We start from the raw sequence: 67,581 nt of genomic DNA, 5'->3' as shown, positions 1-67,581 counted from the left end.
AATCAGGTCCTCTGTAAGAGCAACCTTGCTCTTCACTAAGCCATCCCTCCAGCACCCCTTTTTTGTTTGTTTTTGAGACAAGGGTCTCAGCCCTGCCCTCACTGGCCTGGAATTTGCTATGTAGACCAGGCTGGCTTTTAATTTGCTTTGATCCACCGGCCTTTGCTGGGATTAAAGGTGTGTACTACCAAGGCTGGCTGTGTCCTATTTTCTTTAATGTAATTATTGTTTTAAAACAAAATCTAAATAATTTGATTTTACTCAGGAGCCAGATGCTTGGGTGAAAATCTACTGGCTCAAAGGCAGAGAAAAGCACACAGCTGACCTTCCCATTCCACCAGCACCCAGAAGGAAAAAGCCCTTTCTCTTCCACGATGAAATACCCTTCACCTCAATGTCTTCCTGTGTTTTCTTAGGTTCACTCCTTGTCAACTAGTTGCTTGCTCTTGACCTATATGATTGACTTTAGCTCTTGTTTTCAGAAAGTCCTCAGGTTAAAGGTGTATGCTAGCACTGAGCCAAACCACACTACTTGTTTACAATAAACAAACTCTTGGAGGCTCATCTTGGAGGGTTTTTAAGGAGAGTAGTAATGGAAATCCAGTTCCCTACTAACTTGAGTGATTTCTAATTAGTATCACACACTTAAGTGAATACAAGTATATAGATCCAGGCTAATTCTAAGTTACTGGGGTCAAAGAATATGAACATTTATAGTTTTGGTGAGTATTGTTATTTTTCTCTGGTGGCAATATGTAGGCATTCCCAAGTTTCCATCTTGCCTGTCTGGTGGGCTTTTTTTCTTTTTTCCCCAATTTATTTAGTTTCTTGTGTTAAGATTTTCTTATTATAATGTCTACAATGTTCTGTCTGCATGCATACTTGCGCACCAGCAGAGGGCACCAGATCTCATAGATGTTTGTGAGCCACCGTGTGGTTGCTGGGAATTGAACGCGGGACCTCTAGAAGAGCAGCCAGCGCTTTTAACCTCTGAGCCATTTCTCCAGCCCTGTTTGTTTGTAATGTACTGAGTTCTCTGCATGTACACCTGCATGCTAGAAGAGGGCATCAGATCCGTTTATAGATGGTAAGTAGCTACCATGTAGGAATTGAACTCTGAACCTCAGGAAGAGGAGCCAGTGCTCTTAACCTCTGAGTCATTTCTCCAGCCCTTGGTGGGCTTTCAAATATATGATTTTTACAAATCTTGTGTTGAAAACTGGTATCACAATATAGTTTTTCTTTTGAATTACTACATTTTAGTTATAGAAAATAATAGGCTTAGAACATTTAACATACTTAGGTCAACTTTCTGTATATCTTTTTCTTTATACTCCTCCTTTTTTAATATATGGTAAATATAATAATCAAACCGCTTCTGGAAATTTTCCATGTGTTCCAAATGCTTTAATTTCCTTAGTTTCAATACACTTGAGCTTTACCAGTGGGACTCTGACTTACATAAGTGTTATCGGTTCATTGGTTTATGTATGAGTCGCCACAAGACATACTATGACAACAGGCACCACTCTGTTTTCTCATTACCTATATTTTATCTCATTGCTTATACACTGATTCACACTTAGGTCCGTGAGTGAAAATATTAATGGGTGAACAAACAAATTATTTGAATTCTAATTAATTTTTATAAGCTAAGCATAAAAAATTGGAACTTAATATTATATCAATTAGAAGCTTGTATTTTGTTTTACGTGCCTATGAGATTGACTTTGTCTCGTTAGGCTCTGTCTTATAGCTCTAGCATAGGATTCTTCTCATCTGGGGGCCTGGAGAGATAGCTAAGCAGTTGAGAGCCCTGGCTACTTTTCCAGAGAGCCGAGGTTCAACTCCCAACATTGGTATGGTGGCTTTCAACTGTATGTAACTCTAGTCCTAGAGGACCTCATGGTCTCTGTGGACACTGCATGCATACAGTACACATACCTACATGCAAACAAAACTCATACATGTAAAAGGAACTTTTATTTGCCTGCTTCAGTTGTTTGTCTGAGAGCTTACTGCCTCTGTCTGCTAACCTAGGCCTGGTCCTGGAAGCTGCTAGCCTCTGTACAATTAATCTAACCTAGGCCTAGAATGTTTTCAGCCTCTGAGACTTAGTGCTTAGTAAGCTTACCCTTTCTTTTTCTTTCTGAGCTCATAGCTGGCTGGTTCAACTCAGCTGTTTTGGCTCAAACTTCTCTACCAGTTGACTTTTTCAATCTGGCTTTTCTCTAGGCCTCTGAATTGCTCTGTTTGGCAAACTGATGCCAGCAATCTTTTCTAATTTTCTGGCTCGTTCTCATATTCAACCTCTCTCTGTAAAACTCCCTCCTCTCTCTGCATTGCCCCTTAAGTAGCTTCCTTTTACTTTCTCTTCTCATGAGAGTTGGGCATATCCTATTCCATCAGGTCTTTCTCTAATTCGGCACTGTTTCTGCCACTCAATTAGACATCACATCAAACATGAGTGCTTTCTTCCACAAACTAACTTTACCTTCAGTGTTTGGGATTAAAGGTGTGTATCACCACGCCTGACCTAAGCATTTCTTATATGCTCTCTACCAGGCTGGCCTTAAGCTCAGATCTACTTGCTTTCATCTCCTGGTTTAAAGGCATGTTTGTATTCCAGCCAGATCACACAGACCTAGAAGGTCTGTGGATGTGATCTCTTGCAAAAGCAACCATGTTCTGAATTAAAATTCCTCTACACCCACACACACTTCTGGTCTTGAAAGTACTGCTCAGAAAAGGTCTGGGAAATTGCTGTGCAAAAGGTATGTGCACAGCCTGGCTCAGTGGCACATGCCTTTAATCCCAGCACTCAGGAGGCAGAGGCAGGCGGATCAAAAAAAAAAAAAAAAAAAAAGGTATGTGCTTAAGGTCTACTGAGCTGGTGAGAGCCTGGCCCAAGAGCTTTCATTTAATGACCACTGCCTCCTATCTTGCTGGAGGCCCCTTGTGCTTCACAGTGACTAAGGTTTGAAAGGCTTGGGTTCTATTCAAGTTTCAAGGACTCTGATAATAACATATCTTTTAAGAAATCTAGCCTAGACGATAATAGGGTTTAAAGACATTTAGAGAGAAAAAAAAAAAAAAAAAAACCCTGCACATCCTACTATTTTGAGGCAGAGACAAGCAGGTCTTTGAGTTCAAGGCCACCTTGCTCTACATAGTGAATTCCACCAGCGAGGGCTACACAGTGAGACCCTGTCTCAATCAATCCATCTTCAGGGATAAAACTATGTACAGCTGGGCACAGTGGCACATGCCTGTAATCTCAGCACTCTGGTGGTGTGAGTTTGAAGCCAGCCTGGTCTACAAAGCAAGTCCAGAACAGCGAAGGCTACACAGAGAAACCTTGTCTCAAAACAAAAACAAGACAACAATAGAGAGATGGCTCAGAGGTTAAGTGCACTGGCTGTTCTTCCAAAGGTCTTGAGTTCAATTCTCAGAAACCACATGGTGGCTCAGAACTATCTAAAATGAGATCTGGTGCCCTCTTCTGTTTGTAGGCAGAATACTGTATAAATAATAAATAGATCTTTAAAAAAAAAAAAAAAAAACCGACTGTGCAGAGTTGAGGAAAGGTAAATGGGAAGCTGCCTCACCCCTGTGCGGAGGACTGTTAGCACGCTTCCTCTCCAACTAAGATTCGTCTAATGTTCACAGTTTTGTTTAGATCACTGTCATCCTGGTACAAACATAAAATCTTTCCAAATCCCTTGAAAACTCCAAAATGTTTTTGGGTTTTGTTTGCACGCTCTTAATGCATGACAGAATGACTTACGGCTGGAGACCCTTATAGAAGGTTCAAGATAGATGATGGCCACCAGAAGGGGAAATAATTAATTACAAGGTTGGGACTGTCCATTCTCCCACAGTCCAGGAAAGGAGGAGGAGCACAAGACTGTATTGCTCACCACTGGCCAATGAATTTATTCATGTAAATGAAAATGAGCCCCTCCTCCCCCAAAAAGGAGGCCAGCAAGATGGCTCCTTGGGTAGAGATGCTTGACAAAGGATTGACAACTCAGGTTTGCTCCCAGGATCCCATGGGTAACAGACTTGGAATATCTAAAACAATTTTTAGAATGGCTTTCAGGTAAGAAGATGCCTGTGTGGGGAAGACTATTAGGGGAGGCCTTTCCCTTGGACATCTTTATTTACAGCCAGCTATATAAGTTACCTTTAAGCCAATTTGGCCTGTTTCTGTTTCGTAGAAGGTTTAACCATTTGAAGTGGTTGAGCAATCAGAAGTCCCAATATTTGATGGTGTAAATTAAGTGAAATTCAAACTGCAGAATCCTCAAAGCATTATTGGAATATACCCATGATCTCATGTACCTATGATCTTATTTATCATGATCTCATGTATCGATGCTTTTTAAAAAATTATAGTTAATGAAAACATTTTCATGTCTGCCCATGACTTTGTGCGGAAGTGGCAGAGCTGGATCAAAGCCTAAAATGTTTACTCAACAAATGTTTGACTTCCCAAAGTATTTGCCAACCCCTAGTTTAGATACTTGTCTACAATTTTCCAGATTTTAAAACAAATACCTGTTGAAGATGCTGAATGCTAAGATTATTGGTGGAGTTGCCAACATCAGTGAACCAAGTACACTAGGGGTGTCAACTTGCCACAAGCTATGTTCAAAATAGGAGGGAGCCTCAGTTGAGAAAATGCCTCCTTCAGATCTGGCTGCAGGCAAGCCTGTAGGGCATTTTCTTAATGCGTGACTGAAGTGGGCGGGCCCAGCCCATTCTAGGTGTGGGTGATGACATCTTGGGCTGGTGGTCCTGGGTTCTGTAAGAAAGGAGGCTGAACAAGCCATGATGAGCAAGCTGGTAAGCAGCACCCCTCCATGGCCTCTGCACCAGCCTCTGCACCAGCCTCTGCACCAGCCTCTGCCTCCAGGTTCCTGCCCTGCTTGAGTTCCTGTCCTGACTTCTTTAATGATAAACAGTGATGATGAAGCAGAAGCCAAATAAACCCTTTTCCTCTCTGAGTTACATTTGCTCACTGCTTTTTTTTTTTTTTTTTTTTTTTTTTAAGATTTATTATGTATACAGTGTTCTGCTGCAAGAGATTCCATTATAGATGGTTGGGAGCCACCATGTGGTTGCTGGGGATTGAACTTAGGACCTCTGGGAGAACAGCCAGTGCTCTTAACCTCTGAGCCATCTCTCCATCCTTGGTCACTGCTTTTATCACAGAAATAGTAACCATGACTAAGGCACCAAGCTAATACTTCTGGTCCAGAAGACTATTCTCCGAGACTTATTAATGGGGGGGGGGGGGAGTTCTTGTGTATTAAACACATTTGTGTACTTGGTACATGTAATATTGGTGACCATAGTGAGACACTAAGAAAAGCTGCTAGGGCAATTGCTCTCCTCCCTATCTGCAATAGGATCATTTAGGGACCTTAAAAACATTCTACACAAATGGGTTAGTCAGCTTAGGAGTGCAAAAGCCTCCTGGTGGTCCTAATAACACAACTAGGTTGAAAACCCCCGTAAGGGTCTCTATTTCCTAGCATTGGCATTAGCCTGCTTGCACAGAGAGCACTCTGTGGCTAAGGGGCTGAGTTTAGGTGTCTGCCAGGTTTCTCTACCCAAATGGGCCTTTCTATGCAGCAGAAACTGTGTTTTAATCTACAGCTGTACCAGCAGAGGTCACTGTGCTAAAAAGAAATAAACTGGGGGAAAATGACAGTTATCTTCAGGAACTTCGAAGCAGTATTTCACAGGAGAGCTATGAAGTTAGGCCCAGTGCTAAGGCAGCTTATGCCTCTAGCTATGATTCTTGCTTCAAAGTATCCAAAGGCTTTGTTGTTGGGTACACACAGACATTTATAATTGTTATGCTGAGTATGTGTGTGTGTGCTTGCAAGCACACATGTGGGGGGTCAGAGGACAGCTTCATGAGTAGGCCTGTGACCTTGTTTGAGACAGAGTTTCTGTTCGCTACTGCATACTCCAGGCTAGCTCACCCACAAACTTTTGGGGGTTCTGTACTGGGGTTATAGGATCACTCTACCGCACCTGGCTTTCTGGGAGTTCTGCAGATTCGCACTCAGGGCCTCACACTTAATAAGCCAGCGCTTTACCCTGGCCTGATCCTCTTATTGTGAACCACCCATATCTCTAGTATTACTTGCTTTCTATCCCTTCCCCCCCGACCCCACTTTGCTTGTTTGTTTGTTTGTTTGTTTGATTTTTTCAAGACAGGGTTTCTCTCTGTCCTGGAACTCACTCTGTAGACCAGGATGACCTCGAACTCAGAGATCCGCCTTCCTCTGCCCCCTGAAGTGCTAGAATTACAGGCATGCACCATCCTCTCCTGCCCGGTTCCACTTGGCTTTTATTTAAGACATGCTAGCCTGGAATTCTCTGTGTGTCCCAGGCTGGCCTCAAAATGATCTTCCAGCCTATAAAACTTGAGTGATGGGATTACAGGTATGCTCTCCCATAACTGGCATGTTTATTTTCTTAAAATATTTGGTTTGCTATTTAGATAGCTGCTTGAACTCTCTTAGGATTATTGTCCTGGAACACTCTTTGTTGACTAGGTTGGCCTGGAACTCACAGAGATCTGCCTGCCTCTGTTTCCTGAGTGCTGGGATTAAAAGCATGAACCACCACCACCACCCAGCCCTGATTTTGTGTTATTTTTATTTTGTTAGTTTTTGTTTGCTTTGTTTTTGAGACAGGATTTCTCTTTGTAGCCTTGGCTGTCCTCAACTCGCTTTGTCGACCAGGCTGGCCTCAAAGCTCACAGACATCCGCCTGCCTCTGCCTCCTGAGTGCTGGGATTACAGGTGTGCACCACCATGCCTAGCTTACTATTGTTTTTTGTTGTTGCTGTTGTGTTTTGGTTTGGTTTTGGTTTTTTGAGACAGAGTTTTTCTGTACAGCCTGCCTGGACTCATTTAGTAGACCAGGCTGGCCTGGAACTCACAGAGATTTGCCTGCCTTCCTGAGTGCTGGGTTTAAAGGCATGCGTCACCCACACCCTGTATACTACTTCTGTATTTTTAGGAGTGGGACCTCAGCTTTCCCTCCCACCCGGAAGGGAATGTTAGTGGGCTCAATCTTGTGCCTCAGTGTTCTGTGTGGAGGACAGTATCCTTCCATGTTCTATCCCTTCCTTCCTTTCTGTCTCCTTTTTTGAGATGTGGAGGCACTGATAAAAGATGACCCAGTTATGAACATTCCATAGTCACTCCTCAGCACTGTGAGCAGTCACACCGCTGTCATGACTGCCACCATAACCTTTATCCCAGCAGAAAGAGCCTCACCTGACCAAGGCCAGCAGCATTATGAACATAAACATTTAGAGTCCATTTCACAAGCCCCAGCATATCTGTCAACAGAAACAGTAGCAGTGGCTTTCCCAGAAGAACCCATGACCTTCACAGCCATGGGTTTTGGATCAGACTTATAGCACCAGACATGGATTCCTGCCTGTGGGGCAGGCCTCAAATCCAATCGGAAAATAATTGTGCCCTAATAGTCATCCCCCTATTGTACTTGTACTAGCAGGCACGTCTCTGGCTGTCATGTTGACAGTATAACATGAAGGGCTAGAGTAGGACCACTGGGGACAGCTCTTTCCTAGAAGCCCAGCTATTACATTCTGGCACTATAGCAAAGGTCGGCGGCGGGGCGGTTGTGGTCTTCCTGCTCCATCCCACTGTGGCTTGTTTCCATATATGGCAAAGTACTGTGGAATCACACCATCTTGTTTCTTGCAGATAGCCAACAGCAGAGACAATTGCCGGATTGTTTTGGGTGTCCTGGCCAACAGCTGTTAGGGAGGTAAGCCCTCCCTTAGCACTGCATTTTTATTTACATACTTAGGGCTGCTGGGAACATCTTTAGCCTCACATAACACATTCTTTAACCCTGTTTAACATTCACAAGCACGGGCTGTTTATTGTAAGATTTTTTTTTTGTCCACCTTGTTGGATGTCACCAACCAGATTCCTGAGAATTCCACAGTTCTGCCTGCTCCCTGCCTCCAGGGTGAGCTGATTCCCATCCTCTTTTCTTTAGACATCCTTACACGCCTTTACATGCTTTCCTAAATCTGTAAAATAGTGGCAAGTTAACATATGAGATCTTATAAATGGTGGGCTAGGTTTCTGAAGACCTACTCTTGGTCAGTCCAAACAAGGACAAACTGGCCTCAGAGGTAAGCAGCTAAGACAATACTTTAAGAAGTATTTGTATTGGGCAGTGGAGGGGCACGCCTTTCATCTCAGCGCTCAGGAGGCAGAGGCAGGCAGATCTCTGTTCGAGGCCAGCCTGATCTATAGAGTGAGTTCCAGGACAGCCAAGACTACACAGAGAAACCCTGTCTTGAAAAACAAAATGAAAGTATTAGCAAGGCCCAATACCTCATGAAAAGAATTCACACACACATCATTTTTTCCCCAAAAAGGCACAGTGGCGCAGATGGGAGGCAGCACCTTGTTTAGGGCTGCACTGTCTGTCCGGATGAGCTGACCTGCCTCATCCTGGGAATTGCCAGGAGGATTTCATTTATCTTCTCACCTCCAGCAGGCTCAGGGAGGGCTGGCTCCAGCTGCCACCCCACTTGCTGCCTGGTGCCGCTCCACAGGACAGGCTCTTAGCCAGTGCTAGGTGCACCACCCTTCTGTCAGAAGTACCTGGCTGCTTGCCCTGACCTTAGTGAATAATTTCCATCTTTGGTACACTCTCTTGCAGGACAAAAACGTGCACAGGTTACCCTGGTTGGATAGCTGCCCATCTCTGGGATAAACTTGGCCTTTTTCATCTGTACTATCTCTCTCTTCCATAAACTGTTTTCAGGCTTTCACATCTTTTAGAGGCTCTCACTGCATTTGGCTTTTCTGTAAATTTTGTTCACTAGCCTAACACAAATTTTGCCATATTTTGCTTTCATTTGACCCAGACAGGTCCCATTGTTTGCTTTGTTGTTTTGTTTTGTTTTCATCTCTTTGTGATTGCTCTAGCATGATATGAATCTGATTTATATGCTCCTCTAAGTCATTCAGATTCACCAAGGCATCCTGCTTCTTGAAGACCATGTCCTGCTGTGGGTCTCAGCCAAGCTATTAAAGCTCTTGTCCAGTCCCAAGGTCCTGCTGAACTCTTTAACTCTTGAGTTAAAGAGTCAGTTAGATCCGGCCTGGTGAATTTGCGTCAAACACTGCCTCTCTCTGCCCAGCTGCCTGGGTGATGGCTTCAGTCTCTGATATCAGAGATATTCATGAGGATCTCAGCTGACCATAGCCAAGTGTCCCTATGCTTCATAGATGCCAGTGTGTTGGGGCCCCATGTTGTGCTGGGTATTGAACGCAGGGCTTCATGAATGCTGAGCAAGCACTATACCAATGGAGCTACATACCCAGCTTTGTATGTAACCTCTCTAGAAAGAAGTTTTAGTGGCAGAGACCTCACACCCACCCTTATTCTGGTGACCAAATTATATGTAAGTTGCAAGTGCAAGGCATCTGTCTTTGACAAAGCAGGCCATATCAGTCTAGTAAAACGTTCTCTACTTTCACCAGGCATGATGGTACACGCCTTTGATCTCAGCACTCACCAGGCAGAGGCAGATGGATCTCTCTGAGTCTGAGGCCAGCCTGGTCTACATAGAGATCTCCAGGACAACCAAATCTACATAGACATAGTGACAGACACACACACACACACACACACACACACTATATATATATAAAATGCCTCCTCTTCCATATTCTGCTTTCCAGACATCACTGTTATTTTGATTTATAATTAATTGTGTGCATTTGGGGAGGTGTGTGCATGTGAGTGAGCACAAGTGCCCACAGAGCCCAGAGGTGTCAGAGTCCCTGGAGCTGGAGTTACAGGCCAGTAGCTGTGAGTTGCCTAAGGTAGAACAGAGCTGGTAAATGAGGCAGACTAAAGCCTCATGCAACAGCCAAATTTATTCAGACAATTTATACTCTGAGGGTTTAGAATGGTGAATTCAAACCATATACAATCACAACAACAAGCCACATATGGCAAAAACATGTCTTTCCATAGAGGAATATAACCATACAATTGAATGACACCTGCAAGCAATAAGGAGTATTCTGAAGTAAACTCACTCCTATCTGCTACTCCTGGAGGAGCATGAAAACACATTCGGAGAACAGCCTGGGATTTGGAGAAACCGGAGTCCTGAGACTCTTGTCTCATTTTCTCATAAGCATCCATAATTCTCCTCACATGACTCCATTTTTGGACCATGTTCTGGAAACTAGGCTTTTAAAATTATTATTCTTTAAAAACTTGTAAATGATTTAATTTTATTATATGGGCATTAGTGTGAAGGTGACAATTCCCTTGGAATTGGCATTACAGACAGTTGTGAGCTGTCATGTGGGTGCTGGGAATTGAACCCATGTCCTTTGAAAGAGCAGACAGTGCTCTTAACCACTGAGCCATCTCTCCAGCCCCTTAAAATTATTATTACTGTTACTATTATTTTATTATTTTGAGACAAGGCCTCTCTACATAGCCCTGCCTATCCTAGAACTATGTAGACCAGGCTGGCCTCAAATGCCTCTGCTTCCAGAGCGCTGGGATTAAAGGGGTGAGACACTATACCCATCCATAGATCTTGAGTTTTGCCATAATGATAGAGCCTACCAAGTTTCCCGCTAATGAAGTAGTGTTAACTTACGTTTATACCAGTGGAAATTGGGCAGGGACCCCCTGCTTATCAGTACTATATATTACAAATTGTGGTGGCTTGGATAGGATGGCCCACACAGCCTCACTCGTTTTGAATGCTTGGTCCCCAGCGAGTGGGGCTGTTTGGGAAGGATTAGGATTCATGACCTTATTGGAAGAAGTGTGTTACTGGGGGTGGGCTTTGAGGTTGCAGAAGCCCATGCCATCCTCAGCCCTCTCTGCCTCTGCCCTTCTGTCTCCTACTTGTGGGTGAGGATGTAAACTCTCAGCTACTGCTCAGGCACCTCGCCTGCCTGCCTGCTGCTGTTCTCCTTACTTTGTAAGTTCTGTCACCCTCGAGAACCCTGATAACACTACTTCTATAACCTGGAGGAGGGACCTTGCAAATCTGCACGACTTTCAGGAACTTCCTGATTTTTATGACCTTCTGTCTTCCCTCTTGGAGAAAACAGCTCCCCACAAGGAGAACAGGAGAACGGTAATACTTTGTTTATACAGAGGGTCCTAGAAGAATGTGATCAAAGCACAGACTGTCAGGAGCTCTGAGCAGTGATGTGTCAGGCCTGGGTGTCTGCTTTAGTGAGGAAAGAGGAACAAGGCCACAGTTCCAGGCTCATGCTGCTGTTGCTTAGGGCTTTTGTCAGCTTTCGCATTTGCTGCTCACCCTTTCCTGGTGCTCCCACATCTTCGGAGAACTGTGGACCAGAAGAAGAACCTGACTCACAGCCGCTGCAGGCCTGCTCTGCAGACCTCTTCTCCCTTGTCTCAGGGATGACATAGCCTGGGAGCATAGCTCATCATGTGTAGGTGTGGCTGCATGAGCTCCCGGGCTCAGATCCCAGCACCACACACAAAGGTTGGGCATGGTCTCGCACACCTGTAACCCCACTTTCAGGGGGCGTGGTAGAGGACAGATGAGGCTTCCTGGAAGAGAGCCCCGCTGAATAAAGGTGAGCTCCAGGTTTAGTGAGAGGCACTGACTAAGGAAGAATGTGGAGAGGGAAAACAAGATGTCCAAAATCCTTCTCTAGTCTCCACACATGGCATACATGGAACATGCACGTGCACTCGAACACACAACACACAACACACACACACACACACACACACACACACACACACACACACACAGGAACGCATGCACGCATGCACACACGAGTGAACAAACAAGAGTCTCCTGAAGATGAAAATTTTGCTTTTATTTCAACTGATTGCAGCAGATAATAACCCCCCCCCCCCCAAATCAGCAGTCAGATCCTGTCACCAACAATGTAATCATTTCGGAGAAGAGACACTGCTCTTTTGCCTCAGCGTAGCATCTACTTCTATCGCAAAGTTTGGCGCTCCAAGCATTGTGTGAGAGACGTTCTCATTCAGCTCCTGCCCTCTATGCCCACTCGTCTTCCTACACTTTAGCCAGGCTTCTAGTCAAGATCAAAGGCAGGAAAATCTAAATTATTCTGAATATTTGGATCTGACAATTTAAGTCACACCCATCTCTAAAACTAAAGAGATAGTTCAGCTCACGCTAATGCTTCTAAAGTGATTTTTGTAATTTTTAAGATCTATTTTTAATTGTGTGTGTGTGGGTGTGTGCCACATGCATGTGTGCACTCATGGAGGCCAGAAGAGGGCACTCCATCCATCAGAGCTAGAGGTACAGGCAGCTGTGAACCTGACGCGGGTGCCGGGAGCTAAACTGCGGCCCTGGGAAGAGCAGCATGTGCTCCTCACTGCTGAGCCACCTCTGCCGCTCCTACAGTAAGTCTGAGAAGAAAGGCTCTGATGGAACAGGGTCCAAAACACTGCTTGTCCCTCAGCGACCCTAGGAATGTTTAGGCGGACTGAGGTTGAGGCCCAGAGGAGAATTTGAATTCTCACAGCTTGAACTCAAGTCCTGGTCAGAACAGTTACACTAACTTCTGGAGAGTAGTCTGTGGTAAAAGAGACAGGAAAACAAAGAGAGTTCCACCAAAGAAAGGAAGGCATAACAAACACAGACAAGATGGAGCCAGGATGGAGAGAAGGAGCCTACAGAGAGTCCCAAGGACAACCTCTCCACTAGAATCAGACCTCAGATGATGGCATTGGTAGAAGAGGCAATTTGTCACCTGACTGGACAGAGGACAGAGCTGGTCATTAGACATGGCCTGAAGCCAGCTTTTGGGAAAGGACATCGGTATTCAAGCTGGTTACTATGGCAGCTACCGGCTGTATGACTTGACACGCAAGATCACTTTTAAAACTTCTACGTCTTCTTCACCAGGATGGGAGGCCGGCCTGGCCCAGGACCAGGTGGCATCCTGAGTCTTCTTTAAGCAACAGAGAACTTGAACCAGGTGGTGTGGTTGTACTCCTCCCCAGGCCGCAGCAACACAGGAGGGAACTGGGGCTGTGGAATGAAATCAGTAGTTTGACCCTGCAACCATCACAGCTGGACACACAGCCATGTAGGGTGTGCCTCTGTGCTCGTCTCTGGAGCGGAGTCTGTGGACTGGCGCCAGTGTGAGGACAGCGTGTTACTCATCTGCGGTGAAATGAATGAAAATCTACCACGGCACAAGCCTACTTTGTCAAAGCGAGGCTTGCTGCAGAAAATCATGCTTGGACTCCAGGGTAAGCCACAGCTTCTTCCCATGGCTGACACTGTGAGGAGCGAGGCTCTAAGCAACAACTACACAGGAAACCAGAGATCAAACAGGAAGAAAGGATTTGGAGGGCCTCTTAAAACAGTGGTTGTGAGCCGGGTGCGGTGGTGCACTCCTGTGATCCTAGCACTTGGAGGCAGAGGCAGGTGGATCTCTGTGAGTTCGAGGCCAGCCTGGTCTACAAAGAGAGTCCAGGACAGCCAAGGCTACACAGAGAAACCCTGTCTTAAAAACAAACAAACAAACAAACAAACAAACAAACAAAAACAAGGTGGTAGAAGGTTCAAGGGGTAAAGGTTGTTAAGGCCAAAGCTGATAATCTGAGTTTTATCACTGGGATCCACATGAAGAAAGAGAACTAACTCCTGCAAACTGTCCTTGGACCTCCATGGAATGTAACTGCACAGTCTTCCTCCCCACCCCCGCACCACGCAAGAAAGTGCATAAAATGAATAAGGATGACAAGGAGTGCAGAGAGAGAAGAGGCAGTTTTACTGGAACAGTAATAGAGACAGGTTGCAGAGAAAGAACGCAGGTGAAGACAGAAGGAAAGAGAAGCCAGACTGAATCAGTCAGCTGGGACAGGAGTTTGAGCCAGAACAACTGAATTGAACCAGCCCTCTGAGATCGGTAAGAACAAGAAAGGGTGAACTTATTCAGTAGTAAGTGTCAGACACTGAAAACATTCTAGGCCTAGATTAGACTGTACAGAGGCTAGACACTTCTGGGACTAGGCCTAGGTTAGCAGACAGAGGCGGTAAGTCACGGAGACAACAATGGAAACAGGTGAATACAAGCTATTTTTACAAAGGAGAAACACTGAAGAGAGCTGTTGATGGTACAAAATTTGCACTTTTAACAACAGTTATTTAGCTGTGGGTTTTCTGTGGTTGTACACATTGAAAAGCAAAGCCTGAACGTTAATTATGCAGCCTGACTTTGGTGTTGTGACCCGCCCTACTCTGTGACAGTGAACCAATGGACGCCGCTCCGACGAGCCAGCTTGTGGCTTTACCTGATTAACTGCATCAGGCCAGTTTTGGGTCTCGAGGCAGAAACCAGAGTGCTTGGGATAGACCGCTCCACTCTTGCCCTTCAGAGTGCCATCCAGGAAGTTGCCTGTATAGAACTGGATGCCAGGTTGGGTGGTGTATACTTCCAGGGTCCTCCCACTTCTGGCATGATGCACCCTGTGGGTAAAGACAAGCCTAGCCTGAGCGGGGCCAGGAAACGGCTTTGGGATGGGACTCAGACCTGGCCAGGCAGAACAGGGCCAAGAAGGATGCAGGGGGTGAGAACAGGACAATAAGATTCTGGAAGCTTCACAGGGGAGCCATGTGTTAGCTTTGAGGACTCAGGAACTTCTCCCATGACCTTGGCTTCTCTGGGCAATGGTACACAGACTGACTGCAGCCAGTTATGGAGTTGTGGGAGCTGGGAGGAGCAGCCATGCTGGAGAGAGGCAATTCTAGGGTCCAGAGATTCTGCTGATGAGAGCTGGAGATGGGAGCCAGGGTCCTGTACTTGCTTATCAATAACTCTGCCCCTGCCACAAAGACATATTCTCCAAGGGTGTGGCCCAGGCTGCACTGGAACTCTCTCCCTCTGGAGTGCTGGGATTAAAGGCCTACATCCCCCATGTCTGGCCACATAGTTCTGAAAAGATTGACTGACTGATTTTGTTCTTTTTTTTCAAGACAGGGTTTCTCCATGTGGCCCTGGATGTCCTGGAACTCATTCTGTAGACCAGGACGGCCTCAAGCTCAGAGATCTGCCTGCCTTCAAGTACTGGCAGTAAAGGCATGCAAACGATCAACTATCGTCCAACTTACTCTTTATTTTTAAGTGTATGCACATGTGTGGTAATGTGCATATGAATACAGGTGCCCTTGAAGGCACGCAAAGGGCATCAGATCTGCTGAACCCTGAGCTACAAGTGGTTGTAAGCAGCTCAACTTTTCTTCGGCAAGAGTGTGGTATGTTCACAGCCAGGTGTGCTGGAGGTGCACACCTTTAACCCCAGCATTCCAGGAGGCAGAGACAGGTGAATGTCTGAGTTCAAAGCCCGGCTTTGTTTGTTTTTAAGCAGGGCCTCTGCAAAAGTTGTGCTCCTACCTGGTTCTGTACTTTTGTTTTAGTTTTTGAGACAGGGTTTCTCCGTGTAGACCTGGCTGTCCTGGAATTCAGAGATCTGCCTGTCTCTGCCTCCCGAGTGCTAGGATTAAAGGTGTGCACCACCACCTACTGGCCTGGGCCTGTACTTCTCATCAAAGGGATTTAAAGAAAGGCCTGGGTCACAGTCTTAGCAGAAGGCAAATCACACAAGAAATCGTTCTAACAAAATAATGTTGGGCTGGTGAGATGGCTCAGCCAGTAAAAGTGCCTCTCCCCTGCCTCCCCTCAACACACACTAATAATAATAAAAAATTCTTAAATGCAAAATATGTTGTCAACCAACAGGCTGGAGAAAAATGTTTGGGAGCCCATCTTGGCGGCTCTCGCCTGTAGTCCCAGTACTCCTAGGGGCAGAGGCAGGTGGATCTCTGTGAGTTCCAGGCCAGCCTGATCTACAAAGCGAGTCCAGGACAGGCAGGGATACACAGTGAAACCTTGTCTCAAAAAACAAACAAACAAAAACAAGAAAAAAGTTTGGGAGGAGAAGACCCAGGATTTGAATCAATGGGGAGAAGGTGGGAAGGGCTTCTTGGGGAGGGGTGGAGAGAAGAGAGACGTGAGCATACATAAGCAGTAGAATGTTATCTTGAGCAGGTAGAACCCCAGAGGCCCCTACTCCTAGAGCTCTAGTGAGGAGGTCTGGAAAGTCCTTTCTGTCTCTGTTAGGGTATGAGTCACTCATCCCCTAGACTCCTCTGATTCTACAATCATGAACTAACTAGCTGCTTGTGCCAAGCATGTTCTCAGGGATTAGAGATTAGGACTTCCAAATACAAAATGTCCCAAGGAACTGGATTTGCACAAGAAGAGAGCATGTGTTCAGTTGTCTATCAAATGGGACATGGGGGCCATGAGAGCTTCAAGAGCCGCATGGCCAGCCTTCAGATCGTTCCTACAGACAGGAATGTACCTAGGGCTCTGGTGTTCAGTGACAGCAGGAGTGACCAGAAGAGGAGAATCAGGGCCTCTGACAGAATGGGGTATTTTGGAATAGGCAGAGAGGGCTAGCCAGAGAGGATGCTGGGTAAGGGGGCAGGGAGGATGAGGTTGGGGAAGAAGAATTCTACAGAATTCACTTAATGCAAGTGGCTTTACAAAGAAAGATATGGGGTGTGGGGTGTGGCGTTTGAGGTGCTATTGAAACTGTCACAGGAAACGCTCCTCAAATAAGAACTGCTGTGTCTTCTCCCCAACAGAGGCAGTAAGGATGGAGTTCCCAACCTTGCACAAAAATTCTTTTCTTTCGACCCCTTCAGACAGAAATTGTGGTCAAAACCAGGAATGTGATAATCCTGCAGGTGTTTTCCAAGCTCCACTGGCTTTCTCAGGTCGAATGCAGTTCCTTCGACTGGAGCAATGACTCCTGGGAAGACATTGGAGAAAGTGAAGGTGGTTATTACCAAGACCAAAGCTTTATCTATAATGTCCTAAAGACCCACTGGTTCTATTCTCTCAGAGCCTACATTTCAATTTGTAGAGGAGATAGGACCCTGGCTCCCAAGAAGGACAATGGGTTGTTGGGTTCCCTGGATCAGAATATGCAACTGATGGCCAAATGCAGTATCTGAAACAATATAAAATGGAGCGAGGCATGCAATGCAGCTCTGCTGGCAGACTGCATCCATGGCATACAAGAAACCATGCAATTTAATCCCGAGAACCACGTAAAACTAGATGTGGTGGTACACTCTGTAATTCGGGCACACAGGCGGTGGAGGAGGCAGGAGGATCGTCAGTTTAAGCGTGCCAGTTGTGCTGTCACACATATATAACCCCAGCACTCAGGAGGCAGAGGCAGATCACGTTAAGTTCAAGGCCAGCCTGGTGTACATAATGAGTTCCAGGGCTATGCAGAGAAACCCTGTTTCAACAATAACAACAACAAATCTTGTCCCTAAAACAAACAAAATCAAATAAAAGTACTCAAACAAACAAAAACAAAAAACAAACCTCTGAGTTGTTGGAGATGGTTCTGAGAATAAAGCTTTTGCCTTGTAAGCATGAGGACTTGAGTTCAAATCTTCAAAAGCCATGTAAAGGCTGGACTCAGCACTCCATGTTGGCTAAATGTCATCATGCCTGGCTTTTTTTCTGTATGTTATAGGAATTGAACTCTAGTCCCTGTCCATGCAAGGGGCCCGGGGGCACTTTACAAAGACTGAGCTATTTCCCCTTCCTTTTGGGAGGGCTGCCCCTGCCTCTCCTTTTCTCGGTTTCCATCCCTTTGAACAGAAGGTAAAGGAAAGGCACCTGCTTCCCAGAAGGTGGCGCTAGAAACGCAAGAGCAAGAGCATGTCTGCGCCATCAGGCCTCTGCACCTCCTTAGTTATGGGAGAATTTGTAATTTTGAATCTCAAAGCCCAAATCCTGGATGGCGGGGATCCCCTCGGTACATTTTATTTAGGCATGTGGACTTTAATAAGTGTAATCAAGTCAGCTTATGGAGAAGCTGACAAGATACACGTGGCCATGTAAAGTTTCTATATTTCATTCTTTTTGCAAAATATTTATCAAGGTTGTTTACTATACAATTGTTCAACTGTAATTTTGGTTTCATAAGTTCTTTATTGTAAATATATATACACACACATAAATATATAATACATGTATATGTATGTTTTGTTTTTTGAGACATAGTCTATTATGTAGCTCTGACTGTCCTGTAGTTCACTATGAAGACCAGGCTGGCCTTGAACTCAGAGATCTTACATTCTCTCTTTTCCCGTACTGGGATGAAAGGTATTCACCACGATTGACTGTAAAGATAATTTTTTTTTTTTTTTTTTTTTTTGTCTGATTGTAGACAGCAGCCACAATGATCGTTCTTGACCTTCGGTTGGATAAATTTCATCTCTTCTTGAGATACTCTAGATTTCTGAGGGAATGCTTTTATTATTTCTGTGGTGTCTGGTGGCCCCTGATAGAGCAGGACCGGGGGGCCGGCAGGGGGTGCTGCTCTCACCGGGGTGCTCTTGTCAAGTAATGATTGTGTGGCCAAACCTTCCCAGACTGGTCACAAAGGTCTATAAAGTTGACTGCTAGTGTGCAGGTGTGGCTCTGTGTGCACGGATGCTCATGCCATGGAGGAAGGGAGAGAACAGCAGTCAGCTCTCTCCTCCCACCTTCACACACACCTCAGGGATTCAAACTCTGGGAGGAGAGTTTGTGACGGCCTTCACTTTCGACTTCTGTTTCTCAAGGAGCCTCGTTTCCACACTGACTTAGTTTCTTTCTCTCTCACCCTTTCTCCCTCCCTCCCTCCCTCCTTTCCTTCCTTTCTTTCTTCCTTTATCTGTTTGTTTGTTTGTTTGTTTGTTTGTTTTTTGAGACAGGGTTTCTAGACAGGTTGCCTTGGCTGTCCTGGACTCCTTTGTAGACCAGGCTGGCCTCAAACTCACAGCAATCCACCTGCTTTTGCCTCCCTGAGTGCTGGGATTAAAGGCAAGACACATTGCTTGGCCTCTTTTTCTGGTTTGTCAAGACAGGGTTTCTCTGTGTAGCCATGGATGTCCTGCAACTCACTCCATAGATGAGGCTGGCCTCGAACTCAGAGATCTGCCTGCCTTTGCCTCCTGAGTGCTGGGATTGATGGTGTGCCCCACCGCAGCCTGGCCTAATGTGTGTGTGTGTGTGTGTGTGTGTGTGTGTGTGTGTGTGATTAATATGTGCTCATGTGTTTCATAGGTAGGTATGAATTTGTCCCCAAGATTTACCATGTCTTTGGGATTTTTCTAATAATGGAATGTCCTTTTCTGTAACTCCCACTACTGATTACCTAAGAATATTTTCTAAAGGCTAAAGAGATGGCTCCGCAGCCAAGAGCAAACTGGCTGCTCTTCTAGAGGGCCCAGGTTCAATTCCTGCACGCATATGGTAGCCCACAAAATGTCTGTTATTGTCAGTCCCAGAGGATTTGATGCCCTCTTCTGGCCTTTGCAGGCACCAGGCTTGCCTACAGTATACAAACACACATGCAGGAAAAATAAATACCTGTACACATAAAATAAGAAAAAAGAATAATCTCTAAGTCACCTGTGGTGATACATACTTGTGATTTCAGCATTACAAGGATGAGGCAAAGCTGGGCAGTGGTGACACATGCCTTTAATCCCAACCTTAGGAGGCAGAGGCAGGCAGATCTCTGTGAGTCTGAGGCCAGCCTGGTCTACAAAAAGAGTTCCAACAGCCAGGGCCACACAGAGAAACCCTCTCTCAAAAAACCAACCAACCTACCAAACAAACAAACAAACTAAATACCAGGATGAGGCAGGGGCATCACCCTGAGTTTAAGGCTACCCTGGGGTACAAAGTAAGACCTATCTCAAAAGAATAACTACAACAAAAGAGTATGATATGGTGGGGCATGCTTACATACCAGCCCCTGGGGACCAGCAGGAATATCTCAAGTTTGAGATCAGCCTGAGTGACAATTGAGATCTGGTGTGAAAACAAAAAGCCGGTCGTAGTGGATCTCTGTGAGTTCCAGGCCAGCCTGGTGTGCTGGCCTACATTCAGAGTTCCAGGCCAGCCAAGCTACATAATGGAGAGAACCTGTCTCAGATATTCACATTTACAAAAAATAAACACAAAAGAAAATAACAACAGAAGTTGGAGAACTCTGTAATATGCCTAAAAGCATTCTTCTTGGAGGACTCTCACGTCCTCCGTCAGACTAGTCCCTTTTCTACTGTGTTGTCATCGGGCATGGAACAGACTTTATCAAACATTCACCATACTGTGGTGAAGTGCCAAAAGGGCAGGAGCAGGGAGTGTCCTGTCCTCTGTGGTGGCTGGCATGAACTAGAGCTTCAGCTTGATGGAAAAGCTACTTGAAACCGACGGTGGAGATCAGGAGCCACTAAGAAGGGAGCAGTGGTCAGTGACCAAGTCAACGCAAAGTCCAGAAGGCCCGTGTGGTTGACTCCTGCAGACACCTCACTTTGCAGAGACGCTGACCTGGTTGCAGAAGGGACGTGCCTGAGGCCTGAGGTGATACATCTCCAGACCTCAACACCTCCCAGTGTCCCTTTCTGACTCACAATGACATGTCTGTGGTGGCTGGTGACAGCACCTTCTACCCTCAGCCCCCAAGTCCTCTTCTCTTGGTTTTTCTAAGATTCTGGAGAATAAACACGTTCTTTTAATGTTTAATCTCCATATACGAGTTTTTGCTTTGTGCGAAGATGAGCAATGAGATGTCAAGCATGCTTTGAGCAAAGCTGAGTGCACAGAAAATGTAAATGAAATGAAAAGTGTGACCACAGAGAGGATGTCACATCATGGTTCTAGTGTGAAAGCCACCAGATTCACCCATTATTGTCCATCTGCCTGTGCGTCCATCTGTCCGTCCGTCCGTCCATCTTGTGTGCTTTCTGAAGAGGATTTGTATCCTCCTGATAAAGCTGGAAGTGTGGTAAGATGTAAGCAGCAAAACCTAAAGCCGGGCAGCTGGTAACCTCTGACAGCTCAAGATACAGCTTAAGGGCACAGGAGTGACTTGACTGATCCTGCTTCCTTGTTCCAGCAAAGCCTGAGGCCACTCAGCAGGAAGAATCCTCCGAATGTTCTCGAATGTTCTCGTGGCTACAGGGTGAGACCCAAGGCTTCAGGGAAGCAGCTGTGGCTCTAACAGCCTGGGGCTTGCTTGCAAACACAGGAGGAGGAGGAGAGGCAAGCCAGCTGAGAGCATGTGCAAAGGGGTGCTTTTCAGTGATGAGCTCCTAAGCTGGGATGGAGTGGGGGGACGTGAGGCCATGAGTGGGTGGGCGAGAGTGGAAGGAAACAGGGTCAAAGGCCCCCAGATTCTTGTGTTACTGAAGAATGCTGGGATCTCAAAGATGCCGTCCCAAAAAGTGGTCGCAGTAGGCTGCAGTGGGATGAACAGTCAAACCTAAGGCAGCCGCAGTGAGCAGGTGGGGTATATGGAGAACAAGGTCATCTGAAGACGCACGATTATGGGGCTAAGAGATCAAGACACCACCAGTATAGTGAAAAGGCCAAGAATTATGACAGCAGTGGTGGTGGAGTGACAGTGATCCGGGAGGGGGAGGAAATGGCGGGAAAAAGGGGGTATGCATGGAGAGTCAACAAGGAGTCCATGAGCATGCTGCTCTAACCCTACAGCTGTGCCAGTTTTTCAAGAAGTGGATCTGATCAGATCAGAACTTTCTGACAATGCTAGAACTCTATCAAGTCAGTCTTCCTCTTCCTATTTGCATCCATGACAGAGCAATAATTACTCTTGGAAAGTGAAAGCTCACAACTCTTTTGCAATCCACCTGCCTTAATTTCTTGTATCTCACTGAGGGTCTCACACTTAGGTTTTGTCAAGGAATTCAGCCTTTTCTTCACGCCTGTGGCAGACTGCACCCTGGTCTACATCCCATCCTTCAAGTGCCCTTTCTGACACGGTACTAACCCTCCCTGGCTGACAGCTGGTATCTTTCTTTCCCCCTTGAACTTACATGCATCTTAACAACTGCCTCTAACAACAGAGGCGCTGGGATGTGATTCCCGAGACGAGGTTATGAATATAGAGCGGCTAGGCTCCAGCCTGGGCCGCTCTCTCAAGACCTGCTCTTGAAGGCCAGCCACTAAGCCCAAGTCGCCAGGAAGTGTGTCCAGCCGGGTGACAGTCTCAGCTGAGCTCCCCACCAAAAGCCACCACCAGCAGGCAAGCAGGGAAGAGGAGCCCTCAGATGTCTGAGTGCCAGCGCTGACCTTTGTGGAGGCCCTAAACCAGTCAATGAATGGCTGTGCTGCAGCAGTGATCTGTCGTGTAGCGGCTGCGGCTGCTCCACGAAGTCACTCCAGGGTGTTTTCGCCTCTCAGCACTGGCCAACATGTCCCTGTGGAGGCTACTCTCTCTCTCTACCCTCCCCTTTGCACATTGCTTCTAGGTGCCTTCAGGAGAGGCTACATGGTGAGCACAGATCTTTGAAGTTACTTTCGGATGAGGGAAAAACCAAAAACAGGGACTGGGACAGTCACTAAACGAGCAGAGTGCTGGAGGATCTGAGTTAATCCTCAGAGCCTATGCAAAAAAAGAATCAAAAAAATTAAAAATCAATTTATAAATTTTAAATGCTGGGCATGGTGACAAGTAATCCCAGCTCCAGGAAGATGCAGACAGACAGCTGCTTGGGGCTCACTGGCCAGCAGGCCAAGCCAGTGAGAGACCGCAAAAGATAAGGTGGATGGTGCCAAGGGGATGGCAGCTGAGGTTATCCCCTGCCTTTCACAGGCACGTGCATATGCACAAATGGGAATTTTTTTATTTCAATTTCTTTTTTCTGTATCATCATGTCAGTGGTTAAACTGACCTCAGAAAGCCTAAAACCACATGGCAGAGACGGACTTACAATATAGACTCTTACAGGGTTGTGAAAGGCTGTGACTGTGGGATTCCAGTGGGCCAGCAAAGGTTTTTCACAGATGTGACAGGAACCTAATCTTTTTTTTTTTTTAAGATTTATTTATTATTTATACAACATTCTGCCTGCACACCAGATCTTACTATAGATGGTTATGAGCTACCATGTGGTTGCTGGAAATTGAACTCAGGACCTTTGGAATAACAGTGAGTGTTCTTAACTTCTGAGCCATCTCTCCAGCCCAGGAACCTAATCTTAAAAGATGAGTCATGATTGGCTAATGAGACGAGGGAAGAGAGATGACAGCACAGGAACAGACTTCTGCTGCCTATGAACTTATGCTTGGGACACAAGCTAAATACATTTATATAATGTTACATGTCCTAGACACATTTATATGGCATTACATGGATCCAAATGCTTGGAGATGTACTGGAATGAAAGGGTACTTTCCTAGCCTATGCAAAGCCCTAGGTTCAATCCCCAGTACATGCTCATACACAGAACATTTAAAACCTGGTGTCATCTGAAAAGGTTTTGGGTTGGGATGCAGTTGAGTTGGTAGACTGCTGGCCCCGGATACAGAAAACCCTGGGTTTTACAACCAGCACTGTATAAACTGGATGCTGCCTGCTCGTAATCCCAGCACTCAGGTGACTGGAAGGAGATCCAGAAATTCAAGGTTATTCTTTGACTACAGAGTTTCAGGCCAGTGTGGAAGACATGATCCTGTCTCAGATTGTGTGTTTTCTCTGTGTGTGTGTGTGTGTGTGTGTGTGTGTGTTGCTAGGGATTAAACCTGGGGCCTTAGGCAAACACTCTACCACACAGCCACATACCAAGCTTTCCTTTTGCTTTCTTTTTCAAGGTGGGGTTTCGAGACTTTGCCGGAGCAGACCTTGAATTTGTAGCCCTCCTTCCCCAGCCTCTCAAACAGCTGGGATTATAGGTTTCTGCCATCAGCTCCAAGTTAAAAACAACTGCTCTGTGTGGTTTCCGTTGTATTTTGCTTTGCAAAACTGTGTAAGCTATCTTAGGATTCAGATGGACTTACTATCTGACCTTGGATAAGTTCTGTGTCTTTGTCATTTATAAGATGGAGCTAATACTAGCATCTACTTGGCACACAGTTAGCTTGTTTTGATTGTTACATACATGAATGCACACGCATATGCAGTGAAAGGGAAGTGTTGGGGCATGGCCAGTTTCATTTACGAACAGGGTATTTCCACTCCGTTTTTCAGTTTCCACTGTTAATTATTTAAGGATTTAGAACAATGGGTTTTAAACTGTGAGTCATGAATCCTTAAGAATACTGGAAGAGCTATAGTCTCTCTCTCTCTCTCTCTCTCTCTCTCTCTCTCTCTGGCACTTACAGAAGGTCCTTAGCACTTCCTAAGGGCAGCCATACCCCCTGGTAAGGACCCCTGGCCTTCGTGCTGCAGAAGACAGGCTTCCTGTGCTGTGTATCACACAGCACGCTGCCCTCCCAGGACCAGATGCCAAAATTCACAGGCAGAATGCTGCAGTTACGTCACCGGGCATTTGCTCCGGGAGCTGGTCAGGAGCATACTGGCTCGTTTCTACTTACAGTCATGCAGCAAGGGCTCCAGATATCACACCAGGGTTGCCTTCTGTAACGTTCACAACCTTCCACTTTCTATCGGCACATACAACAAACACAAGGGCAGAGATGCTTAACTCAGTGTGAGCAAATCAACAGCTTTCAAAATAGCAGGGGAATGAAGCTCTGGGGAGAGCAGGACGCATTCCTAATGACATTTTTCTTTTTAAATTAAATTTTATTTTTATGTGGACAAGCATTTTTTTCTGTGTGTGTGTATGTCTCTGTACCACATATCTGCCTCTCCAGTTCTCAGCTCCCTCAGCTGAAGCACTGGGTGATACTTATTTCAAAGGGTTGTTCAGGGGATGAGAGGCATCTCATTTGGTAGCCTATTCATCTAGCCTGGACATAGAGACTGCTTCAAAACAAGTAAGCAAACCTAAGAACAGTCAACAGGATATGGTGCCAGCACTGGAGGGAGGAGGATTAGAAGTTCAAGGTTATCCTTTGCTATGTAGTGAGTTTGAGGACAGGCTAGGCTAGAGATTCTGTCTCAAAACACAGACAGAGAAAGCCAGGCACAGTGGCTTTGGTGCCAGCCATACACACCTTTAATCCCAGCCTGTTTTTGTTTTTTGTTTGTTTTGTTTAAAAGATAGGGTTTGGGGGACTGGAGAGATGGCTCGGCGATTAAGAGCACTGTCTGCTCTTCCAGATGTCCTGATGACTCCTTCTTCCAGTCATCTGGAAGAAGGAGATCCAGAAATTCAACGTTATTCTTTGACTACTACAGAGTTTCAGGCCAGTTCAATTCCTGGCAACCACATGATAGCTCATAACCATCTATACTGGGATCTAATGCCCTCTTCTGTCATGCAGGTGTACAGATACATATACATACATATATATATATGTATATATATATGTATATATATATATATATATATATATTAAATATGGCTTCACTATGTGGTTTTCACTGTCCTAGAACTTGCTCTGTAGACTAGGCTGGCCTCAAACTCAGAGATCCGCCTGCCTCTGCTTCCTGAGTACTGGGATTAAAGTTTGGCTCACCCAGCAGAGGCCAGCCTGATTTAAGTAGCAGGTTCAAGGCAAGCTGAGACTCTCTCAAAACAACAAATATAAATAAATATTTTTTAAAAATCCAGGCGGTGGTGGCATACACATTTAGATGGAAGCAGTGACACTGGTTGTTCATTTGGGGACTAATCTGATATTTGGTTACTTTTTCTTCTGTCTTTTAAAACTTTCAATTTTGAGACAGTCTCATCTAGGCCAGGCTGGCCTTAAATGTGTCACATAGCTGAGATGAGCTCTGGCTGAATGCATCTGCTGAAGAGTAACCTGAAGAACACAAGCCTGATGACAGAGCCCAGGAACAGAGTGCTGGAGGGAGGCGGGGGTACAGGGAAGTAAGGGCCTTCAGAGACCATAGAGGAGATGGGGAGGGCAACAAAAGGGAAGACATGGGGCCAGCATGAGAAAGTGACACAGGTTCCTAAAGGCTGGCTGGAGCTTCGTTGAGGCCCTGGGAGAGAGCTGCTTGGAGAAAAACCCAAGGACCAGCAACAAATGTACATGCCTCACCTAAGGGCTTGTGAGAAACCTGGACCCAGGTCTCAACTGGAGGACAATCTGTATTTTAATAAGCTCCCCAGTGACTGTGTGCACAGGCCTGAGCTCAAATGGGCTGCTGCACAGTCTCTGAAAAAAAGAGGGAGCAAGAAGGCTGGAGCAACAGGAAGGACTCAGTGCTGGAGTCTGGTCTCCATGGGGATGGCCCAGCTGTGCTTGCAGCCCAGCTGCTCCAATTATGTCTGTCTCTTCAGCTAGTCAGGTTGGGAACAGTCAGAGATTTGCATAAGAGGCCCGCAGTAATGGCGCTCGTGGGCACAGGTATTCGTCTGACACCTAATTAAGCCGTCTTGGTAAATCGTCTCCAGAATGGCAGTTATTATTTTAGGAAACAATATAAAGAGAATGATAATGAAAAATAACACCCTGGGTGGGAATTTTTACTTCATTCCAGCAGCTGGCAAATAAAGCGCCTTGGGATTTTTCTGTAAAGGCAGCGTTTTAATAAAAATTCACAGATCACGCAATGTCAAAGCTCTTCTGCCCTTTCCTCTGCTGTCTAGCTGGGTTTGTGGCGTCATTCAACTACTGCGTGGGTGGGTTCCGCCCCCAAGCCTTTTCCATTCCACCGAGCGCTTTCTGGTTTTTGGCTCTGACTTGCAGTGGAGGAGGGTGAGGGTTCCAGAGACGACCTAACAGCCACAGCAGGAAAAGCTAAGCTGAGTTCCAGGTCAGTTTCAGGTGAGAAGGCAATGTTTCATGGTTAACCCCACATCAGGCATTTTCATGACAGTGTTTTTCCATCTTAGATTCTCATCCGCACCGAATATGGGGATTTGCCATTAAGTAAAATTCACCCTGAGTTGCTCTCTGCTCAGCTGTGGCCTCCAGGCCTTCTGGCTCTGCCACAGGCCAGAGATTCCTGATAGGTCTGATCGTCTCAGAGATTGCTAGAGATGTCACCATATTTTCTCTTTCCATTCTTCTCAGTCTTTGATACTTATGAAAGACCCTTTGTCTATGGCCTGAGCTAACTACCAATTTAGTGATGTTCATTGGCCTGTCTTGCATTCTGACATCCTGCCCTTTCATCCGACAAAACTCTAAGTCTGAAATCACCTTCCTCGTCTTCACTTCTGATAGAACCAGATGAAAACGCAGAGAGGCCCTGACTGAGGCTATACAAATGTGGGGCCTCAGTCTTTATCAGTTGGATTCCCTGGTTCGTTCTCTCTCTTTTTTCTTATTTTTGGTTTTTCAAGCTAGGGTTTCTCTGTGTAGCCTTGGCTGTGCTGGACTCACTTTGTATACCAGGTTGGGCTCAAACTCAGAGATCCGTCTGCCTCTGCCTCCCCAGTGCTGCCACCACGGCCTGGCTCCCTGAGTTCTCTCATAACCATTTTAATTGTCTAAGTCAGTTTCTCTCTCCCTTAAAACCCCTCTAACTTGACTGGTACCCATGCCTCTTGGAGATGCCCTCTCTCCTCTTTCCTGCCTCTTCCATTTCTCACACAGGCTAGTGAGGCTAGACAGAGCCTTCCCCTCCCCACCCCGCCACCTCACCCCAGGCCTGTAGCAAAACACACAAACCAGAACAAACAAACCAGGATGAGGCCCCAGGAGTCTGCATTCAAGTTACCTTAGCTGAGAACCACTCATGGGCCCATACTCTCTGACTCTCTTCACTTTCTGTCATTCCTCCACATTCACAAACTGGCTTCTACCCTATCGTGCTGTTTAGTGGGATTAACAGTTATACTTTTGTCCCCGGCACCCTTTGCACGGGTCTTTCTCATACCTAAAATGTTAGGGGCACTTTCTGTGGGCTCCCTTGAGTTTGGTCTCACATTGCTGCTCTCACCTCAGCCTCTCTTTCCTTCTGGAAAGCCACAAGGTTTGCACGACAAAGTTCACATGCTGATCAGTATCTCTACCCTTCTCTTCTCTTTCCTAATACCACACCCACCTGCTTGTCACCTGCTCTACCCAGACACCCTATAGGCACATACTCCTCAGGCTAAACCATTGCTCTCTTAGCTCCTCTGAAAGCTTGTTTCCTGTACTTGTAACTCTCCTTTCCATCCCGCTTTTTGTTCCCCACTACCACTTAATCACTGTTTAATATCTTCGTTTCTATTGCTCAGGGGCCACTCTTTGAGACTGGGTCTCTCGATGGCCTGGAACTTGCTCTATAGACCAGGCTGGTTTCAAACTCACAGAGATCTGCCTGCCTGCCCCTGCCTCCCGAATGCTGGGATTAAAGGTGTGTGTCACCATTGCCTGGTTCACCTTATTTTTGAGACAGGGTCTCTCCCTGGCCTGAAACTTGCAGATTTGGCTCTGCTGGCTGGCCAGAGAGCTCCAGGGATCTCTGCTTAATCAGTGCTGGGATTACATCATGCTCTAAGCCTGGTTCTTTGTATATGGGTTCTGGGGATGGAACTCAAGTCTTCAAGTACTCAATTGAGCAATCTTCCCCAGCCACCTGATTTTACCTCCTAAACATTATACAGTTCCCTTTTTGCAGCTGGATCCCTATTTTGGATATTAAGTAGTTTATCAACTGGTCCCTGTCTCCAGTGAAGCCCTACCCCTGTGCTTGGTGCAGTGGTGTTTCTAAACTGACAACAGTGCAAGGTCAGTCTCCTGGATTAAAATACTCCAAAGACCTCCATGATTTAAAGATAAAGCCTCAGACTCAAGGCATGATTCAGAAGGCTAGTCTTGATGCTTCAGCTGCAGGGTTGGGCAAGCAAGAAGCCTAACATGCAAATCTTGGAGACATGCTCTCAGATGCTGACCCAGTGGGAGCATGAGGCAGCAAGTGAATACCTTAAAATTTCCACTTCGTGAGGCTGGAGAGATGGTTCAGGAGTTAAAAGCACTGACTGTTCTTTCAGAGGTCCCGGGTTCAATCCCACCCACAAGGCAGCTCACATGTGTCAGTAACTCCAGTTCCAGGGGGTCTGACACCCTCAACATGGGCATACATATAGGCAGAACACTAGTGCATATAAAATAAAAACAGACTGCTGTGGGAACTAGCTCAGCTTCTGATGCAGCTTTCAAAGCCCTGTTACCTTTCAGCCTCTGTGGAACAGAATGACCCTGAGAAGCCCTAGGTAGCCTTGTTGGGTGTGGGGGAGGTCAAGGCGTGAGTGTAGAATCAGTTCTCTAAGGGTACTGATCAAGCCTAGCAAATAACTTCCATCACGACGAATTCACTTGATGTTACCCTGTAGTTTTCACAGGAAGAATATGGAGCTCGGCTGCTGCTCACTTCTGAGCTATCTTCCTGCCAAATTTCCAGCGGGCTGGCTCATGTCTGCCAATCCTGTAGCAGCGGGCGACATGTTTTACACAGGTAGCTCAGGGAGTTAGTCTGGAGGCTCACAGAGCTGTTCTTAGATGGTTTTACGGGGAGGTCCTCAGAAATGTATCCCTCTGGGAAGCGTCACTGCCACTGGGAGAGGTCCCTGGGTCCTCAGTAACCTCCTTGCATGCTGTTCAGGCAGGACCTGTCCTAGCACAAGCAGCTCTAATGCCATGGGCCCAATTTTTTATAGCATCACCCCCTTCATTTATTTATTTATTTATTTATTTATTTATTTATTTATTTATTTATTTATTTACTTACTTACTTACTTCTCTATTTCGTGTGTGTGCGCCTTCATCCATCTTGCTAGCCTTTTATCTATGTATCTATCATCTATCTATGTATCTATTTATCTGTCTATCAATCTATCATCTATCTATATACACAGGCTTTTGCTATGCATCTGGAGCTTCCCTTGAATTTACAATGCATCAAACTTGCAGCAATCCTCCTGCCTCAGCTTCCAGAGTGCTGGGGCTACAGCTGTGTCCAGCCAAGCCTGGCTTTAGTGCCAGTCATACATGTACTTCTTTATTTTTATGTGTATGTGGGTTTTTTTTCCTACATGTATGTCTGTGCATCCTACTCATACAGTGCCTGCAGAAGCCAGAAAGGAGAAACAGACAGGTCCCCTGGAACTAGAGTTAACGGTGGTTGTTAGCTACCACTTGGGTGCTGGGAATCGAACCTGGGTCCTCTGGAAGAGCAGCCAGTGCTCTTAACCCACTGAGCCATCTCCCCAGCCTCACCAGTCCTTCTTTGACCGTAGCCTTCCTTCACCGAGGACAGAGCCTGTGCTGTGGACACTGCTGTATATTCCCAATGTCCGCAGAACTTACCCAGTTTGTTTAGTATTACTCCCCTAGCTCTGCCAGTACCTGGCACCCAGTAGGTACTTGTTACCACCTGGAGATGGAAACTGGGAGAGAAGTAGTGGGAGCTGGAGGGGCTTGTCTCCAGAGCTGCAGGGCTGTAGGTAAAGTCTGCTTACAGAGGGGACCAGTGTGCTTGCCAGCTCTGTCCTCTGCGTCTGAGTGCCCAGGCTTGAATCCTGACAGGAGGTGATAGACCAGTGAAGGCCACTGCATGCATCAGATCAAGCAGAAACGGTAGCTGCTCTTTGAGCCCTTCATGGCTACCGTTTCTCTGGTGGAACTTGGGGAACATTGATTTCTTAGTGCGCCGCCTCTCTCCTTTAGCTTCCCTTCAGGAAGTGCAACCGTGATGAACTCGTGACAAAATGAACCGCCCAACCCAGCCTGACTCATCAGGAAAACTCTACTGCTCTTCTCAGAAGCGATGGCCAACATTATGTGTACAATTACCCAGTAAGGCAGCTGTAGACTGCCATTACTGTGAGCGAGGGGGAAAGACAAAACCCCTGTGCAGACCCAGATGGTTTGGCCAGCTCACACAGGATCTGCCATAGGCTCTCAGGAGCTCCTGGAGCCCTGAAGTTCTTCCATCAGATTTCCAGACACACCAGTCAAGAAGATTTGACTAACATGCCATGTGGTTTGGGGGGAGGGGGAGTTTTAGAACTGGGACAGGATGTGAGAGTTCAGCTCTTCAGATTTCCCATATTCGATGTACAAGGACCAGAGTTCTCTTGGCTGACTCGAGGAGGTCATGGCTGGTGGGGAGCAGAACTGAGTTCCAGTTTTCACACGACACTGCATTAACATACCATTTAAAACAGCTGCAAGGAGCCAGCCACAGCAGCACACGCCTTTAATCCCAGAACTCAAGAGGCAGAAGCAAGAGGAACTCTGTGAGTTAGAGGCCAGCCTGGTCTACATAGTGAGTTCTAGGACAAAAGCCGGAGCTACAGAGTGAGACCCTGTCTAAAAACAAAAGAGGTTAGAGGGGAAAGGCTTGGGGAAAAAGTAGCTGTTCCTAACACATACAGGTTAGTTCTTAGTTGGTTTTATTTTTGTATTTGGCATAGATTAGTCTTTTTTAAAAAAAAACAAAACAAAACAATTTTTATGCTGGGATGTAGAGGCACACAGCTTTGATCCCAACCTTTGGGAGGCAGAAGCAAGAAGAGCTCTGTAAGTTGAAGCCAGCTGGATCTCTATAGTCAGGCTCCACAGTGAGCCCCTGTTTTAAGTGTATATGTTAATTGTATGATATTTCTTTAACATTTTATGTTGTGTGTGCCTTTGTGTGTATAGGAGCGTATGCACATGCACACATGTGTCACTGTGTGTGTGTGGAGCCTGCCTGCGGAGATCAGAGGACAGCTGGGGGGCTGATCTTCTTTCGCCATGTGGAATCCAGGTACCGACCTCAGGTTGCTGGGCTTGGTGGCAGGCGTCCTTTGCCTATGGAGCCGTTTCACCAGCCTTAGTTTTGTTTCTCTAGTTTTAAACCAAAGACATCAACTCTCCTGATAGATCTCTGAGGAACATCTCACCAGTGGAGGAACAGAGAGACGGGGCTGAACTAGGAAGAAACTCTTCACAGTGCCAGATCTCACCAAAACCATGCCGAGGGCACAAAACTATGTCAGAAAAGCCTGGGAAGGATGGCCAAGAAGAAAGAACAACCCTTGAAGGCTGAGTGGGGGTTTATGAGGCAAAGTGGACATTTACAGCCCCCACAGGACAGGGGTGGGGGCTGATCAGAGACCGGTATGGCAAGAGCAGCCTGGGGAAACAGCTTGTGTCTGGCTGGGTAGCAATGTGGAAAAGGTATGTGTGTGTCGTTTGTTTTGAGATGAAGTCTCATGTAGCCCAGGCTAACCTCAAACTTCCTATGTAGCCAAGGGTGACCCAGAATTTATGATTACCCTGCCTGCATCTCCTGAGGGTAGGATTAGAGGTGTGCACCAGTACAGCAGCAGCAGAGCTGGGGAAGAACTCAGAGCTTTCACACACGCTAGGCAAGTAATCCACCAACTGAGCCACATCCCAGACCCTACAAAGATATTTTCAAGGAGTAATTACCAAAGTAAGATTTGCACTTTAGATGCCTTTAGGAACCAGATGGAGAATAAATCTTTACGGTTTTATTTTTAGTTAGAGAGTAAGCATCATTTGTCTATTCATTTATTGATCAAAATTTATGTCCCCATAATATATGTTAGGAACTGATCAGACAAAAAAGAAAAAAAAAGTCGCCTACACCAGGAGAGTACCGACAGAGTGCTCAATGTGGCCAATGTGAAAGGCTGAATATTCAGGCTGGAGGACTATCAGATCAGGAGCTAAAAATCAGCAGGGCCAAGGATACGGGAGGCAAGAAGGAAAAAGAAAGAAGTCTGTGGATGGTTGAATAAACACTGGGCGCTCTCTCAGGATTGGAGGAAGTCTTGAATTTTCTGTGAGGGGTTCCAGAAAGACTAAACCCCAAGCGCCAGCACACGAATTTCAGCCTCAGAACTGGCAGCATCTTGGAAACAAGAGGCGACCTTGGAATCTGTTATTTCTTGGGGGGAAAGACAGACCCACCCCAGAGAAGTAATTAAGCCATTGACGGGATTGTGGGCTGAACAGAGTGAGGTTAAGTTAAAATACAAGCGTCTAGCTGGGCCCCCTGCACAGCCTTGTGGTAAGCCCTTCCTACCAGAACTCTAATTTGGGTAAACTGGGGCTGCTTTCATGTAATTTTAGAATGAGCTTTTCAAAGCTCATTGCAGCAAGAACAGCAGGTGAGCATGGGTTGGACACTGAGCAGACTGGGTAAAATTGTTTTAAAATAAGAGGTATATTTTCTCAAGGAAAGGAAATTTAAATTCAAACAACAGCAACAACAACAAAAACCCTAATATTACTGTAAGAAGAAGATGAGCTGGCCAAAGCATTCATTTCTGCTTTTATTATTTTGATTTTTCGAGACATGGTTTCACTATGTCATCTTAGCTGGAACTTGCTCTGTAGACCAGGCTGGCCCTGAACTCCAGAGCTCCCCACGCCTTTGCCCCCTGAGCACTGGGATTAAAGGCATGCGTCACCACCACCACCACTGGGCTGTTTCTATTTTCTTAATTCCTTGTATACTACTATAGATACAACACAGCAAAAATATAAACACAGTTGTCCGCAGCCATGTTGCCAAAGGCGGATGAGTTACCCACCTCTGGGAGCTAATCCATCTCTGGGTTGGGCTCTCATGGGCTCACAGTTAGCTGGCTTGCTACCTGCTAGGGTACCAGTTTTCTCTTGTTGCTGGTGAGCAGGGCAGATTCAGACACTGGAGTCAGGGAGATGGCTCAGTGGTTAAAGACCTCACTATACAAGTGTGAGGACCCACATTTACGCCCTCAGTCCTGTATAAATGCCAGGGAGCGGAGGTGGCTTCCTGGTAATTCCAGCCTTGGAAAGAAATGACACAAGCTACAAGATCCTCCGAGACCAACCTAATCTCTGAGGTCTAGGTTTGATTGAGAGGCCTTAAGGAATAAGGTAAAAGAGAGACTGAAGAAGATTCCAGGCACCAGTTTTAAGGCTTCCTCGTGCACATGTGTCAGCACGCTTACACACACACACACACACAAACATGAGAAAAGAAAAATGTCTGATATGGCAGCTTTCTCTATTCTGGACATTGGTTTGTTTGTTTGTTTTTTCAAGACAAGGGTTTCTTTATGTAGCCCTGGCCGTCCTAGAATTTACTCTGTAGACCAGGCTGGCCTCTGCCTCCCGGGTGCCAGGATTAAAGGCTTGTGCCACCATTGTTGGATTCTGGACACTGTTGATATTACCTGTCCTTTCTTGTAAATGGCCTCTAGGAGTTTCATTTCGGAGCTAGATCTGACTCTAACACACAAAGCAAACACACTCAAGAGGACCCAAGATGCCCTGATGAAAGCAGGCTCTTAAGGTCCCACCAAAGGGTAAATGTTTCATGAGCAGCAAGGGTTTGGGGCTTGTTTGTTTTAAGTGGCTGAAAACAACTGCTCTGGGGAAACAGCCGACCGCCAACACGCAGTCGACTGCAGCCTGAGCTGTGGGTTGAAATGAGCTCTCAGCCCTACAGATGCTTTCCTCAGGGCAGCCTGCTAAGGTGCAAGAAAGGGGTGGCAGCGACCAACTCAGAAGGACCAAAAATGTCATCCTGACTAGTTTTGGCAGCTAGGCAACGGATTTTGTTTGCTTTTCCAGACAGGGTTTCTCTGTGTAGCCTGGGCTATCCTGGACTCACTTTGTTAGAACAGGCTGGCCTTGATCTCACAGAGATCTGCCTGCTTCTGCCTCCTCAAGTACTGGGAGTATAGGCATGCACCACCATGCCAGGCCTAGGCAATGGATTTTATTCAGAATATTTGTCTTATTTAATGTATGTTCTTTTCCTTTTTTTTTTTTTTTCTTATTTTCTTTTGATCTGGGGGTCTATGTTACCTAGAATGATCTTGAACTCTTGGGTTCAGATGATCCTCCTGCCTCAGACCCCTAAATGCTGTGAGACTAAATGCTGTGAGACTACCACCCTGCTTGGTTTTGTTGTTGTTGGTGGTGTTTGTTTGTTTTGTTTTTCCAGTAGAAGAACAAAGATGCCAGAATCTTGTAGCTGAGTAATGAACACAGAAGGGATATTGCTGGTTTGTGCTATAAAACTCCAGGGCTGCTAAGAATCTCCTATGGAGAAAGCAAGAGTGCCTTTAAACCATTTTGTTGGGCCCAAGTAAGAGCTGTGCGTGTCCCTACTAATGCAGAGACTTGGGAGGGGACAGCCTCTTCATGTAGGAGACAGGACAAAGGAGAGAATGAGAAGCCCGGCACATAGACTGCTGTCTTCTATGCTCTACCAGCCAAAAAGAGCTGAAGAAATTTTTTATGTCCTCTACAATTGCCAAGGGTGCCTGGGGTAAAGATTTACATGGGAATTTGCGGTGTATCTGGGAGTCATTTCTTCCTGTCACACTTGTTTCGGTACCATGTATTATACCACAGTGTCCATTCTACACAACCAGTCAGTGAGCGAACAGGAAACCTGCCAACGGAGAACAGGACCCCCCCCCCTCCCCAGATACGCACAGGCAGAGAGAGCGGCCCAGCCTCAGTGTTCCTGCGACAGTGAAATAAAAAAGTGCTACCGTCTCACGATGTGAGCTCTCCAATCACCTGAAAAATTGCTTACTATGTCTAACCAGAGGGAAAAAAACACCCCGAAAGCTTAGATCTGCACCATCATCATCTGCCCGCAAGACAGCATAGATTACAGGCCAGAGATAAGGAGTAAAAAACAGAAATCTAAGTCTGAAGTCCTAGCCACAAAAGGGAAGGACTGTGGTGGGAACTGTCTCCGAAACGCTGCACATTAGAGAGGACCCGGGCGGAGCAACGGAAAGCTGGACCTCTAATTAGAGGCTGCAGTGACGGCTCCGAGGTTAGCAGCACTTGCTGCCCTTCCAGAGGACCCATGGTCGGTTCCCAGCTCCAACACCAGGCAGCTCACAACCATCTGTGACTCTGAGAGCACATACACATGTCACACACACACACACACACACACACACACACACACACACATTCTGGATGGTGGAATGATGCGTGTACCCTCTGGGCGGGTTTTAGAATTTAAGTCACCTGTAGAAGGAATCTCTTGTGTCTGTATGCACAATAAAAACCTAATGGCCTATTAGCTGAGACAGGAAATGAGGAGGTGGGAGTTCCGGCAGAGAGAGAGGGGAGCTCTGGGATGGAGAGAGGTGAAGGAGTCACCCTGGGACTCTGAGGAAGACAGAGGTGTGAAACTGAGGAGAGGTAACCAGCTACTTGGCACACACAGTGCAGAGTCAACAGGTACTGTAAGTTAGAAGTTAGTCAGGGAGGGAGCCAAAGCTTATGGCCTCAGCATGTATTTATTCATAAAGTCTCAGGGTTATTTTGGGAAGACCACAGGAAGTTACGTCAGCTGCTGTGGAGCTTTGGCTAATGTCATGGAGGGCAGAGAGATGGCTGGGTGGCTAAGAACAGGTACTCCTCCTCCAGAGGACCCAGGTTCAGCTCCCAGCATCCGCATGGTGGCTCACAATCCAATGCCCTCTCCTGACTTCTCAGCCACCAGGCATACCTATGTTATGCACGCACAGACACAGGCAAACTCTGGTACACACGAAATCGACAAATCCATAAAAGTCAGAGGAAGTCTTAGGCTCCTACAACCTTGTTCTTTGCAGAACCTGGGCCAGGCCTACAGATTCTTCCAGCACAGAGATACAAAGCAAGAGTAGTTGGTACCCACTTTTGGAGAGGCTTCCAAAAGGACCACACAGCTGTGTCTGAGTGTTGTGCAGGCAGTGGTAACCTGGACTGATGAACAGATGGGTATGTGGGAACCAGGACTCTGTCATGAGCTCGACTGGGGGTCCCAGTGGATTTGGAGAGTAATGGACCAGTGGCTGAATGCCTGTATCATCACAGAGCCTCAGAAAGGAAGGGCTGCGCGTGGCCTTCCGGAACAACTCTCACGTCCTGTTATGAGCTGACACTAACTGCCTCACTGGTACACAGAAATCCGACCTGCCCTGCGATGATCTGCTATCATAATTCTTCTAAAAATGGGCTAGCCAGTTAGCTCATCAGTAAAAACACTTCCTGCCAAGAGTGACAACCCAAGTCCAATCCCCAGGGCTGATACGGAGGAAAGACATGACCTGAAGTTATCCCGTGGCCTCCACACTTCTACCTTGGCACCCACTGCCATGAACACCCACATATACACACGGAATAAATAAATGAGACAATAGAAAAGTTTAAAGCTAAATGTTCTCTGTTTTGAAATTAAAGATTTCTTACTTCTGTGGTATTAATATTTTTCCCCCTTGGGGATGTAGCACAGCAGGATGCATGCACCACACAGGTACACACAGACAGACAGACACACACACATAAAGACATACACCTACACTCATGCATACACACAGACACACACACATACACACAGACATAGACACACACATATATGCACACAGACACAGACACACACATATATACACACAGACACAGACATACAAAGACATACACAATCTTTCTTATGTGAAAGGATGGCAATTATAAATAATAGCTAGATATTTTCTAGGTTTTGAAAATGGAGTGTATTTACCTCTGTTCATTATTATTCAGATTTGGTTTTCAAAGAAAGTTTTCACAATGATACAGTTGGTACTTACAACTATAAATACCAGAATTGGTATTTGTGGATTCAATCCCATGAAAAGCTAAACTGTTTAGGAAAAAAAAAATTAGATCTGTACTGGACATGTATAGATTTCTTTTTTTAGTTATTCCTAAACAGCACAGTGCCACAGCTATTCATACAGCTGCAACATGCTAGGTACATGCTATGTGATCTAGAGAAGATGTAAACAAGTGGAAAGGGAGGCCGAGCATGGACGCCAAGCATGGTGGTACACACCTGTGGTCCCAGCACCCAGGAAGCTGATGCAGGAGGATTGTGAATTTTGAGGCCACTGTGGGCTACACAGTAAGTTCCAGCCTAGCCTGGATGACATTGTGATGGTCTATCTCAAACCAAAAAGCAAACGATAACAAGATATAAGGGAGGATGTAGGTAGAGTATTTGCAAACTTGATACCATTTTATATAAGAGGCTTAGGCAGATGAGGATTTTGGCATCCACAGAGGGCCCTGGGATGGAGCCCCCTGGCAAGAACCACTGCCTAATACACACATTGCCAATTCGTTTTCTAAAAGAGATTTGTTCCCACCGTTCACTGTGAACTTGTGTGCTCACACAGGTGTTTGCATGCTTGCAAGGACCCGTAAGAAGACCAGAAGATGGAGTTAGATGCCCTGAGCTGTAGTTACAGGCAGCTGTGAGCTGTCTGTTGTGACAGTGGGAATCAGACCCAGACAAGAAGCCCGGTCTACACAGCAAGTTTCAGGACAGCTAGGGCTACACAGAAAAAAACCTGCCTTAAAAACTAAAAGACAAACAAAACAAAGCCAACCAAACCAACCAAACAAACCAAACAGAAAACAAAACAACAAAACTCAGACAAGATAGTGCACACTCTTGATTGCAAAACTGCTTTACAGGTCTTCTAACCTGAAAAAATAAAAAACTGAATACTTAACATAGGTGTTCTAATTTTCTAAAAAAAAAAAAAACAAAAAAAAACCCCAGTATTTTTCTAAATATATATATATATATACACACACACACACACACACACACACACACACACACATACACAGTTTTCTAAAAACAGTATTATTGTTAATTATGTGCATGTGTTGGGGATAAGTGCACATGAGTGTGGGTGCCAGTGGAGGCCAGAGGCCTTGATTCTCTGGAGCTGGTGCTTTAGCAGTTGTGAGCCGCCCAGTGTGGGTGCTGGGAACTGAACTCCAGTCCTCTGGAATAACAGCATGCACGTTTAACTGCTAAGCCATCTCTCCAGTCTCCCTCACTTTTTTTTAAATGACATTGTCCTGACATAGCCCAAGCTTAGCTTAAGGTGCCTACTTTCAGCCTATTTGCAAAAGAGGAACTAGGAATCTGTTCGGTTAAATGTTAAAGCATTACTCACACACAGGAGGCCCTTTGCCTGATGAAGAAGAAAGTCAGAGCTGGGCATGGTGGTGCACGCTTGAGATCCCTATTCCAGCACTCAGGAGGCCAAGGCAGCTTTCTACATAGTTGCAGGCCAGCCAAGGTTACATAAAGAAACAAACAGAACAGTCGAGACCAGAACAGGTCTCCCGATACCAGAGTCCGGAACTATCAGCTCCTACTCAACAGGTTTTCAGTATTAGTACAAGGTGCAGAATCTCACCATAGTGGCATTTGTGGTGCAGCACTGAGGCAAATGAGACTTTTCTGCATTCCATTACGCTCCAAGCTAGGCTCCACTGTGCTCTGCCCCTCACAATCATGACACATTTCAGCTGCCAGATGTGCCTTTTCGTGACCTTGTTAGATTAACACCCAGCAGAATGGCATAAGATGATTCATAAATGTGCACAGTTAAATACATCTATTTCATATGCAGCATTTATGAGCTACTGAGTTTACCTGCTCCCTTATCAGTCACAAACAGAAGCCGCTGCATAAACGCTACAATGCAATAATTCTGCATCTAGTACAATAATCCTGCCCATCTGTGAGTCACATGACTATCAGGGGACAACACGTTAGAGGGATAGACAGAAAAACCTTTAAATCCAGCTCAGCAACCAGGAAAATATTCAAAGCTGAGATGCCAAAACATTTTAGTCCATTTATTTCAATTTCTCATTATTATTCCATTTTTAATTTCATATTTATTTATTTTATATTGGTTTTGAGAGAGGGTTTCTCTGTGTAGCTTTGGATATCCTGGAAATGCTCTGTAGACCTGGCTGGCCTTAAACTCACAGAGGCCTCTGACTCAAAGGTGTGTAACCACCAGCCACCACTGCCCTGCTGGTTTTTGGGAAGGGGCCTGTTTTATTCAAGTTTGACAGAAAAACAGTAAGGCAGGCAAGCTGTAAATCTTGGCAGTTGCCAGGAAGAGTGGGATGAAGAGAATGACAGAAAGCTATGCCTTTCCCAAGACAGGTTTGCACAAAGCTGCATGGCAGAAGGAGTGTATGTGTGTGGGGAGGGGGGAGGACTCCAGGAAAAGAGTGAGTATTCACAGAGTGCCAGAGAAACCATGTATGTTTAGGCTTTGCCCAGTATCTAAAGACAGACAGACAGACAGACAGAGAGAAAGAGAAGGAGAGAGTGGTAGAAACATACACAGAGAAAGACAGAGACAGAGAGAAAAGAAAAATGAAAAGTTACATGTTTTCCAAGTTCAGGAACTAAACTGGATAGAATCCACAAGGCTACACTGTGGGAGTTCTACAAGCATCTTTCTCCAGTTGGGTTTTGGGTTTGTTTGTTTGTTAGTTTGTTGAGTGAGAAAGGGCGCTCTGGCTGGCCCGTGACACAGAGTTCTACCCGCCTCTACCTTCTGAGGGCTGAGAACAAATGTGTGTGCCCACATACAGTGACTCTTACAGCCACTATATTTATGAAAGTTTCTAATTCCCGCTGTTAATGCGGGAATTAACAGTATGGAGGCCCATATACTTACCTTCTTTCCTTGTAAAAATTTTAACTTTATTACTGTTTAGGTCTGAAGGTGTAGGCATACAAATGAACATGTACTATGGCCTGTGCTCAAAGGTCAGAGGACAACTTTGTGGAATTGGAGCTCTCCTTCTGTTTATGTGGGTTCCAGAGACCAAACCCAGGTCTAGCTTGCACAGCAGGCACCTTTCCCCACTGAGCCATCTCACTGGACTCTCCCCTCCCAACATTGGTTAGAAGGAGAATGGCCCCAGAGGCTCATTCTTTGAAGGCTCAGTCCCCAGCCAGTGGAACTGTTTGGGAAGGATTAGGGGATGTGGTCTTGTTGGAGAAGGTGTGTCACTGGGGGTGGGTTTTGAGGTCCCAAAAGCCTACACCAGGCCCAGTCAGTTGGTCTCTTTCTCTCTCTGCTTCAGGTGAATCAGATGTAAACTCCCAGCCCCATGCCTGCCTGCTGCCACACCCTCCATCATGATGGTCATAGATTAACCCTCTTAAGCTGTTAAGCAAACCCCCCAATTAAATGCTTTTCTTTTCTAAGTTGCCTTGGTCATGGTGTTTCCTCACAGCAAGAGAACAGTAACTAAGACAGCCCTCATGGCCAGTACCCTTGTAAGAAACTTGTTACATGTTATACTTTTCATCAACTCATCTTACTGTTAACATCTTGCATAAGCATGATACAAATATCAAAACTGAAAAGATTGACATTAGTATGCTTGTTAACTAAACCACCATTTTTACTAGGACTTCCCCCTAGTAATGGTTTACATAGTAACAACCTTTCTCAGGCTAGGGGTCACGGTTCTACATAACATAATAGTTTAAATTCACTGACCTGTAGGAATCAGAGTTTCATCCACAGGCAAATATGCCTCTGCTGCAATGGTGACTTCATGGTCATATATATTTGGGGAGCCCTGGGAAGGAAAAGAGAAAAAGAAGATGTACCGCTTGGGTCTTTTTTGGGGGGTTGGAGGCTGAGACAGGGTTTCTCTATGTAGAACTGGTGTCTTGGAACTTACTATGTAGACCAGGCTGGCCTCAAACTCACAGAGATCTGCCTGGCTCTGCCTTCTGAGGCTGGGGTCAAAGGGTGCGCCACCACACCTGGCTACTGGGTGTTATTTTACATTTTGCTTTCTTATCTTCTGCAAAAATGTCTTCAAACATTGACCGCTGACTGATAGCTGTGATTAATAAGATCACTTAAGGGTAGGTAGATAGAACCTCCATAGAGCCAGCAAGTTTGGAAGAAACTGTCAAATGTAATTGTAGGGTGGGCAAGATGGCTCAGCGGGCAAAGGCACGTGGTGCCAAGCCTGTCCCCAGGACCCAAGGGGTAGAAGGAGAGAATCAACTCCCATAAGTTGTCCTCAGGTCTCCATACATGGTTTATGGTAAGCATGTGTGCAAATATATATAAAAAAAATTCAACAACAAAAAATGGCCTTAGCATGCAACTGTCTCACATACAAGATAAAGAGAAGTGGGGGTGGGGACACGAGTCTTGCAGAGCCAGGGACTACTTCCAGGTTTGTTGGAGAAGGCCATCTGCCACTCTTCTCTGGCTTAGCTCCTACCCACAGGACACATTCCCTGTCACACAACAGGGGCCAGACTCGCAGTCCCTGCTCCTGAGAGCTTGTTCTTTGGGGCAGAACCAGCTGGTCTAGGAAGCCCAGGTTAGAGATCAGAAGGCTCAGGGTTGACCCAGTTCCACCTTTCACTGGGTGTCCCCAGGGAATTTTAAATACAAAGTCTCTTGGAACCGTACTTGTTTTGGTAGAAAACTAGGAGACACCCCCACTTTTCCCAGGGTCCTTCTGAGGTACAGTTTAGTTAAGGAGATAGGTGTTTGTAAATTGGAAAATCCTTTTATAATATGAAACCTTGTAAGCATTTATTTTTTTATTTTCAGTATCTCAACGCCACACAATGGAAAATGAGAAAGAGGAGTCAAATGTGAGCTTTCACTTTTATGGTCACTCAAAAAATCAGCTAAACCAAGGTTTCTCAGCCGGGATGGTTCTGCCGTGCAGAGGGACATCTGCAATATCGTGAAACGTGGGACTGATGCGTCCTGAGCTGGAAAAGGCCAAGGCGGCTGCCAAACACCCTACCTGCACCGAAGTCCCCGTGAGCCCCTGCCACCACCAAGAATCACCCCACCCAAAATTTCAGTGCCAATTTTGAGAAACCCTGAGCATAGCTCAGCAGAAGCTCTGCCAGGCTCCAGAGAAGCAAGAGGGGGCTAGGTGGACATCAATCTTCATAGTCAGAAAGACTCAGAGGGGCCGAAGTTCAGGGACTGTCTGTCCAAACACAGTGGAGATGGGTTTCATTAGACTGTGCTGGAGGCCCTGCCGATGAGTTAGCACGGAAGGCTGCGTATGACATCTCAGCTGCACTAAATCAGGAGCAGAAGAGTCAAACACAAGAGCCAGCCTCCCTACCTCCTCCACCACCCTCTGCACACACAACCCTGCTAACATCGGCGAGGGAAGCCTGGTGGAGACAGTCACTTTCTAGACTACTGGCCCAGCCTATGTCCAGCTCTTCACTCTCCTAGGAACATGCCTCTTTGCTGCCATTCTTTCACAGATAAATACGTACTTATAGCTGGAATACTGTTTTGGTATCTATGGCTCTAGACTGATCTCTTCTGTTCTGGAACCTCACACCATCCCACAGAGGACATCTTCAGGGCCTCCATCCACTTCACAACACGACGCTCATGATCGTGTCTAAGTCACTAGATCGGCGATTTGGTCCTTTCTATTGTAGGGTATAGAACTGTTTGACTTCACACAACTCTCCTGTAGAGAAACACCTAGCTTGTTTCCATTGCTTTCCCAATAGTAGCAAAGCTGCTGAGGAACTTCCTTGACTGTTTTTCTTTCTTTTGTTCTTTTAAAAACATTTTTTAAAGCACTAAGGCAGGAAGAAAATCAACCAACATGAAAACCACACACCAAACAGATGGATGCGTTGGAGACATTAGGAAGAGGAGAGGCAATGTGTACTGGAAGCCCATTCTCTGAACAGCCCAGACATTTCTTCACTGAAAGAAACAAACATATTTTCTGTGTCTTTTGGTCTGGAAAATACAGTGTTCTACATTGGTGGAAGATTACTGTCAGATTCACTTCCTTTCCAGGCTGTTGAAAACTTGGCACGAAACACTGGTTCCCAGACAGACCTTGAGACAGGTCTCTGAATTCAGTGGGTTTTTTGTTTTGTTTTGTTTTTGTTTGTTTGTCCTGGTAGTTTCCTTTGACTGTTGCTTGTTGTTAACTGTTTACTCGCAGAGTCCGTCATGATTGGCATGGGCTTTAAAGACCTTTTTGTGCATCGCCATGACTACTGCCCAATTCGGCTCCTAATGACTCTGGCAGGGTTAGAGGTAAAAGACAAGAGATTTCTACCCTAAAGTCACAGCGACTCTTCTCCATCAGCTCCTTTTCTCCTGGAGGAAATCAGACTTGGGGACTACCATTAACTAGATCATATATTCAGGTCATATATTCATATAGTCACCAGCCCCCAAAGGCAATCATTCTGTTTTCATCTCCTCGCCGGCAATTGGGTTAGGTAGAGCTAGGACATGGGTTACACTTTTGGCTGATGAAATGTGAAACAAAGCCTTTGGGGATGCTTCTAGACAATGTTTGTTTCTTAGAAAAGGAATAGTAGAGATATGAAAAGGAAGAAGTCAGACCAGGTGCAGTAGTGCAGGCCTGTAATCCCAGCACTCAGGGAGGCAGAGGCAAGCAGATCTCTGTGAGTCTGAGGCCAGCCTGGTCTACAAAGTAGAGAAACCCTGACTCAAAAACCCAAAATAAATACATAAGGACAGGAAAGGAATAAGTCCTGTTTTATTTGTGGAAATGAGTGTATCAGTGAGACTCCTGGAGCTGTTCTTTGACTATGAGGGAACAAATCTGAATGCCAAAAGCCCAAACGCGTAGGCAGGTGTTTAAATAAGAATGGCCTCCATAGACACATACATTTGAATGCTTGGTTCCAGGTTGGTGGAACTGTTTGGAAAGGACTGGGAAGTGTGGCTTTGTTGGAGGAGATGTGTTACTGGAGATAGGCTTTGAGGTTTCAAAAGCCACACCATTCCCAATAGTACTTTTTTTTTCTGCTTTCTACTTGTGGATTGGTACCATGCCTGCTTGTCTGCTGCCATGTCTGTCATGACGGTCATGGCCTCACCTTCTGAAGCTGTCCCCTCAACAAACTCTTTCTTCTATAAGTTGCCTTGGTCATGCTGTCAACTCACAGTAATAAAAGTAACTAAGACAGAAGAAAAATGGATAAGTGGAAGAAAATGGGTCCTTGATGGCACATCTATCTCATCACATCAGAACCACACTGCTTCCTCTCCATCTCAAACCCTCCCTGATGTCTTTCATAGCTCTTTAAGTAAAGTTTCAATAAAAAACATGGTGCCTGAGTTTTTTAGTAGGCACAGGCTTGGACAGAAAGATAAAAAGCAAAAACCACCAGCAACTTTCATACCTTTTCCATTCTTTAAAAAACATGATTTCCCTACCACCACCGAGGACCCCAACATTGAAACTTAAAGGTGGTAACCTGAAGCTCAGGCCCCAGACTAGAAAATCCTATTCATTGATTTAGAAGATGGGCATGGCAGTTCACACCTGTAATCACAACAATTGAGAAACCAAGGCAGGAGGATTGCTGTGAGTTCCACACCAGCCTGGGTTACAGAATGAGACCCTCCCTGAAAACAAACAAACAAACAAACAAACAAACAAACAAACAAGTACAAGAAGAGTCATCTAAGTTAGTCTGAACTCTGTAGATTCTGTAAGAATCTACAATTATCTGCCATTTATATACAATTATCTACAAGTATCTGCTATTTCAGGAAACTATCACCAGCAAATCAGCAGTAAACCCCCAAAAAAGGTAAAAAGGGAAGCTATCACCAGTTGGTCATGACCACCAGCCTATAGGAAATCGTGTCAACATGATTCAAGTGATTTGATAAACTGAATTCTTCAGATGAGGAGGAAGTCATAGAGATAGAATCTGCAGTTTGGCTCCATATTTTATTGAATCATGGAACAGCGTCTTCAGTGGGTTAAAACAATTAGGAGGTAATGACTCAGCTTCCCGGGGACTGCTAACAATGGAAGGGGCTATCAGCGGTTCCTCACAAGCTCAGATGTTGTTAAGGGTCCTGCTACTGGTCCCCCTGTTGGTTTCAATGTTTTTACCAACAACTTCATAAAGTGCCTTGAACAAGCTAGACACAGGTAAAGACTGAATGAGCCAGAGAATGAGAAGGAGCCAGAAGATTAGAGCAGATTTCTAGAGTTAGTCTGAGGCCAAGCAGAGCAATTCAGAGGCTGAGACAAGAGCCAGATTGAGTAAGTTAGCTGGCAGAGGGGTTTGAGCCAGAACAGCTCAGTTTGTTCCAGCCAGCTATGAGCTTGGAACAAAAAAAGGGTGAGCTTATTAAGTAGTAAGTCTCAGAAGCTGAAAACATTCTAGGCCTAGGTTAGATTATACAGAGGCTGGAAGTTTCCAGGACTAGGCCTAGGATAGCAGCCAGAAGCACTTAGCCTCCGAGACAACAACTGAACCAGGCGAATAAAAGTTCCTTTTACAGGCACTATTATGAAACTAAGAATATGTCTAGTAATCAATAAACACAGGTCTTCTAAGTTCAAGTCCAGTGCCCTGTCCACTGCACAGCGCAGGGCAAGAATGACCACCAGAAGTTCTGAGAGAGGCTGTAGGACCACAGCCGAAGCATAGACACCCCTCCCCACCCCTGCAGCATATTTAGAGGGGCTGAGGCAAACATGATCACTTCCAACATCTAAGGACGGAAGCCACCTTAGATGGGAGTAATTCTGGGGGCAGCAGGACACAGGGAGCAAATGTGCATACATGCAACTAGATGAAAGGGAATTCTTGAAACAACTAGTCACTGTTCTGCATCACATGGAAAATGGCTGCTTCCCTCGGCAGGATGACATATCCACCTATTCTTCCTCAATGATTTTCTTTTTACTGAGCATCTGTTTAAAGCCAGATACTCTGCTAGGCCCTTTTGATCACTGAGAGCATGAGTTCATCTCCATGATAGGCTTGTCTCTCCAGCACTTGGTCATCCTTCCAGCCCTCGGTTGCAGCAGGAAAGAAGTACATTCACTTTACCTGGCCCAGTATTGGTGGTACCCACCTATGATCCCAGCACTCAGGAGGCAGAGGCAGGCAGATCTCTGTGAGTTCGAGGTTAGCTTAGTCTACAGAGTGATTCCAGGACAGCCAAGGCTATACAGAGAAACCCTGTCTTGAAAAAGAAAAACAAAAAACTAAAACAAACCCAAACAAACAAAAATAAGGATAAAAATAAAATAAAACAAAATTTACTTACCTGGCCCGCTAGGTTGAAATAAGAATGGTTGGTGAGATTAACCGGCGTGGTCTGGCTGGCCTGTGCTCTGTAGTTGATTACAAGCTCTCCACCATCTAGGGTATACGTCACCCAGACTTTCAACTCTCCAGGGTAGCCTTCCTCCCCATCTGGACTGACTCGAGAGAACTGGACGCCGTTGGACAACACCTGAGGGGTCCAGAGGACCTAAAAGAAGTGTTTAAAGCTGCTTCACCACTCTATCCCCATTGAAATGCCACATTTCAATATTTAAAGAGCACAGAGTCTAGAAAGGGAGCTGGTGATTCAGAAATAAAGACTGCCAAATAATAGCCTGGAGCTTAACTCATCTAAAACTCTTTCATACGGAGAGAGATGGCTTTTGAGAAAAAAGTTTCCTCTTCATCTACTTGCATTTCCTATATTTTCTTCTCCTCTTAGCTTTATGTGTCTATGTTTTCCTTTAATTTTTCTCCTTTGGCTTTTTTTTTTTTAAGATTTATTTATTTACTTTATGTACATGAGTGCTCTGTTTTCATGCATTTCAGAAGAGGGAATCAGATCCCATAACAGATGGGTGTGAGCCACTATGTGGTTGCTGGGAATTGAACTCATGACCTCTGGAAGAGCAGCCAGTGCTCTTAACCTCTGAGCCATCTCTCCAGTCCTTTCCTGTCCCTTCCCCACCCCTTCCTTTTTTTCTGTTTTTTGAGATAGAGTTTCTCTGTATAGTCCTGGCTGGCTGTCTGGAACTCATTCTGTAGATCAGGCTGGCCTTGAACTTAGAGATCTGCCTGCCTCTCCCTCTGAAGTGAGGGAAGATTAAAGGCATGACACCACCACCACTAGGCTTTGATGTGTATTTTAATCTTAGAATTCCAGTCTGACAAATTAAAGACATCAAAACCTACTTGTAATATTTAAAGATAAGCTTGAGGCCGGGAATGCAGCTCAGTTGGCAGAGTGATTACCCAGAATGCATAAAACTCTGGCTTCAATTTCTAGGACCAAATAGATGTTGGCATTGTAATGCATGACTATAGCCTCAATGTTTGGAAGGCAGAGGCAAGAGGATCAAGAGTTCAAGGTCACCCTCAGCTCTTAGGGAGTTCAAGACCAGCCATGACTGCATGAGATACTATCTTCCAAAACAAAACCTTAACCAACCCTCTCTATTGGGTTTCTGTACATAGACATTTAGATCTGACTATTCTTCTAGTGTTGGAACACAGGTCCTTGCTGATGCTAGGCAAGTGTCCTCCCACTAAGATACACTCCCAGCCCCTCTGTAAACATGTGTCTAAATACTCTGAGGTTGGCCATGCCTCCTGGGCAGGGGTTAAAGCAAAGAGCATGCTTATTCCATTTGGAAGAGTTCCAAGCCACAAGTAAGGAGTCCTGATTTAGGGACCAAGGTGTCCCTAGCTCAGTGTGTGGCTTTGGGAACCAACCTTTCCCTAAAATAGAGGTGCTGAAGAAATGATCCTGAAGGGTCTTCTTATTTTAGCAAACATAATTCTAAGAAAGGTAAGAACTATGGAGACGTTCTCCAAATGAGCTTTTGCAAACAGAAATGGGAATCCTGGGTTCACAGTGGAGCCTCTCAGCTTTGCCCAGGAGTCCTTGGCTCATGTGGCTAGTAAAGGGAAAGCCAACATTTACCGAGGGCCCGTTATTAGCCACACCTGACTAGCAACTTCACATGGACTGTGTCATTGTCTCAGAGCAGACTCACAGGAGGCACCATTCTTAAAGGACCAGAGAATCAAAGCTCAGAAAAAAAGGAAGCCAGCTATACGTGTCATTTTGGGCCGGGGGGGGGGGGGGGGGGAAGGGGGAGGGGAAGAAGAAGAAGAAGCTGGATGGTGGCGGCACACGCCTTTAGTCCCAGCACTTGGGAGGCAGAGGCTGGCAGATCTCTGAGTTTGAGGCCAGACTTGTCTACAGAGTGAGTTCCAGGACAGCCAGGTATATACAGAGAGACCTTGTCTAAAAACTCCCCTCCCCCCCCAAAAAAAAGAAAAAAAGTTCCTCAAATGGATAAATTTCACCTCAGGTTACCTGAACCAGAGCCTGTGCCTGCTCCCTTGTCCTACAAATATCAAAATGACTTGGCCAGAGTCTCATTCCTGTGGAGTTCTGGATAACTACTGAAGGGCTGAATGTAACTAAAGAACTTGTGTTTGTCAAGGTGCTCCTTGGTTGCTTATCTATTCTACCTAAGTCACCTGGAGTAAAGTATTTGGTTCATCCAGGTGTAGGTCCGAAGTTGAACACTGATCTCTTCTCATAGCTCCAACTACTTTTGTCATCTCAGTCCTGAGTTCAATGTCAGGTTGCCTGCTTCTACCCCCCACACTGCAGGACAGAAGGGAACCTTAGAGTACTTCATGGTTTAAAGGGAGGTAAGTGTGGAACCCTGTTTAAGAGCAAACGTGTGATGAGTGTAGAGCTAGGATTCAAGCTCAAGTCCACCTGCCTACACTAGTTCACATTCTGTTTTCAGCAAACAGGCACGGCGGCACATACCTGTAATCCCAGCTCTCAGAGAGGCAGAGGTAGGTGGATTGCTGTGAGTTCGAGGCCAGGCTGGTCTACAAAGCGGGTCCAGGATGGCCAAGGCTACACCGAGAAACCCTGTCTCCAAAAACCAAAAATAAAAATATTTTATTTCAATTTTTCAAAAAAAAAAAAATGTATGTGTATCTGTGAGGGGCTCTGTGGAGACCAGAGAGGGAGTCAAATTTCCTGGAGCTGGAGTTAAAGGCAGTTATGAGCCACCTGACATAGTGCTGGGATCTGAGCTTAGATTCCCCTGAGGAGCAGCAAGTTCTCTCTCTCTTTCTCTCTCTCTCCAGGGTTTCTCTATGTAGCCCCTGGTTGTCTTGGACCTTTGTGTAGACCTCAAACACACAAGAGACCCACCTGCCTCTGCTTCCTAAGTGTTTGGATTACAGGAATGTGACAATACAACAAGTACTCTTAACCATTGGGCCATCTCAGCAGCGTAAATATTCCCTTTTTTAAAGAAATTAGGTGTAGGCTATAGGTTTAGGGTTAGACTGGCCTCAAATTTGTGATCTCTTTCTTGTCTTTCCCCTCTTTCTGATATGCATGACTTCAACTGACCAAATCTCCATTTTTTTAACAGAACAGTTGGGGCTAAACCGTGTCACTCTAAATAGAGTTAAAAATTAATAACCTGTTAGACCAGAGGAACAGCCCATGAGGCCAGGTCTTGTCTACTCAGCTCACAGCAGGGTCTTCTCTTACACAGTGTGCATTTGACAGGAAGGGAAGCCCAGCAGGGATGAAGGCCTTTGCGGCCCCCACAGTGAAAGACACTGCACTAACAAATTCAATGAGATTAGAGGGATGATGCCCTAATTAACCCTCAGAGACGGTAAACTTTCGAGGCATTAGAAAATAGGAAGTCTAGGGCATGGAGAATTGGCTCCGTGGTTAAGAGCACTTGTTGCTCTTGCAAAGGACCCAAGTTCAATTCTCAGCACCCACATACTGGCTCACGACCACCCGTAATTCCAGTCTCAGGGGGTCTCATACCCTCTTCCAGGCATGCAGGGCACAGACATGCAAATAAACACCCACACACATAAAATAATTAAATCTATGAACAAAACATAAAAGAACCTAGGGGTAGCAAGCCGGTTTTGTGGGCAAAAGCATTTGCATGGCAAGATGGTCTGTGAGCAATAGCAAAACCAGAGCTCCACTCCTACAACCCACAGTGGAAGGGGGAATGGATTTCTACAAGTCGTCCTATGACCTCCACATGCGAAGTTGGTGCATACACACAGACACACACACACACACACACAAGGGTGTGAACAGGTGCACTTGAGAGCACACACATTCATATACACACCAAGATACATACATACAGATAAACACAAAACTAATAAATAAATAAATAAAATTTGTTTGTATTTTTCAAGACAGGGTTTCTGTCCCAGACTCACTTTGTAGACCAGGCCGGCCTTGAACTCACAGAGATCCACCTGCCTCTGCCTAATAAATAAAATTTTAAATAAATTAAGGAAGCCTGTTACAAGTGTAACCTAATGAAAAAGAACTTTAAAAAAAATCCCAAAATGGAAAGTTTTAAGAATTAAATGTTTGAAATAAAAGGTTACTGCCTTGCCACCTAGATTTTTGACCTTCAGAGAAAGGACACAGTGCCTATCCACAGGAAGACTCTCCTGGCCCACAGTTTCTAAATTTCCAGAGATTTCACATCTTTAGTCTTTCTGGTTCTATTTCCAGTCCTGTCAGGACTCAATTTTTACCTTTTTTAAAAAAGTGTTGACATAAATAGAAAAAGCACATTATCTCCAAGCTAAATTATTCATCTACCGATGAGATCAAATAAAGAATAAAGTGTCAAATCCAGCCAGGCTCCTCCTGCTACTGTAGTAAAACTTTCTGCCCCCAATGCCCACGGCTCCATAAAAGCCAAGTCTTTCCTGCCACAGTCCTTCCCTCCAATATCCACAGATGGATGGATGTTACCTGCTCTTCAAGGGCAGCTCAGATCCACACCCCCCCCCATTGCTATGTGCCTGTTCACACTCCTCCCTACAGCATCCTCCCTGTCACATCCATGTTGCACAGTTCAGTCTGTGCTCCTCTGACAGTTGTGTAAGGGGCCACCATTGGAACCCCAGGAACCCAAGGCCGTTAGGCTCCCTGGTGCACAGAGGGGGCCCACACCACTAAGGGACACTGCTAAGATTGGAATGTGCCACTCAAAAGTTTTGTCTGTTGGAAGCTGGATTCTCAGATTCATGGTAGGGGCATTTGAGGCAAAGCACCCAACGGGTGGTTAGGGTTGGATGAGGTCATGATAGCAAGAGCAGCTCCTCCCCCCACGGTGGCTTCGGTGGTTTTGTGATAACAGGAAGAAAGCCCTGAGCTGGCACAGTTATTCTAAGACGCCTTCTCCACCTTAGGATGAAGTGAATGGAGAGCGGCTGCCATCTGAAGTAGAACCAAGGGCTGGTGTCATGCTCTTCAAAGTCCAGCCTCCAAAACTGTGCGCTAATTTACACCTTTGTCTTAACAAATCACCTGGTTTGTGAACTTGGTTGTACCTCAGCTGGCAGAGTGACTACCCAGCATGCAGGAAGCCCTGGGTTCCGTCACCAGCACCACACAAAACTGGGGGTTCCCGGACTGGAGAGATGGCTCAGCAGCTAAGAGTGCTGGCTGCTCCTCTACAGGGCCCAAGTTTGGTTTCTACACCTCGAAGCTCACGACTGCCTGTAACTGCAGTTCCAGGAGTACAACACCTTCTCTAGCCTCCGTTAGGCACATGTACACACGTGTACTCTCTCACACACACATACTCACACAAACACACACATAAATAATAAAATAAATCTTAAACTAGCAATTCCAGCAACGGGAAGCTAGAGAAAAGACAATCAGGAATTCAGAAATTTTCTCGGCCACTTAGCCAATTCAAGGCCAGCTTGAGACCCTGAGAAAGAAAGAAAAAGAAAGAAAGAAAGAAAGAAAGAAAGAAAGAAAGAAAGAAAAGAAAGAAAGAAAGAAAATGGATGGAGACTATTTGACTGTGTTCATAAAGGGAGTGTGTGTTCATAAATACCACAGAAAAAAACACAGTGGAACAGAAGGGGGAACAAGCTAGAACAAGCGGCTGTTTTGAGGCTCCTCTGAAGATCCCTGTCCCAACCAAGGCTGGTCCAGCTTCCTCTGGGGTGAGGTTTGTTCACAAGCCTGGAATGTTCCACAGATGCTCAGCCCTAACATGGGCAGAGCTGATACTCCCCTCTACCTTCTGCTTTTCCTGGTATGAGAAGCACCTCACTGAGGAAAGGAAACCAATTGGGCAGTCTGGTTCTAGGCCATAGACAGGAAGCTGGAGACAGAAGTGGGGGAAATTGAGAGCACCCAACTTCCTTCAACAGGAGAGGTAGTGGCCAGAGGGAGAGAAGAAATGGCGGCGGTGGCTTTTAGCTGCCACCCATGTTCTCATCTTCTCTGGCTAGAGTCTAGGAAGTAACCTAAGCTGCACAGCCCAAAGGAAAACCCCAAAGGGGTTTTCTCCCTCACAGGTCAGTCTGTGAACTGGCCCACAGCGGGGCGCGGAAGCAGGAGGCTGGGATCTGCACACCACAGAGGTTCTGCTCCATCCACTTGCTTTCCCGTCCTTCCTCCCAGAGACGTGCTTAGGTAATGGGAGTGTCTGTCTAGAAAGGGGGCCTGGAGACAACCTGAGATAGCTGTGGGGAAGAGAGCACCTCAGTGGAAGGGTAGAGCTAGGTGTGGTGCACACTATGCCTGGGGAAGGGAACCACGGACAGAGGACAGGCGCAAAGAGGTGTGTTGAGTTGGGTAGCCCCGTGGTGGTCTCGGAGGACACCAGTACTTATGATGTAGGAATGAGGGCTTGGGGCCAGGCCGCCATGCCTGGCTAGCCTACTAGGACATGTGTAGTGTTTTGGGACCTCGGCGTTCTCATTTAGTGATCACACCTGCTTTTAATGAGGACTAGAGAAAATGGATGCAAATGCCTGTGCAGTAAGTTTTAGGAACAATCATTAATCCGTGTTTCTGCAACCCTGATGCTAACACTGTGAAAGCCACACTCTGTCTTCCCAAGCCCAAGTTTGTCTGAGTGTGGAGGTAACCTCTTTCCTGGATCCTCCACCATACCAGTGATCCCTGGCCTGGGATTACGTCTGGCAAATACAGGCTTTGGGGGACTTGAAAGTGTGCCAAGAGGGGCCCCTGCCACACGCCCAACTCACCTTATCAAACCCCCTGAATCCTCCGTGGAGACTGTTGGGCTCCTTGTTAATGGGCAGGTGGTACTCTTTCCCATCCACCGTGAATCTTCCTTTGGCAATTCGGTTGGCTACCCTCCCAACCACGGCTCCAAAGTAGGGCTGCTTCTGCAGGTAGCCTGCACAGACAGACAGGACATAATAGCATTTCTTAAAAAAACGTCCAACGTTAAGAGGCTCACACCGCTGTCTCCTGCATTCTTCTGAGGGAAACTCCAAGGATGTGTCACTTGTCCACAGCCGGGTCCAAGCTCAAGCTCAATCAAAGGCAAAAAGACTCGGTCATTTTGGCTATGTAGGCCACCCGGGCCTCAAATTTGAGATTTTTTTACTTCAACCTCCTGGTGCCCAAGGAGGCCTAAAGACGGCATTATATTCCCTGGGACTAGAGTTTCATATAGTTGTGAGCAGCCATGTAGGTGTTGGGAACTGAACCGGAGTCCTCTGGAGGAATAGCAAGTGCTCTAACTGCTGAATCTCTCAAACACCTCTTACACAGTCTTGAAAGAAAACGATGACTTTTTATTTTTTTTAAACTGTACAATCAGGGGCTAGAGAGAGGGCTCAGTTGTTAAGAATCTGTACTGCTCCTACAGAGGACCCCAGTTCAGTTCTTAGCACCGTATCAGATGGCTCTCAATCTCCTGCACCTGCAGCTCCAGAGGACCTGACAACTCTGGTCTCAGTGTAGGGACATACCCACAGACACAGACATGGACACACACACACACACACACACACACACTTTAAATTTTTTTATTTCCTTTAATGTGTATGGGCATTTTGCCTGCATGCACATTCATGTGTACCTTGTACATGCCTGGTGCCATGGATGCTCTGGAACTGGAGTTACAGATATGGCTGTGAGCTGCCATGCGGATGCTGGGAATTGAACCCAGGTCCTCTATAGGAGGAAGAGCTAGTGCTCTTAACCACTGAGCCATCTTTCCAGCCCCTGCCCACCCCCAAAATTTTTTAAACTTCAAAAATACTTAGGAAAGAAAAATATCCTTTAAAGAAGGTTAAGTAAAACACAAGGGTATATGACAGGCTTGGCAGAAACACAGAATGCCCAAGTAAACTTGCATTTCAGATAAGTAATGAATTGTTTTAACATACATATGTTCATAGTATTAATATACAGTTTAGGCTGCTTACCTTAAAGAACTTATCATATATATTTTATTGGCTAAACTGGACAAGCAAAAGATACCCCCCGTCTTTGCCTCTCATTTCTCCTCCTCCCCTGTGGGTCCAATGTTAAATGAACACAGTGGTGTGTACAGCTCTTTTTTCTCTTCTTTTAAGATGCGGTCTGTGATGTAACTTTTTGTTGATATAAAATATGTTGTTGTTTTTTCTCTTCTTTTGAGATGGGGTCTGTGATATAGTCCTGAGAAGCCTTGAACTTACTATGTCACTCGGGCTGACTTTGAACTTGCGGTGATCCCTCTGCTTCAAACGCTCAAGTACTGGGATCATAGGTGCGTACCTCCATGCCCAGCTATTTCCCTCTAACAGCATACAAACAAACACACAAACATGTGCGTGTTCCCTTTTTTAGTTTTAAGTCTGCTGTGCCCCATTCTACCCTCAAACTGACTATGTAGCTCAGGATGGCTGTGAACTGATTCTCCTGTCTCCACCTCCCATGTTCTAGGCTAACAGGCCTCTGCCACTATTTCCAATTATGTGGTGCATGCTAAGCAAGCATTCTACCAGCTGAGCGATATCCCAACCCCACACATATTCATTAAAGATAATTATGCCAGCCACATTCTTCTGCAACTTTTCATTTATCCAAAAGCCTTAACAGGTGCCCACCCGTAACATAACTACTTACCATCCTCCTCTTGATGGTTACAAAGTACCCTGATGAACACAAATATCCCTGGGCTTTGGGGCAGGTGCTATTAAACACAAAGTTGCTCGTTGTAATTATGACTTTGAACATAAGCATATTGCAGCATTCCCCACCTCTTTATGTTCCTTTGCACTTGATTTACAATAGAAAATACTAAGGATTTTTTTTGCAAGTTTTGTTATTGTTGTGTACACTAATAATTCCATTCTCCATAGGGGCCCACGCCTTTAACCCCAGCACTCAGGAGGCAGAGGTGCATTGTTATCTAAATTCAAGGCCAGCCTGGACTAGAGAGCAAGTTCCAGAACAGACAGGGCTACACAGAGAAACCCTGTTTCAGGGGGTGGGGGGGGACAAAAAGAATTTCATTTTCCTTCCCCAAGACACTGTGCCACCACCACCGCTTCTGATGAGCAGAGAATGGCATTCAAGAACGAAAACTCTTTTTCCCCACTTGTAGAAGGGTCTCAGGATACAAACCCTGAATGGATTAGGCCAGTGGCAGGTCACAGCTTCCCACTGCTCACCTGGTTGGGCACAAGCCAAACACTAACCGTTCTCTTTCAAGTCCCCTGTCCTATTGCTTCTGAGTTTCACCCTGAAAGTTGTCCCTGCTAACAATCACTGAGCCGTTTCAAAGTCCGAGATACTCTGTAAGAACTCTGCATCTCCCTGGAGTACTTCACCAAGGGAGATGCTCTTATTACCTTCATTTTACAGAAAAATTAAATAATTTGCCCCCAAACACCATTGAGTGATAAAATCCAGACTTGAATCTTTAAAGTCTGGCTCCAGGGTTTCTGTGTCTGTGTTTCTCCCTTTTAGGCAAGATCATTACAAGGCAGGTCTAGCCCGGCCTCGTAATCCTTCTTTTTCTACTTCCCAAATGCTGGGATTATTGGTCACCACGTCCTACCCTGAGTCCTTGCTCTTAAGCATATCATTCCCTGCCAATCTTCCTTCAGTATCCCAGGGTCTGTTCTACTCAGGACCTACCCTTCTAAGACATCAAAATCAGCAGATGTCCATGGCCTCATAGGGAATAGTAAGGCATTACATATATCCTATGCATATTCTCTCATATACTTTAAGTCACAGATTGCATATAATACTTAATACATGTAAATAGTACATAAATTGTTATAATAGTATTGTTAGACAACTGGAAAAAAGTCTAAGCACTTTTAGTACAAATAAAATCCTCTCCTCCAAATAGTCCCTTTTTTTGTTTTATACTATTATTATTATTTGCATTTTAGTTTAGTATGTGTGTGTTTGAGGAGGCTAGAAGACCTTAAAACCACCTGGAGTTAGTCATGGGCAATTGTGAGCCACGCACTGAAAACTGAACTTGGGAATCTGGAAGAAAAGCAGATGGCTCCCAGCTGCTGAGCCATCTCTCCATCCCCTCTTTTCTTGTTCCTTTCTTTCTTCCTTTCTAAGCAGGGCCTCACTCTATAACCCAGGCTCCTGGGACTCTTCCTGCACTGGACTCCCGAGCGCTGGCCTCATAGACATGCGGCACTGGGAATCTCTCCCCCAAATGTTTTCAGTTCATGTTTGGCAAAAGCTGAGGTAAGACTGTTTGGAAGGCACAGGCCATTCTGGTGGCCTTACCATCTCCCTAGACAGGTGGCACTCTCTCTGCCCGCTCCCTTCTGCCTCCCACCTGCCTCCATTTCAGAAGCTGTGGTTTTAAACCCCTCACGGTGGCTAACCAGAAGGAGCCCCAAAGAGCCACACAACCTCTTTTTGGTTTTGCTTCATGTGCATTTGGGCCAGAAAGAGAATGATTCCTTTTGCACTCATCATAAGGGTCAGGTCTGACCCCCTATAACAAAAGACAGGTGAGTTAACAGAGACAAACACACCAAATGTATTTGGTCACACTCTGTGACAAAAGAGACTTCAGCCACACTAAAAGACCTAAGGTGAGCTATCCATTTTTTTGTGTTTATGTCTGACACAAGCTATGTAAAATTGTAGTTTGATAAAATGGGTTTCATACAATATTGAGGGGCTGAAGAGGAAACCCAGCAGGGCCTGTCTGTTAGATTCTTGCTGGCCTCTTTGGAAAGAACTCCCTCCTAAGTTTGGGGTTCTCATTTAGGGGGTCTTATGATTTATAGTCCATCACAGAGGGTCAGAGTTTTTTATAGCCAACTTTGAAAGATGTGAGAATTACTTTACTATGTACCATGGCTGGCTTTGAGGAAGAGGTTTCTGGTTTTTTGGGGAAGAAGTCTGTTTTTTATCAATGGTGAAGGAGTGACAGGGGGACAGGCAGAAGCTTCATTTAAAGACCTCACTTTGGTACATCATTTTCTGAGCCCCAGTTAGGCTCAAAAACATAAAGAAAAAAAGTTTTGGTCCTGTTCCCCAAAAAAAAAAAAAAAAAAGGAAGAACAACAAAAACCCAAATAAACTTTTGTTGTCGTTGTTGTTCAAAAACTGAAAACTGTTTGGCTCTACCTATTTCTCAGAGATACCGTGAAGTATCTAACAAATGGGCCCGGAGCCTCCGCTCTCCCAAGCTGTGCCAGGCGTTGGAGAGAGACACGTGTGAGACAGTAAAGCTCACGATCCTGAGTTTGTGAAAATCCCTTCACTGCCGACCTCTTATGGCAACAGTCTCTAAGCCCCTGGAAAAGAAAAGCACTATGCAGTTCTTTAGATAAATAGTTTCTAAAGACTAAACTGTAAGGACGGAGAAAACATTATTCCCAATTGGTGCTGAAACAAACACATGGACAATTACCGGTGTTATGAAGCCTCCTGGTCCAGTCAGGACTAAGAACAATGACAAGCTCAGATCCTGAAGTGGGCATGACTGGAAGGGTTTTGAACTGCAGAAAATATTGTTTATCATCAAAAGGTCAAAGTTCCTAGGTCAAGCTATGAATGCTACCTTAGTGAACTCAACTGCTGAACTGAAAGAATAGGCTGAGTCTGCCCTGGTTCTTGAGCCAGAATGAATTAATAAATGCTTAACAGCGGTCTACAGCCTTTTTACTCCCATGCCACCCCTATCAGGCAGCCTACAACCTTGCCAGAGGGCCCTAAAGTCTGAAGTAAAACTACTCCCTAATTTCCCTCAGAAGCTCCACCCATCCTAAGCTTTCCATCCTAAGCTTCAACCACTGTCCTTAGGCTGTAAGAAAAAGACTTGAACTGACAATCACTTTAATTATGCTAGATATTATCTCCATGACATATTATCAAGGATAAGCACAATGAAATAAATAAAAATTGTAGCAGAGTGAAAGAAACCATTTAGGAGCAAAAGAAGGCAAAGAGATGAAAATGATTAACCGTTTTCCAGTTAGAGACTTTGCTCACGTGGTCAAACACAGGCAGATACAGGCTCCAGGCATCTTCCTACAGCACACACTCTGACAAAGCATTGATTTAAATCAGGAGTTCTCAAAGTCCCAGCAACTCCGGGGCACTGGCAATATCAACCTTCAGTCTTTCCACTCCCCGTTCAAAATCCAGGGTGTTGCTGTTTTGTTGAGTCAGGGTCTCAGGTATCCCAAGCTGACCTTGATGAAGACGACCTTAAGCTTCTGATCCCCCTGCCTCCTCTCCCAAGCGCTGGAATTATAGGCAAAACCACCTTTGCCTGGGTTTATGCACTAGGGATGGAATTCAAGGCTACATGTCTATTAGGCGAGCACACTACCATCTGGACCCCAGCACTTTGTTTATTGCCAGTCACATGCTCTACCATTGAACTGCATCCCCAGACTTCAAAGCATCAAGGGTATTTTTTTACTCTAGCCATACTGGCTCTCACTGCAGTAATAGCTGGGTATTTGGTAGTAACTGGTGGGGAAATAAAAACGGAAGGAGTCTTGTTGATTGTATATATGGGTAGGCTATTTATACCTGTGGCTTATAAGCAAAGATTCTTACCACAGGCTTTGAAGACAACATGATTGTTGGTGGGTCACACAGATGATAAGAAAGGAGAGGAAAAACCTACAGGAGACATTACTAATTTTTTCCAGGCTATAACTAAATGATCATATACAATTTCCCTTTTTAGAATTCTACAGAAAGATCTCATCTTCCCCGGGGAGAAATTGAACCTAACCAAGAAGTTTATGTAAAAATCTATCTGGGAGACCGGCAGTTACAAAAGGGGCATGTTTCACAGAATCATCAGTGTTCAGTGTTTCCTCAGACCTCGAAACATTTATGAAACAAGGTAAATCCTTTCACTCCAGATTCTTTACTCGGTTTGTTTACTTAAATTTACAGGATCAAACTTTAAAAAATAAATTACAATTACTTATTTATTTGTGTGTATGTGTGTGTTCACATGTGCGTAAGTCGGAGGACACTTGCAGGAGTCAGTCCTCTCCTTCTGCCATGCGGATCCGGGGAATCAAGCTAGGATCATCAGCCTTGGCAGCAAGCCTGACAATCATCATTTACCTGGTGAGCCACTTTGATGCTTCCATTATCAGGTCTTCCTTCGAAGCCCTGGCTATCCTAGAACTCACTAAGTAAATCAGGTGCCACCAGACCCACTCTAAAATGCTGCCATTGTTATTGTTCGTTTTTTTGAGACAGGGTTTCTCGGTGTCACAGCCATAGGTGTCCCGGAACTCTCTTTGTAGACCAGGCTGGCCTCAAACTCACAGAGATCCGACTGCCCCTGCCTCTAAGGTGCTGGCATCAAAGGTGTGCGCCACTAAGCCTGGCATCTAAAATGGGTTTAATACACTAAAATCCACCAAGGCAGTAGCAGAGAACCATGTTATACTTTTACAGTTGAGATAATATACTTCCTGTTGTAACGTGTGCCAACCCCTGTATTTGACAACACAGAAAGAGTCTATGAAAACCTGAAAAACAGGACTTTACAAGGGGAACTAGGTTTCCTGTGTCATAATCTTGAAGAGAGCTAACATTTCAGGAAGCATTATTTAATATTCTATAGGTGTTTTCAACTTCTTTTTTGAAAATAGCTTTCTCTCCTTTTAGAATAATTCAGTATTCAAATTACAGCTCAGGAATGAAAATGTCCATCTTGATACAGTGCTAAGAGTATTTTAAGAGTTTTTCATTTGGTGAAGCTGTGATGCATTTTGATAAGAAAATGCTATAGAGATCGGTTCTCAGCCTTCCTAACACTGTGACCCTTTAATACAGTTCCTCATGTTGTGGTGACACCTGGCCATAAAATTATTTCGTTATTACTTCATAACTGTAATTTTGTGACTGCCATGAATCGTAATGTAAATATTGGACATATAGGATATCTGATCCGCCACCCACAAAGGAGTCGTGACCCACAGGTTGAGAACCACTGCCCTAGAGCCTCCTCGCCACAGGGGCCTGCTGGGTTACTCTTATTTAGGGGAGCTAAGGCCTTTTGTCTAGAGCTTTTATGAAGAGGTGGGGATAATTCAGTTCTTTCACTAAGCCTCCCATAGGCACCCCAGACTGAAATGAATAGCTTAATAATTAGTACTTCCACGCCTGTAAAGAAACTGGTGGCCCCTGGCTGGCATATTCTCAGTCTCACATTTCATGGGGATCTCAAAGACAATCTTGAGATCTTGTTTCAGGTCCACTGTACTCTAACCTCTGAACTGAAAGAGACCTGGAGTGAGGGCCTCTGTGTGTCTCAGACAGATGGTAAGAGTGGGTACCCAGCCACCACCTCTAATTCTCTTACATGGATCAGGTTCTCCATCCAAGCCACCGGAATAATCTCTTTGTGATTTCAGCCCACAAAAGGGCTATGGGCCCAGCAGAAAGGAGTGACTCAGCAAACTGTTTCTAAAGCCTCCTCCATCACAGTTCCTACAGACTCCCGACTCTGAAGATGTCTGATAACAGACCAAGGAATCTGGGCTCACCTTCTCCAAGTCTCCACACCTTCCCACCAGCCTGTCCCTTGCAACAGCCTTCTCAAATTATTGAAGAAATTCTGCAGGGAATAAGATTAACCCTCTGGGCTATAAAAACATAAAGACAGGTAGGGGTGGGGGTGAGCGGACAGGATAGTACTGACCAGGACAGACAGGAACCTCAGCAATACCCTTATAATGCAGTTTAACAAAAAGATGGGGGAACACATTTATTTTTTGCCTAAGGGACAACTTTTTTTTTTTTTTTAATAAGCGAACAAAACAGGGTTTTCCTGTTGACCCCAAACCAAGTTAAACACGTGAAGAACCAAGTAGGCAGAAAGAAGCGCCAAAAGGAAAACCTCAAACCTCCTCTTGTGGTAGAAAATTTGTCTACACCCTACTACTGAGCAGAGAGAATTAGTTCTGTTTCTGTTTGGCTATTTTACTTCAGATGTTTGTTTTCGGCCTGGTTACATGCAACGCTGAGGAACAGCAAGATGTGCATTCTACTCCTGCTGCAAATCAAACTGCAATCCAACCACTTAATTATGTAATCGTGGGTCTAGACTCTGTCTCCCCAGTTAAACTGTAAGTTGAAAGTGATCTTTGCCTATCTTGTTGGATGAGTCCACTGCAATAACAGAGTTTTAAACGTAAGATTTAAGATAAAACCCTGCATGTAGTAAGTGAAAACTGGGGGCTGGAGAGATGGCTTAGTGGTTAAGAGCACTGTCTGCTCTTCCAAAGGACCTGGGTTCAGTTCCCAGCACCCACATGGTAGCTCACAACTGTTTGTAACTCCAATTCTAAGGGATCTGAAACCCTCACACCAATGCACATAAAATAAATTATTATAAAAGAGAGAGAGAGAGAATACTGCCAGCTCTTGCCAGTAATACCAACACTAGAGAAAGTGGAAGCAGGATAACCAGTAGTTCCGGGCCAGCCTTGGCTACATAGTGCTATCCAGTTCGGTGTGCCTAAAACCCTGTCCAAAAAAAAAAAAAAGATCCGAATTGCCCAGGATGACTATGTCCACATCTTAGACCTTATTTCCAAAGCAGTGGCTTTGTCCCCTTTCATTGAGAACATGTTCTGCTAGAGGTACTGTACCCCACCAGTGCTGATCACAGCAACTAAGCGCTCAGATGAGTTTACACCAGGCCTATATATTCTGAGGCATTTTTGCTCCAGGAGTCCTCAGAAAAAAATCCGATAAAGGGGGTGGGGACTGGAATAGCAGCAGAAGCCCATCCTTGATTTTCCTTCCTCGGAAAAGAGGAACACAGCCCTGTTCGAAAGTCGCTCGAGGGAGTTTGGTCTGTCACCTGACTTCCTTGTGAACTGTGACAAAGTCTGGCTGCCTAAGAAAGGCCAAGTCCTACAGCTCTTTGCATTCCATCCGGCTTTTTCCAAACACACAATCCTGTTAGCGGTTTACTTTAGCTCATTCACACGCTTCCAAGTTAGACTGCCCTAAGCAGGGGGCCTAGGTTAGGTCCCGTGAGTGGCCGGGAAAACCCGGGATACCCGGATCAGGAGTTTGTGCGGGCTAGGTCTGGGGCCCTTTGGCAGCCCTGGGCTGGACGCGACCCACCTTCCAACTCGGCAAAGCCCAGCACCACGTCCGAGGCCTCCCCCTGCCTGTCTTTGACCTGCAGAGCAGAGATCGTGCAGCCCCAGGAGAGAATGTCCACACTCAGCTGGTCTGACCGAAGCTGGAACTTCTCCACTGTCCCTCCCCCCGAGGGCAGCTCTCCAAACACGGTTCTGGTCACCGAAGCCATTTCGAAAGTTCGGGGCGAGCAGCTACTCTCTGCCGTTCAAACTCTAGCCTTGATCACGTTTGGAATGATAAAAGTTCCAGGGAGAAGGGGAGGGGCTCGGCTTAACTCCTCCCTTTATTGCCTGGATATAAGTATTTGACCACTCCTAGGGGTGCAAAAATGCTCTGGGGACTTTTCAAAACTTTCCTTTGCCTGAGGTAACCGAGAAGCAAACTTTCCAGTGAAGCTTTCAGGTCTTTTCATTCACTAACCCCGGCTGCAGTGCATGTCGGGAATGGTAGTCTTTAAGAAAATTGCAATTGCATCTTGGGGCTTGTAGTTTAAAAAAAAAGCAACTATTTATTTTGCGCAGGTGCGCGCGCGCCGGGCACTTTAGAGGTCAAAAGACAATCTCGGTTTTCTCCTTTCCCTAAAGGGCTGTGAGGAATCAACTCAGATGGGCAGTCTTAGGGGCACGCTCCTTTAAGCCATATTGCCCATCTCATGTAGTCTTTCTAAACCCCAATATCCCCATTTCTCTGCACACCTTCACAAGATGCACTCAGCGGACCTAGCTGGCCATTAATGCTGGTTATTAATATTGGGACAATAAAATCCTGAGATTGACCGTGGCGGCGCATGCTGGGAGGCAGAGGTAGGACTTCTGTGAGTTCGAGGGCAGCCTGATCTATAGCGTGATTCCATCGCAGACTCCTCGGCTGACTGACGGTCCGTTTTTGTTTTTTGTTTGATTGCTTGTTTTTGTTTTGGTCTCAAAGAATTACGGCCTAGTGTGGGTCCTCTGACTGTCAATCTGAATCTTAGGCAGGCCAGACACAGAGGGTAGGCCCTCCTCTGTGTAATCAGAGAGAGCCTCTGATAGTAGCCCAAAGCATCTTTAAAACAGGATTAATGGGCAGGGCAGTGGTGGGACATGCGTTTAATCCCAGTACACATCTACGATCCTAGCACTCCGGGAGGCAGAGACAGGCAGATCTTTGTGAGTTCGAGGCCAACCTTGTCTACAGAGCGAGTTCTAGGACAGCCAGAGATACACAAAGAGACCCAGTCTCAGAAAACAAACAAACAATGAAAGAAAGAAAAGAAAAAGAAAGGATTAATGAAAAAAGAAGAAAGAAAAAAGAGAGAAGGGATTAATGGTGTCTGTTTCATATATAAATGAATTGAAAAGAAGGAATTAAGGGAGCAGGTATTTATTGCAGTCCAAGTACCAGGTAAGTGCCAGGTACTTTTTCTTTTTTGTATCCTTTGCAAGTTTAAGTGTGTAAAGGTCCTTACTTTAGTGTGCCTTAGTTATCAGCTACCTGCAATTTCTGACTCTGGGAGCCTAAGGTGATAATAGAAATCTTCATTTTTTAGACTTATTTATTTTATATTTTGAGTGTTTTGCCTGCAAGTATGTATGTGCTCCACATTCATGCTGGGTGCCCACAGAACTCAGAAGTGGGCATTGGGTGCCCTAGAATTGGAGTTGCAGGAAGTTGTGAGCTGTCATATGGGTGCTAGGAACTGAACACTGGTCCTCTCCAAGAATAAGAAATGCTCTTAATTTGCTAAGCTATTTCTCTAGACCTTTTTTTGATTATGTTTGTATGTGTGAGTGTGGATTTGTGCACATTTATGCAGTGCTCATGTAGAACTGAAGAGTGCATTGGGTCCATTGGAACTGCCATGGTAGGCAGTTGTGAGCCCCTTGAAAAGAGGGCTAGGGATTAAACTACCCCTAACCCTTCCCAACTCACTCTCTAGTATTAGCTCTGATAGTTTGAGCCATCTCTTCAACCCTGGAATCTTCAATTTTCCTCACCTCTCAGGCCATATCTGGGACTAGATTTAAATAAATAATTGTTTGGAGGTTTGATGACTTACTCTAATGTCTTTTTTGATGACCTAGGATTAAGAAAACGCTGTCAGAAACCTCAACAGGACCATGAGATGAAATACAGGCACCTCTGTCTTTCATTGCTGAAACTGTAGCCATAGAAGGATGCTGGCTCTAGGGAGGAGGAGAGGTTTGGGAGCCTAAAGAAGTGTAAGCTTGTAAAAGAAACTTTTATTAGCTTGTTTCAGTTGTTATCTCAGAGGCTTATTGCCTCCTTCTGCTAACCTAGGCCTAGTCCTGGAAGCTTCTAGCCTTTGTACAATCTAACCTTGGCCTAGAATGTTTTCAGCCTCTGAGAATTACTACTTAATAAGCTCACCCTCTCCTGTGCTTTTGAACTCATAACTGGCTGGTTCAGCTTAGCTGTTCTGGCTCAAATTCCTCTCCCAGCTGACTTATTCAATCTGGCTTATTTCTTGGCCCCAAGAGTTGGATGTATCCTATTCTGTCAAATCTTCTCTGATTTTTCACCTTTTCTGCCACACAATTAGACATCACTTTCAAATTTGGGTGCTTCTTTTTACAAACTAACTTCACCTTCATTGTTTGGGATTAAAAGTGTATATCACCCAGCCTGGACCTAAGCGTTTCTTTCCCTGAAACTTGCTCTATACCAGGCTGGCCTTGAATTCAGAGTGCTGCTTGACTTTGTCTCCTGGAGTTAAAGGTATGCCTATATTCCAGCTGGATCACACAGACCTGGAAGGTCTTTGAATGTGACCTCTTGCTGGAACATGTTCTGAATTAAACTTACTCTAAAATAACTCACTACTTTTATATTTCTGGTCTTTACTTAGCCTCAGTGAGCACTGAAACACATCTGTGATCAGGAAATTAGGAGAACCAAGCTCATGTTCCTGTAATCAAATGCTAATAAACATCGTAACCGCCTCACTCGTTTCTGTCTGTGAAATCTGAAGGAGTATTAAGCATTCGTGCTACAAAGCTCCAATTCTCTACCATAAATTTAGGGGAACTCTGAGAGCAAAGGCAAAAGAACTTACAGCAGGCTTCAGTGAAGTACAACATATAATTACAAAAAGACCTGAATAAGTCAAACTACGGACTGGGCTGTGCTCACACAGTAACTCAAAGCCACTGCATTGAGTATGCTGCTTCATCATGAACCCTTAGAGATTCTGCAAGTCTCACCAGCCCACTTAACATGTGTGCCTGACTCATACACAAGCCCTTTCAGCAATGCTGTGCTAGCAAAGATGCCTGTGATCAGAAAGACTTTTTTTTTTTTCTCCGCCTCCAGTTCTCAATGTTCTGCCAAGCTCGTGCTGCCACAGAAAGAAAGATACCTTGGGTGGCTAGCACCAAGAGTGCTAGGGAAGCTCTTCTCGATTGCCTCGGGATGAAACATACTATATTTCCCAAAGATATGAAGGGGACATGTCTTGGTTTCCTGTCCCTGTGTGTTTGGAGTGTTTGTGTAAGCTATAAACCTCACTTTCTTTATCCAAGTAGCCCATTTTCTTAATCTCACAGCACTACTCTTCATTCAAAGCCCAAATCTACAGCAGTGTTCGCTGTCCATAGGGAGGTCAGCATCAAAGCAGTAATGTAGGGAGGAACCATTGTTCAAGTCTACGAGGTATTTAATTGTACTTTTTGGATAAAGCCTTATGGTTATATGTTAAATGGTAAAAGATTGTGATGGCAGTTCTGTAAGAGGAATAATTACTTCTCCTTCACCCAGAGGTAGAGGTGCCAGGCTGGACTGTTGACGAATAAGGCTTGCATCTTTTCTGTGGGTGGGTGCATGGTGCCCTAAACAGGCCCGAGGCCTGAGGAGACGTGAGCCCATGGACCCTGTCTCATGCCTCACAGAAACTTCAGGTCTACTCCCATGACCTCAGCTCCAGCATTCATAAAGATGGCTCTGAAGCCTTAAACCATTGGCAGGCTGCTGCAATAGGAAACTCTCTGTCTGGAAAAAGATCAGGCTGACCTGTTACTGCCTCCCTGTTCCCTTTCTTATCGTCTGAAGTCCCACGCTATTTATTGTAAGCATGTCTCAGGACTCCTTACTTGAGATAATTCCTTCCCTTTTCAAGAAAAGAAAAAATTTTTGTTGTTGTTTCTAAGATTCAGCTTTGTTATTTTTTTGAGCATTTCACACATGAGAATTATATTTATGTTAGTCCCACCCCTCCAGCTTCCCCCATCTCCCTCACTCCCTCTCAGATCTGTGGCCTCAGCTTTTTAAATTATGATTGTTACATATGTACTTATTACGTATGTAACCTACTGAGTCTATTTAGTGTTGCTTCTATGGACTTGTGTTTAGGGCTAGGTAACCCACTAGGGGTGTTGTCCCGGCAGAAACCCATTCTCCCTCTCTTAGCATCCCTTGGTTGTCTGTGGCTCTTCATCTAGGGATGAGGCCTTGTGAAGTTTCCCTCATCCACTTTAGCACATCAGCTGGTGCAGTCATTATGT

At 45.5% G+C, this 67,581-nt stretch overlaps 1 protein-coding gene across 1 annotated transcript; it reads right to left on the bottom strand.

Moving 5' to 3' along the window:
• Positions 1-11,894: 11,894 nt before the first annotated feature.
• Galm (galactose mutarotase) lies at positions 11,895-63,406 on the bottom strand. The gene is made up of 7 exons (XM_055618676.1): positions 63,062-63,406; positions 53,698-53,852; positions 46,904-47,110; positions 41,321-41,402; positions 16,761-16,902; positions 14,380-14,554; positions 11,895-13,108 (listed from the first exon to the last, which is right to left on the bottom strand). The coding sequence occupies exons 1-7, from the start codon at positions 63,249-63,251 to the stop codon at positions 13,031-13,033; spliced, it is 1,029 nt and encodes a 342-aa protein (XP_055474651.1). The 5' UTR covers positions 63,252-63,406; the 3' UTR covers positions 11,895-13,030.
• Between the last annotated feature and the right edge of the window lie 4,175 nt (positions 63,407-67,581).

Source organism: Psammomys obesus, unplaced genomic scaffold, assembly GCF_907164565.1.
Source record: "Psammomys obesus unplaced genomic scaffold, mPsaObe1.curated_primary_1811, whole genome shotgun sequence".
NCBI classification, from domain to species: Eukaryota; Metazoa; Chordata; class Mammalia; order Rodentia; family Muridae; genus Psammomys; species Psammomys obesus.
The sequence above is the reverse complement of the archived record's forward strand: the minus strand, read 5'-3'. Positions and strand labels throughout refer to the sequence as shown.

Coding starts and splice junctions, on each gene's coding strand:
- Galm (XM_055618676.1), bottom strand. CDS start 63,251: ATGGCTTCGGTGACCAGAACCGTGTTTGGAGAGCTGCCCTCGGGGGGA. Junction 53,853..63,061: donor GGGCTTTGCCGAGTTGGAAG/GTGGGTCGCGTC, acceptor CTGTCTGTGCAG/GCTACCTGCAGAAGCAGCCC. Junction 47,111..53,697: donor GATTCAGGGGGTTTGATAAG/GTGAGTTGGGCG, acceptor CACTTCTTTTAG/GTCCTCTGGACCCCTCAGGT.